Consider the following 60948-nt stretch of genomic DNA (forward strand, 5'->3'; position numbering starts at 1 on the left):
GATGAAATGTTTATATATGAAATTGTCTGAAACTTGGAGGGCGGAGCCCCTGTTTTGATGTCCAAAATAATGTGAGACCATAATAGAAATAGGGGGCGGAACCCGTATTTTGACACCCAAAATAAGAACGAAAACAGGGAATTTACAATGAAGAAAACATTGAAATTGGATTGCTAAAGATGATGAAAATGTTTATATATGAAAGCGTCTACAACTTGGTGGCCCCTGTTTTGACGTCTAAAAAAAGAAGAAAACAGTAACTCTGCTTTTTTATAACATGTCATCGACAAAGAGAAGATGGTTAACTTTGCAAGAACCCCTTCCAAACTTGAGTCCTTTAATTCCCCCAACTCCAACTGTCTCACAAGTATTCTAGAAAGAACATCAATACAGAGATTAAAGAGGTAAGGGGAGAGAGGGCAACCTTGTCTTAGCCCTCTCCCAGGCCAAAAACTCTCTCTTAAGCATCCATTTAAGGACACACGAAAATTTTCAATGGAGACACAACACATAATTAACTTACAGGAGGAGGGAGAGAAACCCCTTTTGTCTGTGAACCCACTCAAGAAATTTCCATTCCATCCTATCGTAGGCTTTGGAAAGGTCCAATTTCAAAGCAAAGCAACCAGGTCTCCCTTTCAAGTGATTTAAACTATGAACAACCTCTACCACAATGGTATGATTATCATGAATGTGTCTGCCAGGAGTAAAAGCATTTTGGAGAGGAGTGAGTAATTGGTCCATCAAAGATTTTAATCTGTTCACAATGACTTTAACCATAGCTTTGTATGGAACATTCATCAGGCCAATCGACCATAAATCCCTCACTAATTTGACTTTCTCCCCCTTCGGAATGAGGGTAAGGATGGTGTCATTCACTTCTCTAATCATTTCGGGGTTCTGGAAGATTTCTTTAATAAATATAGGGAACTCGCTACCAATTTCAGCCCAACATTTTTGGTAGGAAATGGCAACAATGCCATCCGGACCTGGCGCTTTTAGAGAGCCAATACTGAAGAGCGCAGATTTGATTTCTTCTTCACTAGGAGAACGACAGAGGAACTCATTTTGTTTCGCAGTAATCTGTGGAGGCAAAAGATCGGAAGGCAAAGACACTATGTTGGGATTAGAGGTTAGAAAATAATTCACTTATAGACTGTCATTGTAGCAGGATCTGAAACCCAACAACCATGATCATTATAGAGACCATATATGGTGTTCTTCCACCTCCGATTGGTAGCCTGGATGTGGAAATAAGCTGTGTTGCGGTCCGCATCCCTCAGCCAATCAGACCTAGAGCGCTGATTCCAGAACAGCTCCTCTGTCTCTAGAAGATAATTGAGCTCCATTCTTAAGTTTATTTCTTCCATCTGATTGCAATTAGTGGGTAGTTTCAAACGAAGGTGAAGTAATTTTTGTTCAATTTGGTTGATTCGATGCCTGAAATTACCCAGTCTGCTCCTGCTCCTGCCCCATCTAGCCATATTGAATTTACAAGAATAGCATTTTTGGAGGAAATTACCGTTACTCTTTCCAAATTCTGCCCAGCTCTTGATTGAATCCTGCTTCTTTCAGCCAGATGGCCTCCATATATGAAACTGCTTTCTTCTTTTATTTTGAGTGGGGTTAGTATAAAGTATAACTGGTAGATGATCACTCCTAGCTTCAATGCAGTGCTTCACAACAGCATTTGGAAAATTGCGAATCCATTGAGAAGAACATAAAGCCCTGTCTATCCTCTCCATAACAAGATCCCGACCATTGGTCCATGCTCTTTAAACACAGATGAAATGCCAGTTTAATTTCTTTGATGCAAACATGGATGATATTGGAATTGACAGACACAACTTCGGCCTTAACATTTTTTTGGCTAGCCCACCCATAGATCGCCAAACTGACCTGTAGAGCTTACGACAAAAAAACTGATAAAGCTGAAAGCGGTGCAAAATTTTAAATGATATAGCCTCTTCGCATCTAGTTTCAGAGATGAAAAGAAAGTCTGGTTCTATCGTTCTGAGGACGTTGTGTAAATGTCAGAATTGTCGGTCTGCTCCCCACTCCCCGACAATTCCAAGCTATAGCAACCATGGCTCTTGTGGTGGCACATTTGGGCTCGCCACCTTATCCCCTGAGTTGATTGTTAGATCTGTTGGGTTTGAGGAGGAGGACCCGAACTTCTGCCTTGCTATTTTCTTTAAACGCCCATGTTCGGATGTTCCCCTGCCTTGCTTTTTTCTTAATTTGTCGCATTGCTTACGAATTGTGAAGTGGGTTCCTAATCTGTCACATTGCTTACATATTGTAAAGTAGGCCGGGCATGATGAGGTGTCCATATAAGAGAAAAGACTGATGAGGTATTTTCTTGAGAGAACAAGGAAAGATAAAGCAAAGAGGGGTAAGCTCTGTGGGGAGACCATACGAACCTGCATATTTAGATAAAGCATTTATAGGATATAACATCAGTGCCCCCAGGCACCCCACAAGCACATTTCAGCATACTTTGGGAGAACTTTCACTGGGAGATGTTTTCAATACGCAGTTAGGATTAGGGGTGCCAATCGACCAGTTTTGGATTGGATCCAACCCAACCCAAACCTTATCAGATCAGAATTGGATTGGGCTAATCCAAAATAAAGTCCATATTCTTGGACCTAAACCAAATTTCCAATAATCCGATCATGAGGCCAAATCCTTATCCAATTTGAAATCATTCAAAATTGAAGTTGGAATAAAATTACTTTTATGAAAGTACTTTTTTAAAAGCACTTTTATAAAAGTAATTTTATGAAAAGTACTTTTACAAAAGAACTTTTACAGAAGTGCTTTTATAAAAGCACTTTTACAAAAGTACTTTAATAAAAGTACTTTTACAAAAGCACTTTTACACAAAAGCACTTTTATGAAATCACTTTTACAAAAGAACTTTTACGGAAGTGCTTTTATAAAATCACTTTTATGAAAGAACTTTCATGGAAGTACTTTTAAAAGCACTTTTATGAAAGAACTTTTACGAAAACACTTACAGAAAGAACTTTTACAAAATCATTTTTACGAAAGTACTTTTACAAAAGCACTTTTCTAAAATCACTTTTACAAAAGAACTTTTATGGAAGTGCTTTTATAAAAGCACTATTACATAACCTGTTTTATAAAAGCACTTTTACGAAAGAACTTTAATAAAAGCACTTTTACATAAGTATTTTTACGAAAGTACTTTTACAAAAGAACTTTCACAAAAGCACTTTTATGAAATCACTTTTACAAAAGAACTTTTATGGAAGTGCTTTTATAAATGCACTTTTATGAAAGAACTTTCATGGAAGAAAGAACTTTTACGAAAGCACTTTTACAAAAGCACTTCTACAAAAGTACTTTTATACAAGTACTTGTACGAAAGCACTTTTACGAAAGCATTTTTACAAAAGTACTATGAAAATGTTTTTATAAAAATACTTTTACAAAAGTACTTTATAAAAGCACTTCTATGAAAGCACTTTTACAAAAGTACTTTATAAAAGCACTTCTATGAAAGTACTTTTACAAAAGTACTTTATAAAAGCACTTCTACGAAAGTACTTTTGTAAAAGTACTTTTATAGAAGCACATATACAAAAGTATTTTTATAAAATCACTTTTATGGAATTTTTATATGATTTGTTTTTTTTATATAATTTTTTATATTTCATCCGATTTGGATTGGATCCAATCTAGTCCATTTACATTTTAATGGATTGGATTGGATTTGGACTGGATCCATTCCATTTGTAAGTGGACTCACATTGGATTGGATCAAGTTGGACTAAATCCAGTCCAGTTGACACCTCTAGTTAGGATGTGTTGTGGGGCATCGATGTGAGTTTCATTTACAAGCCAATACAAGAGAATCTTGGAGAGTAGGAGAGGCCAATGTTTTAAAAATCAACCCGGGATTGGAACTACTTTGGCCACTAGTTTCTAGATCAGCGGTTCGACCATTTGGTTCGAACAAATGGCCCGTTTCAAATTAAAAGAATAATTAAAATAAAAGCAACCAAACCATTGTCTGGGTCAAATGGGTCAATGGTTCACCCAGATCAACAAATCGTTGATCAAGCTAATAATTTTTGGCAAAAAATGGGTTAAGAGTGAAACAAAACCAATTGACTAGATGGTTATCGAGCCAAATTTTCCAATCTTCTAGGTAAACGATGACTCGATAACATTGCAAGATACAATACAAAGCTTTTTTTTTTCTATTTAAAATTTTTAGATATGGGTAAGACTTTGGGAAAATTCTCGATTAGTACCCTATATTTTGGGTCTAGTGTCACTTTGGTCCCCGAACTTTAAAATGCAATAATTCAGTACCCAAACTTTCAAAATGTGACAATCCAATATTTGTCGTTAAATAGTTGTTAATTAGTCATTAAGTGTCATTTTAAAAAGACATAAATGCCCTTAGAGTGTCATCTAATTTTCTTTATCAACTGTTCAAACATTGACAAAAAAATTAATAGTACCAAATCCTTACCTCTTCTATTCAAGAAAGTTGGGGTCACCGGAATATCCACTCAAACATAACCCAACTTTTTTAAATGGAAGAAGTAAGGATTTTGAACTGTTATTTTTTTTGTCAACGTTTAAAAGATTGATAAAAAAAATTAAATCACTGGAAGGACATTTTTGTTATTTTCAAATATCACATAATGTTAAATTAACTGCTTATAAAGTTATAATTGATTAATAACAAGTATTTAATTATCACATTTTAAAAATTCAAATACTAAATTTTCGCATTTTAAAGTTAGAAGACGAAAAATGGCACTAAATACAAAGGACAGGTAATAATTGGGAATTTTCCCAAATCTTTAGAACAAAAGGGAGCATCTGCATCTTCGTGAGTCCACCCAAGTACACTAAAAATTAATTAATGGAGAAATAATTATAATTTGTTAGTATATATTATCTATCTATATCTTACGTTACGTGAACTACGAATCATTTATATATTTCTGGGGTGTGTCCAAATTACTCTTCAATACACACGTCTTTCTCTTCTTTCAACGTCGATCTCCTTCGGAGAGAAGGAGTTCGGCTTTTCGCATCGGCAACAAACCAACAAAAGAACCCTCCAAAATTTGCTAGACCCTTATTTTTTTCAAAAAAATAAATAATTAATAATAAATTGGAAAAAAAATTTTGGCCTGCAAATTCTGTCTTTCTCTCTCTCCTCTGGACGACGTTCATCAAACGGAAGTTCTCACCTTTCAACGGAATTTCTCACCCTTCAACGTTCTGGTCAACCTGGCCTTTCACAGATTATATTTCCAGCTTTGCTTCAGAACTTCTCCGGGTGGATCTGCTCAGAAGTGCCTGGCTGATGCCTCGCATTGACGGCAGATTCCTTGCATCATATTTTTGACATTCCGATGTCATTTTGAAGGAGGGGGGGGATCAAATTTGTGATTTTTCGTGGAGATTTGGATTGAATCTGTTCTATTAGATGTTTTTCCCCAGGGAAAGCTGCAATCTTTCATCTGGATTAGCCTCATTGATTCCATGTTTCAATTTTTACGTGAAACATTGATAGGACGACGGAGGAATTGGAAAACCAATGACGCTTGAGAGATTATAAGAGTTGGTTTTGAGGACAAAGAGAAACTTCATGGAATCGGTAGTAAATGAATAACAGGTCATTCGCTTCGACATTTTGAGAAATTCTCCTTCTCGTTAATTGAGGAAAAGACGGTATTATTGTTTTTGGGTTATGTAAATGTTGATATTGCAGATCAAATGAAAAAGGTAATATGCGTTTGCAACGCTGATTTGAGAACGGATGGATGTCAGAAGAGTGGGTTCTGTTATCGCTTTTGTCATTCTGCTTTTTGCGTTGGCGACGGGAAGTTCGAAGGGAATCAAGAGGGCAGGGAAAGTCTTCTGGAGCAATGGAATTGTTTCGGCTTCTCCAGAGATAGAGGTGGACGAAGACATGGTACGACTCTTTTGCCATCTATATTTCTGTCGGTGTTACTCGATGCATTCTTTTCATTTTTTTTTTCTTTTTCTTTTTTTTTTTTAACAAAAATGGTATCTGCTTTCATCTGTTGCCATCTCCATTTGAATGAATTTTAACTTTAAGCGGCGTTGTTTGTTGGTGAATAATGTCATTTAAATCTGCCAACTTGTTCCTTTCATTTCAAACTTGGAATGTTATCATGGATTTAGGCTGGAATTTATGGTTGCATTCTCATTGATTTTGCTCATACAAAGGGTACCCATATGTTGTATTGATGCAACATTGGATTTAGGCTGGAATCCAAGTGTTGGATACAGTAACATTTCCACTAGTGGTTTTGAACTTTTGATGTCATTTATGTTCAAGTTATTTTTGTTCTGTGTGCATTAACTCAGAGAGAAGGTCTGTCTCTGTCACGATTTCCTTGTCATTGCACAAGCTATGCTTATGCATCATCCTCCTCTTTGGCGACCAAATTAATCCCGAGGGAATTTCAATGCCCGCATTACTCATTAGGGATTAATAACATTACCATGAACATTGCTTCTATCAGCCAATTTCCAAGCCTCCAAGCCTTGGCTTTGTAGGGAAGTTGGTGCCTGACTTTCTGGTTCATTTTCTGAAAAAGATGGAATTAAGTAACTGGCTAGCCTTTTGATCATGTGCATGTATGTTTCTTCATGTATGATGGTGTCTGCACCATGCTTCTACCCCCAACTCATAACAACTAACTACAGAACCATTATTAAATAACCATATGAAACTTGCCAGGTATGGAGGAGCAATGGCATGTATTGTGTGGATGAGAAAATGGGCATATTTGAATTTCACATCTGGCATCCATCCTACAAACTAGCTACTAATGGAACTTCTACTAAACAAGTTAATAGGATGAAAAGGGAAAACAAACAGAAAAACTAAGAATTGAAGGAATGATTAGAACTATTGTTGTAAACTAGGCAAACTTCATGGCTAAAATTGTAAACCAGTCATTGTTGGTCTATGTTTTTGCTTACCAATAAAATAGTTTCCTATCCCCCCCAACACACAAAATAAACAAAGAAAGAAAGAACAATTATAAACTATGCAGTTTCAATTAACAATTTTCCGCCTATTTTGTCAACTCAATTTCTTCTTTCATCATCCAAATGATAATGCGACATCCATGTAAAAGTTATCTCTGAAATCAAGGAACCCTTACTTTAAAATTGTTGATCTTCATCCATATTCCCTAAATGGGATTGGCCATGACAGTTGCTCATATTTGTCTCTGTTGATATTGATCGTGTGCCTTAGTTTTCTGAGGTTGCCTGCAGAATATGACAAGAAATATCCTTTCTTGTCAAACTTTATTCTTTTAACTTGTATTATTATTTATATCATTGGAAAGTAATAGTTTCACAAAAAAAAAAAAAATTGACCACAGGCAGAGGAGTTGTTGATAAAGTGCAGGCTAGATTCGGTGCATATGAGCAAATCCAATGAGAATCTTGACTTACATTTTCCAGAGAAAATAGCCATTGCCTCTAATGGTATCAATTCAAAAGCACAGTTGCTGGAAAAAAGAAACGTACAGAAAGCTATTAGTGCCCTGCCTCCCCAAACAAAAGAGACACTCTTGAATTGTTTAAGAAAGAAGAATCTTCCTTTTCACATTTCTGAGGAAGAGGATGACTCTAGGAATTGGTACACCAAGTATCTTGAGTCCCTTTCTGGTTGGACTGAACCCTCTAGACGGCTTCTAGGTGGTGTGATGCATCAAAGTGCTGCAACTCCTGCACCATCTCCTGTAGTTGAATCACCTACTTCCAGCTCTCAGATCCATCGATTTGTTAAGGCAAATGTGGAATCCGATTACGAGTCTGATGATGAATCTGATGAGAAACCTTCATCTCATCCACTTTCTTCTGTACTTCGACTTTCTACACCAGGTACACCATCGAGTGACAATAGTGACCAGAACCCAGTTGCTGTTCCTGTTGTCGCAACTGCAGCAGGGACATTTGCTTTTGCTGCAATGCTCTTTTTATGCTACAATAAGTGGAGCAGAAACAGCATTGACTCTGGAGGAAAGGATGATAGGCCACTTCTCAACCTGGGCTCTGTTGGTATGTAATATGCATGTCCTATTGGTCTTCCTTAATTGTAATGAATTTAAATTGAGTATAATGCTAATTTCTTATGGGAAACTTTGAACTTTCAGGTTCTTCAAAGAATTCTTGTGGAAATACAGTTCAAACTGACGAGCAAGGAAGTCAATCATTTAATACTAATATACTGCAAGATGGAAGACTATCACCTTTGCCCAGCAATTTGTCTGCAAATTCTATACACAGTTCCTCCCTTTGTGAAGCTCCACTGTCAGGAACAATTGCTGGTTCTACTAAATTCTCGGGAGAATTATCTGCTTCATCCAGCATTCTTACACCAATTCCATCCCTCCCACTGAAGCCACCTCCTGGAAGAAGAGTATCATCTTTGAAAAGCAATTTGTCTGTAAAGTCTGACTCCGGAGTTCCATTATCAGAATCATCTGCTTCATTCAAAAGTATTAATGCAGCAATTTCATCATTCTCACGGAAGCCACCTTCTGGAAGAAGAGCATCTTTGAAGGGCATTTTGTCTGGAAAGTCCAACATACATGATTCCTCCCTAGTTGAAGTTCCATTATCAGAATCATCTGCTTCATTCAAAAGTACTAATGCAGCAATTTCATCACTCTCACAGAAGCCACCTTCTGGAAGAAGATCATCTTTGAAGGGCAGTTTGTCTGGAAAGTCTGACATACAGATACAACCACCACCACCACCTGTATCTGCTGCGACAACACCACCACCACCCCCAACTACAACTGTACCTGGTGCGCCATCACCACCATCTGGACCTAGACCACCACCTCCACCACCTGGAAAGCGTGGTCCTAACCCACCAAATAATCCTCCCCCTCCAGTCCGTCCACCACTAACACCCCCTGGTAAAGGTCAACCACCACTTAGACCAAATGGTCCACACGGTGCTCCTGATGGATTTGGTTTAAAGGGTTCAAATGGACCTCCCAAAACCAAGCTAAAGCCATTCTTCTGGGATAAGGTTCTTGCAAGCCCTGATCAATCAATGGTTTGGCATCAGATTAGTTCAGGATCATTCCAGTAAGGCTCCAAGTCTAGCTCTAGTTTTCTGATTATAAAGTACTAAACAACAGTGGCTAAATGTGTTATTCTCTATGTAATAGGTTCAATGAAGAGATGATAGAGTCTCTATTTGGGTATGCTGTTGCTGATAAAACTAAAACTGAGCAAAAAAAAAAGCCATCATCTCAAGATCCTTCTACCCAGTACATTCAACTCATTGATCCTAAGAAGTCACAAAATTTAGCAATTCTTCTGCGGGCACTGAATGTGACAACAGAAGAAGTCTGTGATGCATTACAGGAAGGTACTTTCTGCTCTTTTTTACATTAAAATGAGTAGCCTGCAGTGCAATTCTATTAACATCTAGAGCAATGTTCTAAAAATTGTAATCGTAACATAAATAGTAAGGTTATTTCTGTTTTTTACAATTAAAAATGGATATACTATATAATTCATGTTACCCTATTTTAATCTGTATCTACCATATATGTACCCAAAATAATAGAATTTACCACTTATACACTAAGAGTCTAAGATGATTAAATAAAGCTTGACTTGGAAGTGAAATAGTCCACATATAATGGCTCATTAACTTACATATGATAGAAAATAAACCAAATATCATTTCTAAAAGGTCTTAAATAATCTAATAAATCATTTTCTGCTAAGGGCTTTATAACAAGTCTCACTTGACAAAACTAAATAGAAACAAAGAAATGACAAAGTAGAGAACTAATATTGATTTATTTGATTCGAATTGCATTATCTGTACCAATCATAAGATTTACAAATGAAAATGTAGGATTTAAACAAAAATTGTAAGGCTTTTGCACAAAGGTTTTAGACATAAGATTCAAATTAAAACCCTTGGGGTTCGTGACTAAAATATCTAAGATTTCCAGAGAGCATGATCTTCTTGGGATCAAGTTCCAATGACTCGATATGTCCAGCTATCCTTCTCATAAATATCTAAGAAGATTTGCTGTTTTCAGTGAAAAATTGGAACCTAGTGAAACAATTGAATGATCTTCTTGGGATCAAGTTCCAATGACTCGATATGTCCAGCTATCCTTCTCATAAATATCTAAGAAGATTTGCTGTTTTCAGTGAAAATTTGGAACCTAGTGAAACAATTGAATTAGGTTTTCACAAATATCGAATTAAAATATGACCAAACTTCAATTGGTAACTGACAAATTAATGAATGGTTCAGAACTTCAGGTTGGCCTTAACAACAGAGGATGCTAAAATCTAGATTAGTGAAACCTATGAATGACAATCTTAGAAAAAATAATAATAAGGTGCACTAATAGCGTTTGGCTGTTGTTAATTGACTGGATAACGAGTTAGCTGTGGTCCTTGTTGGATATTTTCCACATTTCACCAAGGAGGTTCGATTTGTAGTGGCCAGTCTGAACATTTTTATTCCCGGACTCCAATGTTTGCAATCTCCCATGGGAGACGTTTCTAATCTATGAGTATCTGGAGATGTATAGTGGAATTTGTTGTAGTTTCCTTTATTCCATCTCTTATTCGTTTCCTGTATTTGGATTCTGTTATTAATAAAATAAAATATTTATCACTTTTTCTACATGCAACTCAACTAAGTCCTTATTCCAGCACAATGTGATCCATTTGAGTTTTATTCCTCATAGGAGAATGGGTCAAGAAGAAATCAAAATCCCAAATTCGGTCATTTGATATGAACAATGTCTTCTGGAATCTGATTTTAATCCTCTAAAATAATTTACAAAAACATGAAAGTAAGATAAGAGAGAAAAAAAAAAGGGGACACCCTAGCTAGAACGTAACTGTGTTCTCTCATAAAGCAAGGAAAGATGCATAAACCAGTAATGAAAATGACATGCAATAATGAATTTTCTTCCCCTTCTTTCTCTTTTTGTGGATAAAAAATGCCTACTCTGATAGCAATTAGCATTGAAGGTACATTGCTGGTTATCAAGGGAGGATCTAGGGGCGTTGGAGAGAGAGATCTCCACCTTTATTTCGAAGTTCAAACTAAATAAACAAATAAAATTGAAAGAAAAAGGGGTTTTGTTTTACCTAGAAGGGTAAATTTATGAATTGAAAAGGTCAATTCTATTATTTTCTCTTTTTTTTTTTTTTATTTGGCTGAGAAATGGAAACATAAAAGGATCTTACCTTCCATTAGGTGCAGTGCTTGGAAACCATTGCAACAACTCTTTAGACTTACAAATGTATGTATTTTTTGCAAATTGAATTGGACTCATCTGGCAGTTTTCTGAATTTAAGACTTTATTGTCTTCAAATGGTCATCATTTGTCACAATATTTACAGAAGATACCTTTTATGATAAAGATGCAGTTCTGATTGAATAGCTACAGGCTGAACACAAGCATATTGAGTTGTACGGCATCAAAGCTAACAAAATATTTAATGAGTCTAAATGAATGCGATTGGTACAAATTTACACATTGAATGACCATTTCTTATAATTACTAAAAAAGTTATAAAACATGAGAAAATAAGAGTTCATATGAATAGGTATGGAACGATAACAAATAGATATAGTTAATACATCAGACTGCTGTTTCAGTATTCCTCATTATTGAAACAGGATCCAAGTTTCATTTGATTTTAACCAAAATTGTGAAACTGGTTTCCATTGAGGATTGATGTTTAATGCATGAATAACATCCACCATTTAATGTAAACAGGAAATGAGCTTCCCTCAGAGCTCCTCCAAACTCTGTTGAAGATGGCACCAACAACAGAAGAAGAACTAAGGCTTAGACTATATACTGGTCCACTTTCCCAACTCGGGCATGCAGAGCGGTTTTTAAAAGTCTTGGTTGATATCCCTTTTGCTTTTAAGCGAATGGAATCTTTGCTTTTCATGAATTCACTTCAAGAAGAATCCTCAGGCATTAATGAGTCTCTTGCAATTTTAGAGGTAAGACCTTCGAGGTATAAACTAAAAATCTTCTTGCATTTCTTTTTCGCTAATTAAAAATTTCAAGTAGCAAATATCACATGCTTGGTAAAATTGGTAATTTATGAATAAATAGATTTAATTTTGAAGAGGAATATGAAAAAAAAAAGGCACTCTTGCTGCTGAGAGCTTTCCCTAGCAGAATTTATGGAAAGTGTGCAATTTGTTGGCCTTGGATTATTGCAATGCAATTGAATAAATTGTAATATGCACATGACTCAGCCAATGCTTTGCATGCTGCAGAGTTTGCATTTGGTGGGATAAACTGCAAGTAAAGTTTTGATTTTCAGTGCAATATCTGGCATTCTGCTTTCAGAACAATGACTACTGTGGTTTTTCTTTTTTATATCTTTGATAGCAAAGAATGACTACTCTATTGATAAGTGCCAAATTGACCATCCTGAAGTAAAAGTAGAAAGAAGTTGATTATATGGATTGCCTTAATAGTGGCTTTGGCAAAAAATAAAAGTTCGTAAGTGTTAGTTCCATGTCAGTTGACTATGAGGCCTGGTTAATGCAGCGGCTGCACAAATTTTGAGCAAGCAGTTGGAAGGGACCTCTATATAGTGGTTCCAATCCAGGAAAGCTCTTGTGATTCATCCAATAAGTGGCACTTTATTTATGGAATACATATCACTTTCTCCTCTCAAACAAGCATTCACTCAGATGGTTATGACCTCATAGATAATAAGACTGTCAACTGGTGGGTCCACCCTTACATGAAGGATTTGCTCTTGGTAAATTGTAGGTTATTTTAATTGTCCACCGAAGAAGGCAGTAATTTGATCTTCCCCTTTCCAAGTGTGAAAAGGAAAGATCAAGATGGAGGAACTGAGAGGCTCAGAAGACAGAATATCCCTAGTAGACTTCCATTCTGACACTATTAGGCAGAATGGAAGTATGAAAACACAATAAATAACATGTGGTTTATTGTTTCGTCATATATGATTAGCAACTTATATTTACATCTTCTGATGGTTTCAGGATTGAAATGTATCAGGTTCAATTAGGGTTTGATCACTCCAATCCTGACACTATTAGGCAGCCCTAACCAAGTCCTGTGAAAAGGGGGTAGGGAGAGGCAAGATACATGGTTGAGTGATGCGGATTGAGAGCCAGGGCAATAAGATTAAGAGTAGAACCTGTTTCTGTTATGGTCCTAAATGTTAAAATGCTTGGCTTATTGGGTTCCATCAGTCTTAAGGCTTTTGACGTATTGGTCAAGCACACAACAATTTCATAGCAAGAGATAAATCTTTCAAGTTTCAAGTTTCAACCCTTATTCATTTAAATTGTGATCCCAACCTAGATTTCCTCCCATTCAGTGGATAGGAAGACCAACAGAGCTTGAAATCACTGTGAACCAGATCCTCCCTAACTTTGATAAGAGGCGTGACAAATACTAAACTCATTTTGCTGAGTGGCTTCCCATTTAACTAGTCTAGTTGCCATCATTAGTTATGTTGATAGGATTTTGGTATTCTAGCTCAGTCTGGAAGGAGTACAAACATGAATATGTACAGTGCAAATACATACAAAATAATACAAAATACTAGATTTTGCACTCTACATATTTGTATTTGTACTCTTTCCAAACTGAGCCTCTATTTCAATTTTCATACATCACTTGGGACACCTGATATTCATTAAACCAAAAAATAAAAAAGGCGATATGGAGGTTAATTGTTTCCACATATTGGTAGATTCAACCCATTTGTATATGGGATTTGTTCTGTTTTGGGGAGATATGATGCATTTTACATGATTAAGCTATTGTTAGAGAGGTTCATCAATTAAAATTTAGTTGCTGACTAACATTTGCTTCTATGTTATCATCGTCTCATCTTATTTGGCAGGTAGCCTGCAATGAAGTAAGAAACAGTAGACTGTTCCTGAAACTCTTAGAAGCTGTACTCAAAACAGGGAATCGCATGAATGATGGTACATTTCGTGGTGGTGCACAGGCGTTCAAACTTGACACGCTTTTGAAACTGGTAGATGTCAAAGGAGCTGATGGGAAGACAACTCTCCTGCACTTTGTTGTTCAGGAGATAATCCGCTCTGAAGGCATACGGGCTGTCCGTATGGCCAGAGAGAACCCAAGCATCTCTAGCGTGAAAACAGAAGATCTATTGGAGGAGAATACTCCCCAAGAAACAGAAGACCATTATCGTAGCCTTGGTCTTCAGGTTGTTTCGGGTGTGGGTAATGAGCTCGAGAATGTCAAGAAGGCAGCAGCATTGGATGCAGATAATATAACAGGAACAGTGGCCAAACTCGGACATATGCTGATCAAGACCAAGGAGTTCCTGGACACAGAAATGAAGAGTTCAGAAGAGGACAGTGGATTTCACCGCACACTCAAGAGTTTTGTAGAGCACGCAGAGAAGGACATCACGCACTTGCTGGAGGAAGAAAAAAGGATTATGACATTGGTGAAAAGCACTGCTGATTACTTTCATGGGCGTGCGGGCAAGGATGAAGGCTTACGCTTGTTTGTGATTGTCCGGGATTTCCTGATTATATTGGAGAAGGTGTGTAAAGAGGTGAAAGAATCACCACAAGTGCCAACAAAGACACCATCAAATAAGGAGGCTGCAAATGCGCAATCTTCTTCTGATTCCGGTCAACCGCCTGCTCCACCAGAACCACCACCTAACATCAAGACGGAAGGATAATTCCAGTTCTGATGAAGAAACTTAATTTCCTTAGTTTTATTTTTTAATTGGCGGGAGGTGTGGCGTGTATTTGCATTTCTTTTGCTTATTAGAAAGCATATTGACTACCTTTTTTTTTTTTTTTACACAGAAGAAAGACTCAGACTGTATTTTGTAAGAATTTCAAGACTTACTCAAATCATCAACTATATATCCTAGGTGATTATCATCTTTAGGAAGCATACTAGGTCTGGGGACACAGATGACAGTGGATCTGGGGCCCCAATAACTAGCTGCCTGTTACATGTTTCAAGAATTGGAGCCTAGCTACTATGCATGTAAAAAAATTCTTATTTTTAGCCGTCTAATTGGAGCTTTTTTTTTTCTATCTTTTTGTATAGTTTTAATTGAAGACAGACTTTTCTCAATTATCTTAATAAATGCAGTAATATTGCATGGTTATGATTTCCTATAATGCTGAATTTTCACCGAGCATGTACAAGGTAGGACCATCCGAAACTGGGTCTCAGTGCTTTTACTGAGCACTGATGGCTTGTTAAGATACTGTGACCCACAGACGCAAAGATTTTGTCTGTTTCTTTGGTAGGTATTCTTCCGTTTTATGGGCACTGAAATAAAAAGGTCATTATACAAGGGTGTCCCTGCTATTTATCTAAGGCTGTCAATTGGCCCGGTCTATCCCACGGAACTGAACCAATAGACCAATTACGTCGGTTCTGGTTCTGTGGTTTTGTCCCAATTAATAATTGAATTGAGACCGGTTATTCCGATTTTAAACCCATTCAGAAATATATAAAAATGCTCCCGATTAATAATGAATTATTAAAGTAAAAAGTATATTGCACTCCACCTCATAATTCTAAATTTCACTGTAGACTTACAACAATTCAAAATTGCACCCCACCTATAATACCAATACCCGTGTATTAACATCAATTCTGAGCTGACACCTATCAGGGGTGGACTGAATAATGAAAACTCCATTATTAAAATATTTAATATCATCAGAGCACTTTCCAGCCCCTTGAATTGCATCCACAAATCACCATCTTATATTCGTAAGTTGTGCAGCTGTGGTATACTGTGAGTAGCGAAATCAGAGTTCTGTTGATGCTGTAATGTGCAGAGACAGGACTTTTAGCCTTCAGTGGTCGAATTCGCATGTAAGCCCCATAGAGCATTCTGAGCGTCCCACCCCCACAGCACATTCCAACTGTGTACCAATGCACACTGGGATGTGCTGTGGGGCGCCTGTGGGGGAGTCAATGTGAACTTTCAGCAGATCAGTGCCTAGCTCAGGATTATAGTGGGCAATGCGCAGTATGTTGGAGTGTTTGTACGTAGGCCCATCACCCATCCCTGGTAGTGGTGGAAGCTAAGGCTGCAACTTGGGCCGGGTTGGCCTGAACCCAACCCGAAAAAGTTGGGTTAGGTTGAGCCAGGTTGATCTCAGGTTAGGTTTAGGGTTGAAATCCATGAACCTGACTTTATTTCGGGTTGGGTTAGGGTTGATCCCTTAGGCAACCCAACTTAACTCAAACCCAACTCTATAATACATGTCATATATAAATATATGTTATATGTAATATATAACATACATTGATTTGTTGAGATGCATGATATTTGTATAGCCCCCACCACATAGTATAATGTATTTCTTTTAAGATAATCACTTCATTTAATCCTAATCAGAAAGACTAAAACCTTAATAACATTATTTTATGTTTTTTTTTTAATTTTATTCTTCATCTCCTCTCTGTTGTTTGTCACCCATAAAAGATCTATCATAAGTCATAACTCATAATAAACTACAGTCATTTCTAACACTTGTTTTTCTGAATTTTGTACCAAAAGAACAAAAAAAAACAAACAAATACTAATGAAACATAGGATTAATATATATAGTGAAAGTTGAGTTAAGATCTAAAATCGAGAAATTCTATGAGGTTTTAAAGGATGGGAAGAAGGTTGGGTTGGGCCCAACCCGAGCCCAACTTAACCCAAAATTGACTTCGGGTTGGGTTGGGTTAGCATTAAAGGAATTTAGTTAGGGTTTGGGTTAGGGTTGGGTTGGTTGGGTTGGGGGTTTAGAACTTAGGGTTGGCATAAACCCGACCTAACCCAAACCGACTTGATCCCAGGCCCATCATACCATATCAGAAGGAGGGGGAGAGAGAGAGAATGAAATTGGATTTGATCTTCACAAGACCGTGTTCACACCGTCAGTTATTTATTGAAAATGTCAAAAATACCCTTCAAAAGAAGACATTGTTCATTATCTTCTACCGTGAGACTGAACCGGTTGAGGTGTTTGATATTCTAGACTAATGAAGTCATTGCTTCTACCTTTAGACCCGAAACACATTCTTGTCCAATTATTTCTTTGCTTTTGGTTATTGTTTCCCTCTATCATATTTCATGTTTTTCTCTCTTTTTCTTTGAAAATAACCAATTCACCCTCAAGGTAGAAGACAATGAACAATGTCTTCTTTTGAAGGGTAGTTTTGACATTTTCAATAGATAACTGACGGTCGATTAACGGTAGGGACTAACTTGACACTTTTTGAAAGTTTAGGTATTGCAGTGACACGTTTGAAAGTTTGGATACTATCTTGAAACTACTCCCAAAGTTCAGCATACTAAAGTGAAATTTTTCCTAAAAAATAGGGTAAATTACAAAGATCCCCTGTACTATGGGGTCTATGACAACGACCCCCCTATACTTTGTTTTGCCACAAAGACCCCCCTGTACTATGACCGTGAGACAAAGATCTCCTTCCATTACCCTTCCGTCTAAAAAGGCCATTGCAATATATTTCAATCCCCATAATAACTATTTGGACAATTGGAAGAAAAACATTGTTCATCTTCCCCGACCTCACAATACACGAATAGCAACAGCGGTAATCCCCTCTGCCTCAGATTCCTTCACATTTCTCTCTCTCTCTCTCTCCCTCTCTGCCTCCCCCCCCCCCCCCCCCCCCCCGGTTTCTCTTCTTCCCCTTCCCCTTTCTTTTTCCTGCTTTCGTCTATTTTTCGTTCCTCTCGGCCATAAAACCCTACACGCTGCGGAAGAAGGGTTCAAGGCCCAAGACGTAGAAAGCGTGATCAAGCATGCCAACTCCGCCAAGAGGACAAGGAATGGCGACATGGATTGGTACACGCTTCTCAACATCCCCCGATGTTGCATTTGCATCTGCATCTGCATCTGCATCTGCATCTGCATCTGCTTCGATGGGTTGTTGCCGAACCCAACCATGTATGATCTCCCTAATGGGTTTTCCCAAGCAAATAATCTATCTACAATTAATTTCCAGAAGAAGAATTCAGTTAATCTGATCCGGGTTGGGCATGTTAGCACGTGAGACTTCGAGAGAGAAGAGACCAAAGAGAGATTAATCTCATTACCTATTTCTTGGCGAATGTCATGAGATCTTTCCAATCAAACACTTTGTTCCCACATGCCACCTTCTGGTTGTATTTAGCAAGCACATCGATGTAGACACTAAACAAGAAAGCAATGCCTGTAACATATTCTGTGTTGGCTCCATCTCTAAGGTGAATCAACCCACCTGAAAATTCAAAGGCACTAATATCAGTTGTTGCTTCAAGTGGATTAATTATGGTGGTGTGTGTTGATTAAGATACTCTATGTAGTAAGGGACAAACTTGGAGTGAAGTAGACCTGCTTATAAGGGTTCTCAGGAAGCACAGAACATACAAAGTTGTCGTGCTTCTTGAAGTTCTCTAGACTTTTCTCCCCTCCAAAATACAATTGCAGAAGAGAAAATTGAGCTAAGCTTATATATATATACTGAAATAATATATGCCCTGGACCTTGGAGACTAGTGGACAAAATTGGAAAGTTACACCTAACCCCTAGACTCGATTATGATATTGCACTAGGTGTCGGAATAGGTTGTCTTTGATATGCCAACCGGTGAGATCGTTCGGGGATCAAAACTTGGGTATGTTGGGGCAGTCTGAGAATTCACTCGAGTGGGTGATCATAGTGACAGGATCAGCCCATTTGTCGGACAAAGTGAATGATCGGTACTACACTCTCTCTGATGAAAACCAAAACTGTCGGCAGTCGATTTCAACCGTGCTTAAGATTTTTTTTGAAAAAAATATTTATATGATATATATATTCCCAAGATCCATCTGAGTAGAGAGTGCAACACTACACCTTGCAGCCAAGGGAGAGGACCTCTCTTGTCGGACAGTCTTTGATCATTAAGGGTTGAGAGGTTAAGTGTGAGACCATTGAGGGCTATTATACCCGATGGGCTAATCTCACTTAAGACCATTGTCCTTAGGCCTTCATAAGATGGCTGGACTCAATGACCATTTAGTGTAAATGTTGGGCCCATTAAGAGCCCATACTGATAGACTCAGGGGATCATTGTTTTTAGCAATGAATTCGGGCAGGTTTTGTCATACATGCTAGGTTGAACCCATATGACTTTTGTGATATCAATGTTAGGGTGCCACACCATATAGAGAGAGCCAAGTTAGCCAACAATTAATAAGGGACATGAGCCACCTCCTTAATGGGCTTAAAGCCTAAAGATTAATTGGATTAATCAGGGTGTCACATGACAGCTTAGACAACTTAAGCAGTTATGTTACATGGGCAAATTTGGATATGGATATGGGTTTGGATCAATAGATAAGGATAAGAAGATAAGTCTTATCCACTTAAAGAGTCCAAATCCAAATAAATATTTGGATCAGGAAGCTCCTCATTGGATTAGGAGTGTAGCTCTTTAAGCAATATAAATAGAAGATGGCGAACTGCTCCAAGTTTACACACTACTCTCAGTTCTCTCTCTCCTTCTGCTCTTGTCGCCCTAACCCTAATTCAACCTCCATTCTTGAACTGATAAAGATCAGTTCTAATTCTGATATTTGGAAAGAAAATATCAGATCTAGCTCGTGCTCACCTCCCTTACTCGACCCAAGCTGTTGGATTGTAGTTCTTGCCGAAGGACTGCATTGTTGAACCTGCTTCATGTCAAGCTACACCATCTTCAGTGGAAGTGGGTTTTGATACCCTCTTTGGGTGTGAACACCTACTTTGGGAGCTTCATGTGTGGATTCCGTATCAGGTAATGCTCTCCCTTTCTTTTGGTTTCAAATCTGGTCCAGTTTGGTTTAAGAATGACCCTTGAAAAATGCAGTTTTTCTAAAACTAGGAATACGATTCCCGAAAGGGAGAAAAGAAATATTTGAAATTTTGCCCAGCCACCATGCATGGTTCGGCCATCCATATGATGGATTTCCCCTTCCTTCAGTGGTATCAGAGTCAAGTTCAATCTTGAACCAAAATAAACCAAATCTGAATCAAGAATCAAATCGGCATAATTGTTCTACCTGATTTGTGCATTTAGCAGTTTTCTGAGAATTCGGTTCTCAGATTTTGGGTGTTTTGATCTAAAATTAATTCTTTATTATTCTGCAATAATTTTAGATTTGTTCTATCATTATCTTTTGAATTCTTGGGCTGTTTGTGTGATGGAGATCGAATTCTTGAATGGCGCCAAGATTTGCGCACCTTGCAATTTTATTTATTCAATTTTGGTCTCTAAATAATTTTTTTATTTTTAGACAAAATGTATAGGATTTATTATGATGTAATTAATAGAAAATTAGGTTTTTCTATTTTTTTACATTGGAAAAATTGCTGGAATGTGCGGAGGAGAAGAAGAAATTTTGTAAAAAAGAAATCTACAATCTGCGATTAACCCCTTTCTTGCAGGTTTGCTGTTTATCTAGATCATATTCAGACAATCACACTTGCAGCCCTATGTTATGTGCTTTCTTGATGTGATTGAATGTCAATTCCGGTTGTTAATTAATTCAAATCAAAATCTTGAAAATTGTAACATGTCTTGGACACCAAACCCTAGGCCGAATTGACCTAGTTTGGTCCAAACTGGTTGGACCGAACCCATGGTCGATAGGGTCTGATCTCAGCCCCATGGTCATGTTTTAAGTGGCCTAAATTCGGTTGTGGGCCAAGGGTTTGATGGCCCATTACATGATACAATTCGGCCCTCCCTTGTAAGACCTAATTTCTGCTAAGTTAAAGCAAGATCAACCCAGTTTACAGCATAATTGCTATACGGGCCGAACTACATTTTGCAGTTTAGCCCATATACCTAGATGTTATTATTTGATAATTCATGGGTTTAATGGGCTGATTGTGTGTTAACTTAAATTAATTAGGATCTTTACAAGTTTATTAATTGATTGGATCAATTTGTGGATGTGCCCATGGTCACGTTTTAAGTGGCCTAAATTCAGTTGTGGGCCAAGGGTTTGATGGCCCATTACATGATACAATTCGGCCCTCCCTTGTAAGACCTAATTTCTGCTAAGTTAAAGCAAGATCAGCCCAGTTTACAACATAATTTCTATATGGGCCGAACTACATTTTGCAGTTTAGCACATATACCTAGATGTTATTATTTGATAATTCATGGGCTTAATGGGTTGATTGTGTGTTAACTTAAATTAATTAGGATCTTTACAAGTTTATTAATTCATTGGATCAATTTGTGGATGTGATTGCTTGTAATGTGTTGAATGTGATTTGCACATGGGCCATAAGAATTTGGCCCGTGTTTAATCGTATGTGGCTCTCTGTGATGAATGCACATCATTGTCATGGTGCCCTCAGATCATTGGATGATCTCCCTTCTCAATGGGCCCCCTGATCAGTTCCTCTCCAAGAGGAACCCTGCGGAACCCTAACCCGTTTTGGGCCCATTTGAATCTGACTTTATGAAAGTCAATGGAGCCACTTTGGTTTGACTTAAATCAGAACTAGGAACTAATTTCAACTTGTTCCCTCCATTTAATATAAGTGCAAGTGATAGGGAACTTCATATGATGAATTCTCTAAAGGCCTTCCATCATTAACATGAAGGCAGGTTGAATCGGCAATGAGGAGTTACACCATAAAATTGGGCTATCCATTTGCTGGTCCAATTAGTTGGATTGCTTCATGAGATAATAGGGGCATCATAGACCGATGTGGGAGAGGCCTATCCTAAAATGGAAGACTCTTTCACGGTACCTTGGGGTCCATGATATGACGGGTCAGTATTTATTAGATAGAAAGATTTAACCTAAAATGGCAATGAATCTTGTTTGATAGAGGCCAAAGGGAAAGCTTATTTGATGAGTGGATATGATCATTCACAGAAAGTGGTGGGGTTTTGTAGTTGAAACAGTTGGCTCCATGCACCTATGTGATTTCCCACATTTGCAGAGACAAGCACCGTGTCTCCATCACTGAGATAGGAGGGAAATTTCAGAGATGAATAATTGGAGATGAAACATAGATAAAAGACCTTTCTATGTAATTAACATGAATCAATTTTAGGTCGTGGACTAATTTGTGTCAGCTTTTACCGAAAATGGCAAACGGACAATTCGCCAAGTTGTTGGATGATAATATGCTTAAGGGACCCAATTATGTTGACTGGTTTCATAACCCTAACCTGGTTCTGACATCCGAGAAATTGGACAAGGTTGCTAAGAACCCCGCTCTGGAACGTCCGGGTGATAGGGCTTCTAAGGCCCGCAGAAAAGAGTATCAGGAATGGGAGGAGAAAATTTTCTTACCCGGTGTTACATCATAGCATCTTTAGACTAGCTGTATAACATCTTTATACAGATAGTCTAAAGACTATGTACGAGGAGCAGAATCGTTCTGCTTGTCAAAAGGTCCTCAAACTGTTGATGACCACCCAGATGACCGAGAACCAACAGGTCCATGACCATTGTTTAAAAATGATGGGTTATATTAACAAACTAAAGGCTCTTGGTTCTCAGCTAGATGAGGACACCAAAACTGATGCAATCTTAATTTCTCTGCCTCCCTCCTTCAATCAGTTTGTCATGAATTACAACATGAACAAGCTAAAAGTTAGCCTTCAGTAACTTAACAATATGTTGCAGATGTCTGAAGAACAGATAAAGAAGGATAAGCTGATAGTCATGCTTGTTAAATGTGGCAAGTCAAACAAGATAAAGAAGAAGGGCAAGAAGAGGCCTCAGAAGAAAGCAAGTAATCCAAAAAAGCAAAAGAAGGACAAAGCATCGGATGCATGTCACTTAGGCAAACAAACCAAGCACTGGAAGATGAATTGTCCTCAGTATTTGGAAATCGAGAACAAAGAAGGTAATTTCGAATCTCTTGTCATAGAGACCAATATGTTGGTCACTTCTGCATCCTGGAGTATTGACTCCCGGACTTCAGCTCATGCACGTAACACATTGTAGGGGTTCAAAGAAAGCAGAAGGCTAAGTGACGACGAGGTGATACTCTACTTGGGGACTTCTACAACTATAGGAACTGTAGAATTAGTTTTCAGATAAGGCATTGTCAAACCTAAATGTTGTCTTTATGTACCAACTTTGAGAATAAATTTGATTTTTGTTTCAAAATTGTGCAAGGATGGTTATTCAATTTTGTTTAGTAATACGATTAATATTAAACTGAATAAAAAATTCCTCACTTATGAAGAACTTGAGAATGGTCTCTATGTCCTCCATCCTTTTTTGGAAATTAAGATAACTGAAACTACGTCATAAATTATCCCCAAGAAAATATCATGTGATACAGTAAATCCCACGTGCTTATGGCATTACCGACTTGGCCACATCAATATAGATTGTATCACGAAGTTAGTAAAGGATGGCTTTTTGGATTTTTTAACTATAAAAGATCTTCCAACTTGTGAACCTTGTCTTTAGGGTAAGATGGCGAAACGACCATTTTCGGGAAAGCCTAAAAGATCTACGAGCACTCTTGACCTGATATATACTGATGTATGTGGTCCCATGAATGTTAGGACACGTAACCAACACGTTTATTTTATAACTTTCACCGGTGATTATTCTCAGTATGGTTACGTGTACCTAATGAGACATAAGTCTGGATCATTTGAAAAGTTTAAGGAGTTCAAACAAGAGGTCTAGAAACAGTTGGAGAGACAAATCAAGGCCTTTCGATTAGATCGAGCAGCCGAATATCTCTCCGATGAATTCAGGGACTATTTAAAAGACAATGGGATTGTATCATAGTTGTCTCTTCCTGCTACAGCATAATTAAACAATTTGTTGTAGAGGAGAAATCGAACTCTATTAAATATGGTCCGATCACTCCTCGTTTACTCAGAACTACCTATATCCTTTTGGGGGTAGGCATTGGAGATTGCGATTTACGTGCTGAAATGGGTTTCAACCAAATCCGTTTCCAAGACTCCCTGAGTTTTGAACTGGTAAGAAATTAAGTGTAAGACACTTGAACATTTGGGGTTGTCTAGTACATGTTAAAAGAACAAGTGCTGACAAATTTGAATCTAAGACCAATCGTTGTCTATTTGTAGGCTACCCCAAAAGCTCTGTAGGATACTTATTCTATGACCCAAGAGAGCAAAATGTGTTTTGTAGTCGAAATGCCTACTTCTTTGAAGAAGATGTCTTGGACAATCATCACCAGGAAATTGTTCTTGATGATGACAGCTCAGGAGTAGTGGGAGATGTTCCACATGTTTCAAATAACACCCAACTTAGAAGGTCTACCCAGCTTTCTAGACCTCCAATCCGTTACAGCTATGATCAAGAAAGTTACATGATGGAAGCCATGATTAGTGAGGAAGATCCTCTAACTTATACAGAAGCTATATTGGACATAGATTCCTTAAAGTGGGTAGATGCCATGAGAGCCGAGATGGATTTAATGGAAATTGGTTGCAAATGAATCTATAAGAGGAAAAAGGGCCCCGATGGGAAGGTTGAGACCTATACAACTCGTCTTGTAGCAAAGAGATACAATCAAAAAGAGAGAATTGATTATGAGGAAACATTTTTGCTAGTGGCGATACTTAAATCCATACAGATCCAGTAGCTGTAATAACACACCATGACTACGAGGTTTGGAAAATGGATGTCGAAACCGTGTTCCTGAACGAAGATCTTAATGAAGATATCAATATGCAACAACCGCAAGGTTTCATTGTTGCAGGTCAAAAACACATGGTGTGTAAACTTAACCAATCCATCTATGAACTTAAGCAATGATGCATGTGTTTCTATTATTTTGTTTATGATTTACGATGAGTTTGCGCTCATCGTAATTCTGTGATGACTTTAAACTCATCGCAAGTCCATGCGGGTCCGGAGCTCATCGTGATTTTGCAATGGATTTAAACTCATCGCAAGTCCGTGCAGGTCCAAAGTTCATCGCAACATGTTTTGGCTGAGTTCATCATAGATGTGTTCATAACTCATCACAGATGTGTAATGAGTTATGGACTAATTTTAGGCGTTCGCATAGTATTAGGTTGATACCTCTATTTTGATGGTCTAAGTGATCACCACATACCTACAATTCTGCATCTGCATCTACTTCGGTGTGTTGTTGCCAAACCCAACCATGTATGATCTCCCTAATGAGTTTTCCCAAGCAAATAATCCATCTGCAATTAATTTCCAGAAGAAGAATTTAGTTAATCTGATCCGGGTTGGGCATGTTAGCGTGTGAGACTTCGAGAGAGGAGGGACCAAAGAGAGATTAATCTCATTACCTGTTTCTTGGCGAACATCATGAGATCTTTCCAGTCAAACTCTCTGTTCCCACATGTCACCTTCTAGTTGTATTTAGCAAGCACATCGATGTAAACACTAAACAAGAAAGTAGTGTCTGTAACATATTGCGTGTTGGCTCCATCTTTGAGGTGACAAGATCAGTCCCTTTGTCAGATAAAGTGAATGATCGAAACTGCACTCTCTCTGATGGAAACCAAAACTGCCTGCAGTCGATTTCAATCGAGCAGAGAGTGCAACACTATACCTTGCAATCGAGGGAGAGGTCATTTCTTGTCGGGCAATATTTGATCATTAAGGGCTGAGAGGTTAAGTGTAAGATCATTTAAGGCTATTATACCTGATGGACTAATCTCACTTAAGACCATTGTCCTTAGGCTTTCATAAGATGGTTAGACTCAATGACCATTTAGTGTAAATATTGGGCCCATTAAGAGCCCATACTGATGGACTCAGGGGTTCACTATGTTTAGTAATGAATTCGGCCAGGCTGTGTCACAGAAGCTAGGTTGAACCCATATGGCTTTTGTAATATCAGTGTTAGGGTCTCACGCCATACAAAGAGAGCCAAGTTAGCCAGCAATTAATAAGGGACGTGAGCAACCTCTTTAATGGGCCTAAAGCCCAAAGATTAATTGAATTAATCTGAGTGTCACATGACAGCTTAAGCAATCATGTGACATGGGCGAATTTGGATATGGATATGGGTTTGGATTTGCAGATAAGGATAAGAAGATAAGTCTTATCCAATTAAACAATCCAGATCCAAATAAAGATTTTGATTAGGAAGCTCCTAATTGGATTAGGAGTGCAGCTTTTTAAGCTATATAAATAGAAGAGGGCGAACTGCTCTAGGTTTACACACTGCTCTCAATTCTCTCTCTCCTTCTGCTCTTGTCGCCCTAACCCTAATTCAACCTCCATTCTTGAACTGATAAAGATCAGTTTTGATTCTGATATTTCACAAGAAAATATCAGATCTAGCTCGTGCTCACCTCCCATGCTCGATCCAAGCGGTTGGATTGCAGTTCTTGCTGAAGCACTGCATTGTTGAACTTGCTTCATCTCAAGTTGCGCCATCTTCAGTGGAAGTGGGTTTTTGTACTCTCTTTGGGTGTGAACACCTACTTTGGGAGCTACACATGTGGATTTCGTATCAAGTAATGCTTTCCCTTTCTTTTGGTTTCGGATTTGGTCCGGTTTGGTTCTAAACAATCCTTGAAAAATGCAGTTTTTTTAAAACTGGGAATACGATTCCCGAAAGGGAGAAAATAAATTTTTGAAATTTTGCCCAACCACCCTACATGATTCGGCCATCCATATGATGGATTTTCCCTTCCTTCACCTACATCAAGATATTCAATTTTGAAATAGTTATAAATTTAAATTTTGACTTTTACAAAATATTCAACTTCATTGGCCTTAGACCTAGCAAAAAGTTGATCCAACCCGCAAACTTGACCCAACCCAACTTGAAAAACAGGGTTATATTTATTTACCTGAATGCAAGAATGACCCGACCTGACCCAACTCAAAAAAAACTAGGTTGGGTTGGGTTGGGTCATGAGTTAACCTGCTGACTCGATTGTCAGGTTTAATTGAAACTATTTATGTATTGTTAGAAGTAGGGGCAGAGCTATGTCCCCCCCCCCGCCCCATGTCTTCAAAACTCCCATAAGACCCATTTAAATTACACTTATATTTTGACCCTCTTACCCATGTTTCTTAGCTTTTGGCTTTACACTTCATCATTTAGAATTGTTAAATGTTCCAAGATTTTTATTTTATTTTTAGAATTTTAAGGTTAATTCCTTTAATTTTGGCATTTTTTCTATATTTTCTTTATTTCCTAAATTTTCAATTATTTTTAAAGATGACTCGAATTAACCCATGGGTCAACACTAGCCCAAACAATTAGGGTTAGGGTCTAGCATTTGCTGGCCCCAACCCGAAATCAACCCAAAGTGTCTTGGCCCAACCCACCAACCCAATTGCCAAGTCTAATTTGCCTACAAAACTGTCCAACCCGACCCAGCCTGCACAAAAGCGGGTTCAGGCATATGTGATGTCTTAGGCCCAGAGTGCATGCCTGATTGGACCCGACTAGCTCAAGTTCAGAGGCAAAGCAGCTTGCCTTGCATGTTGATCAAACTCAAATTAGTCCCAACGCTGGCGGAGAGAGAATAATCAGGCTTGTTTTGGGTGCTGGAGCACTTTTGAAAAAACGTCGGCAACAACCACAAGCTGAGAATTTTCTTTTTTCTCTAAAATGCTGCCCTTTAATTGTGTTTGAATTAAGGTCCGTTTGGTTTACATTTAGAATTGGAATCAGGATAAAAATCGGAATACTTTGAAATTGGAATTGAAATGGTCATTTCCACTCACCTGTTTGGTTCAAATTGGAACCGGAATTGGAATCAGAATTGGTTGTAATGAATTCTCATTCCAAGGGAGGGGGAGGAAATGGCCATTCCTTCAAATGGGAGAATGCCATTCTACTATAAATGGGAATAGGATTCCGATTCTGCCCAAACAAACAGTTAGAATCGAAACCAATTCCAGACCTCTATTCCTGCAAATCAAACCGATCCTAGAAGAATGTCTTAGAAAAAAGAAAAAAGGAAAGAATTTCATAAGAATGAGCGAATGGCTGCTTAAGTTTGGAGAAAAGGAATTAAGGTGACAAGTTTTTCACCTTGAATTTCCACAATCTTTATTATTCTGCCTTATCATTTGGACACCATTACTTTTGACAAACTTCGGATAACCAGGTTTATCTCCTCCGTGATGGAACTATCTCCATTAACAAACTCCTCAATTGTACCATCCACCTCAATCACACTACTTCCCCTTTCCTTCTTCATCCCCCTATCTGTAACTAGCTTTCTTATTCTCCAGACATCCTTCCACATCCCTTCCTCAGCATATATGTTTGACATGAGAACATATGCACCACAATCATCTGCTTTAAGTTCTACGAGCCTCTGTAATGAGACCTCCGCAAGGGCCACTCTTCGATGAATCCGACAGGCTGCAAGAATAGATCCCCACAAAGAAGCTGAACTAGGCTCCATGGGCATGGTTTCTATTACATCCTTAGCTTCATCCAATCTTCCTGCACGTCCCAGGAGATCTATCAAGCACCCGTAATGTTCAAGCTTCGGTTTAATCCCATAAGCAATTCTCATTCTGTTGAAAATCTGCAGTCCTTGAGTTACTAAACCTGCATGATTACATGCACTTAAAACACCAAGGAAGGTCAAGTCATCCATCAGGTTCCCTTGCGTCTCCATCTGAGAAAAAAGCTCCAGAGCTTCTTCTCCAACGCCATTAATGCCAAGTCCGACAATCATCACGTTCCAAGATATGATATTCCTTTCTGGCATGCTATTGAACATCCCGCGAGCCTCATCCAGGCTCCCGCATCTCATGTACATGTCCAGCAAAGCGGTTTGAACTACGATATCAGAGATGATTTTTTTCTTGTGTATGTAGATATGTATCCACCTTCCTTGATCAAGGGCACCCAACTGAGAACATGCTGAAATTGCCCCTGCTACGGAAACCTTGTCAGGTACGATTCCTTCCCTAAGCATTTGCTTAAAGAGACTTAAAGCTTCCTTGCAGTTCCCAGATCGGGTGTAGCCGTCAATCATGATGCTCCAAGAGATAACGTTTTTCTCAGGCATCTCCTCAAATAATTGGCGAGCAGAAAACATTTCTCCATGACTTACATACCCATCAATCATAGAATTCCAAATAACTAAATCTCTCTCAGGCATCGTGTTGAATAGCAGGCGAGCACGAGCAACATCACCGAGTTTCTGAAAATAACACAAGAACATGTATTTCACAAACTCATCTGACCAGAAGTAGATTAATATTATGAAGTAGCGACAACAAGGAAAACGCCATAGTTGAAAATGCAGACCTTCCCGTACCCATCAATCATAATGGCCCAAGAAAACAGATCTCTCTCCGGCATTGCGTCAAACAGTTTCTCTGCCTCGTTCATTTCCCCGCGTCCTACATACCCGCCTATCATAGAATTCCAAGAAACCAAGTCCTTCTCGCGGAATCCATCGAACAACGCTCGTGCCGAAGCCGTCTCGCCACACCTACAATACATACTAATCAGGCCATTCCTTACAAACAAATCGAATCCGAACCCTTTCTTCAAAACCTCTGCGTGGACCATCCTTCCTTCGTGCAATCCCAACATCAGCTGGCATGCCTTAAGAACAAAAGGGTACGTGTAGTTATCAACCGAGACACTTCCCATTCGCATCCGACCATAGAAATAAAACGCTCGAGAAGGACTCGAGCTTTCAGCATAGCCTTTAATCATGGTGTTCCAAATGAATGTGTTTGGTTTTTCAATTTGAGCAAACATCATCTCTGCGTAATCCATGTTTAGAGCGCCTGAAGTTACGGAAACAATCAATCGGCTTGCGGCGAGTGTGTTGGAGATAAGGTTGGTTTTGATCAACTGGGCATGGATTTGGATAATCTCTGAGGTCGTTTTCGATCTTTGAAGAAGAGAGAAAAGTGGGTTCTTGAGCAGGAATTCTATTGAGGGAGAAAGAGTCATATGGACGAGTCAGAAGGAAGAAATTCTCCATTGATTAAGAGTTGAGACTGCTTGAAGAGGAATCACATTAGAACGAGAACTATAGATGATAAGCACAGAGGGAAAAATGAGCAACTAGTAAGAGCGGGCCTAGCGACCATTGCTTGGAGGGAGAGGGAGTAGAGAGGTGAAGACAATTTTTGCAATTTCAAATTCAAATCTCCCTCGCTCTTTCACCCGCATGTATTTCAGTATTTGCGCTCGCAGCGGTCCAGAGCTGTCAATGGATATGGCCGGCCGGGACCCAAACTCCCAATACAGTCAAACTGGTTTTTTTTGGGTAAATTACGAAGACCCCCCGTAGAGGTCAGTGACAAAGACCCTTATACTTTAATTTCACATAAAGGCCTCCTGAACATTAGCTGTTAGACAAAAACCCCTTCAACCGTTAATTCAGTCAGATGACAAAAAAAAAAGTTAAATAATCAAAATATCCATTAACTTTTCTCTATTTTTTTTTCATTCTCTTAGGCTTCCTTTAGGTCCGGTGTACATTGATGATGTTTTATACGGAACCGTATAATAGGTGATCATTACATTTTGAAAACCATGATAAAAAAGTGTAAAGTTTTACATCCATAAAATTTATGATGTAGTATTTATTTTGATAATCAATGTTTTACATTGATTCACGATATAATCAATGTTTTACATTTATTTTGATAATCAATGTTTTACATAGTTCTTGATTTACACCGATTCCAAACACAGCCTAATTAATCATAAAAATCTTTATTGCTTCTCACCAATAAATATTTTTGAAATCTCACCAATGCATTTAAAGGATTGTTCACCATCACCAACATCAAAGATTCACTATGGCATCATGTAGATCGCTAATGGTCAAAAACTCTCGTTTATATCTGTTCATCACCCCTGTTGATGCTTGGATTAGCCAAGGGCAACAAAGTAATTTCACTCCCAAGCTTCAAAGGAGGGAGCCGAAAGCTTCGAAGGTCCAAAGGGAAAAAGCCAAAGTCAAGGACTACGTCCGAGGTGGAAGGTCTCTTCGAATACTGTAGAAGCCGAGGGCTCGTGATGAGTGTATCGTGCAAGGGGTCCGAAAGAGGCTTCGGTACGGATCTTGCGAGGAGTGAAGCATCAGAGGCCTCAGGTGAGTACCCGAGGCAAAGACTCCAACGGTCAAGTTAGTATGCACACAAGGTGAGCTAGAGGTTTGGAACCAAAAGGTCCAGACGAGATCTCAAATAGCACTTAAGTTATCCAGAGAGAGGCAATGCTTAGAGATTACTCTAGTTTTCGAATCCCTTACCTTGTGGGGGTGCTTTGCATTTATAGCCGGAGCTGCTAGAGATAATTGGGCTCAGATATTCCAGATGCAAGCCATACGAGGGCTTGGAGAGATGTTCTGCCAAAGCCACACGGCACCCTACGGCTGAATATGCCTGGTCCTTCATTCGACATGTGTCAGCCTTGTATAGACCAGCCGAATGTGCCTACATAAACCCCTATCCTCTCGACACCTGAACAACAGCCTGAGCAACCAAATAGGCATTTCCCTTTTGAGAGACAGATACACATGATGATTAGAGCCCAAAGGGAAAAGTATGACAGATTTGGGAATGGGTGGGTTTCATGGACTTTACAGAAGCCGGTTCAGAAGCTTCATTGCCGGCTCATACAACCACCCAGGGCCAGGTGTCCGTTATACTAATAGTAATGAGAAGAAATTAAGGAAAAACAGAGATACAGCAGAAGTGAGAACGATTTCTATGGGAAAGGGACTTACTCGAATTCTGGTTTATCACATGTCCATGTGATCCCCAAGATCAGACATACATGTTTTGAATTAAGGAAATAGAAATAACAATCATATACATAGATGCTGGAAGATCCCAAGATTTTCCAAAAATATTACCCTTCTACATATCCTTGTTATGATGATCTAAACAGGCACATTAGGAGGGTAATCCTGTGGATGTCTCTTGATTGTCTCTCTAAGTAATCTTTCTTGTTCAAGGAGATAAGATGGGGATGATCATAGACATTCGTGAACAAATCAGCAAATGGAGGTTTCTCCACCTTCTCTGCCACCTGTATTGCACGCAATATCTGCATTGAAGTGTGACCATTTACCTTTTTTACCAAGAATATTACAATAATATGAAGCAAAGTAGGAGTTATGTGGACCTCATGGACACCCACCTTCTTCCTCACACTGCTTCTAAGCTCTGATTCATCTTCATTACTGCACCAACCATTCAATTCAATCCATTTTCTAATCTAGTAACAGGGCCTCTCGTGCTGATCTCCAGCGTTCGATTTCATCAACTGGGCGATATTTCATATTTGGTGGAATCATCTGAAGTGGAGTGGTGTCCAACTCAATAGGTAATAAGCGCCTGAAAATTTAAAATCAAGGAGAAAATCAATAAATGGGAGGGAAAAAGACCACCATTGTTGCTTAAGAACAAACAACAGGTAGTATCAGAAGAATAACGTAACGATGTACCTCTATTAAGATGGGCCTGTGTTCACTAATAGCCATTTCACGGGCTCTCTGAAGTCTGAACTGCACTATAAACAGCAATAGTATCATTACCATCTACTCTAATGCTACGTACTACTCTGTAAGCACCTACCAATATGTAAACTTGAGCACTATTAGCCTTGATCAATAAAGATATTATAGTTCTACTAATGGAAATATAGAAACCTACGAAAGCATGACAAGTGAGGAAGTACTTCGAAATTGTTTGATGTGGAAATATAGAAACCTACGAAAGCATGACAGGCGATAAATAAAAAAAATGGGGAATAACAGGGGACTCCATTACTGCTGCAAAATTTAATGCAGCTTGGAAATCACCCTAGGACTGTTTAAAGAGTTAGAAAAGCAAGGAACTAAATCCATTTTTGTTTGAGTTTTAGTTCAATATTAATTGACAATGGTAACTGAATCTTGGCGAGTAGAAATGGTAATCTGGGTATGGTTTCTACCTAAAACCGAGAAGAGAACGGCCTCCAACGACGGTTGCTACTGTGGTTTATTCCTAACCGGTGAAGACTGAGAAAACAGGATGACCGGTGATCGGTTGAAGGAAGATGAAAGCGGAGAAAGAAGAACGATTAAAGAGGAAGTAGAGTTTAAAAAATGATAAAATGTATGCTAGAAATGTATCGAGAAGACGATGAACAGAGGCCCAGGTTTGAGTTTAGCTCGCCGGGAGAGGGAGGGAAATGACGGGGATAAGGAAGAGAGAGGGAGTATGAGAGAATAGGAGAAAACAAAGAGAAAGGAGTGAGGTTTTCACACTGCCGCAACTACTCTTTTCTCATCGAGAAGACGATGAACAAAGGCTCGGGTTTGAGTTTAGCTCGCCAGGATAGGTAGGGGAATGACGGGTATAAGAAAGAGAGGGAATATGAGAGTATTAAGGAAAGCACTCCATAAGGTAACTCCCACAAGACTGCAGTTATCAATGGAGGCTCTTTCAGAATAACAACCACTAATAAAGGATCTTTAGCAGCTGCCAATGAGAGATCTCAAGGCTCTCACGTAGATTTGGCAACCACTAAATTTGGTAGAAGAATTAATTAGAAATCTTTGTAGATAGGCAACTGCCTATTCTATTCTTAGTTTCTCTATTTATTCTTTGATCTTTGTGTATATATATTGTACCCATCTCAGCCTGGTTGATAGGTCAAGCAATACAACAATTCTTTTATTTTTTATATTTTCTCTCATTTACAATTTTATCTTGGTATCAGAGCCTATGGCATCTCACAGTGCTAATTCGTTTGAAGCTATGAGCTCCAACTCTTCTGGTCTTCAGAACATGACTACTACAGTAGCCATGAATTCCATTCCCAACATTTCTCTGTATCTCACCATCAAACTGAATGGAGAAAATTTTCTTCTATGGAAGGCTCGATTTCTGCCAGTTCTCAGGGCCTACAAATTGATGGGCTTGATTGATGGTTCGACCAAGGCACCACCAGAGGAAATTCCAAATCCCAACAATGGTAGTAAGAAAATTCTTAACCCAAACTATTATTCATGGGTACAGTTGGACCAACTTGTTTTAAGTTGGCTTGTTGCATCTCTAACAGAGGGCGTATTAGCCTAGTTGTTGGATTGTCTATTGCAACCGAAGTTTGGAGTGCCCTAAAAAGATTGTTTTCTTCTCACTCACGATCTAGGGTGCTACAACTAAGGCTAAAAATACAAAATCTTAAGAAAGGCAATCTGTCCATAAGTGAGTATGTTCAGAAAGCAAAAACTATTGTAGACAATCTATTTGTTGTTTCTGAACCGGTAGCTAAGGAAGACCTTGTTGTTTACATCTTATCTGGACTAGGAAGCGAATATGAATCTCTAATCACTGCTATTACAAATAGAACTGATGTTGATCAGTTAGGCATCAATGATGTTCTTAGTCTACTACTTCGCCATGAATCTTGGCTTGTTTAGCACAATGTTTCCAGTGAAGCTCCCAATGCCAATATAGCTGCAAATAACAATAATAATGGCAAGAATAACAATAATAGTTCTCAATTTCAGAATAGCAAAGGGAACTATGGTCGCAGTAGAGGCAGGGGCATGACAATCAATCTGGACGAGGACAAGGTCGAGGTAGAGGTAATACAATTATCTGCCAGGTATGTAACAAACCTGGCCATGATGCACTCAAGTGCTACAAACGGCACGACCTCTCATACCAAAGAGAAAATAACCACACTTCTCCAGATCCTGCGACTACATTTCATAGTGGTATGTCTTCCTACAATGCCTCAACAGCTAATTTCGATCTTGCTTGATACCCTCATAGTGTAGCAACTCATCACATGACTCCAGATGCTGATAACTTACAAAACAAGTTGAATTTTTTGGTACAGACCAAGTGAAAGTTGGTAATGGTGAAGGTTTGACAATTAAAAGTATTGGTTCTTCTTCATTAAATTATGATCATTATTAGTTTAATCTCAAAATATTTATCATGTTCCTGCCCTGACGAAGAATTTGCAAATTTACAAGAGATAATAATTTAGTATTTGAATTTCACACGGATTTCTTTTTATTAAAGGATATGGGGAGAGTTTTACTGAAAGGACCCAGTAAAGATGGACTCTATCATTTCCCAGGAGCCATTAATGATAGAGAAAAATCAACTGAAGCACTTGTTGGAGAAAGAGCCTCGTTCCAGGATTGGCATCATCGCTTAGGAGATGCATCATTGAAAACAATTAAATTAGTAATTTCTAAATTTGGTTTACCTTATTCAGGACATGTAGATGATCAGTTTGTTTGTGAGGCTTGCCAATTAGATAAAGCACATCGTTTAAATTTGCCAATTTCTTCTAGTAATGTCTTTCAGCCTCTAGAGTTAATTTATTCAGATGTGTGGGGACCTGCCTTAGTTTTGTCCACAAAAGGCTATAAATATTATGTTTCGTTTATGGATGCATATTCAAAATTTTCTTGGATTTATCCAATTAAAAGGAAATTAGATGTTTTGATGCTTTTGTTAAATTTAAGAGACATGCTAAAAATTTATTTTCTACTAAAATTAAGATGTTTCAAAGTGATCAGGGAGGAGAATTTCAAAAATTATCCCCCCTCTTGCATAGTGAAGGAATTTCACATAGGGTCAACTGTCCTCATACTCATGAGTAGAACGGAAATGTTGAAAGGAAACACTGGCATATTATTGAGTTCACTCTCTCTCTACTAGCGTCCTCCTCTTTCCCCAAATCCTTCTAGGTCGAAGTAGCAGAAACTGTAGTGTTTCTCATTAACCGGTTGCCAAATCCAACACTTGGTAATCTCTCTCCTTATGAAAAGTTGTTTGGTAAAAAACCTGATTATTCTATGTTACAGAGTTTTGGTTGTGTCTGCTATTCTTTCATTTGGCCATATAGCAAGCACAAGATGGATTATAGATCTGCTAGATGCATTTTTGTTAGATATAGTTCCTCTCATAAAGGGTATAGGTGCTATAATCCGGTTACTTCATAAGAAATTATTGCAAGACATGTGGTTTTTGATGAGAAACAGTTTCTGAGACTCTCTCAAGATAGAAATTTTTTTGAACCTCTGAATTTGGCACCAGTCACCCTACTACTTGTTCCTCTAATCACCGATGCATAGGAGAATGATATCACCTCTCATGACCTTTCGTCTCTTGAACAAGGTATAACTACAAGTTCATCTTCCATTGACACTAATGAGTCTTTATCTCATGATGATAATCAGATAGCTCAGCCACGACAGAGAACGTGGCTGATTCAAGATATTCTCAACACCACACTTGTTGTTCCTGTTCTGGTTGTACAGACACTTTCTGTGACTACTTGTTCCATGAGTTCCCACCATGCGCAGACTTTCACAAGGTATCCCTTACCTGAAGGGCTACTTGTAGATGGTAGTCCGAATGATGCAGAACCAACTTCATACTCCAGGCATCCAAGTCTGCACACTGGCTCACTACTATGGCATCTAAATTTCATGCTCTCATACAGAATGGTAAGTGACAGCTTGTTCCTTATGACTCTTCCATGAATGTTGTTAGATCTAAGTGGTGTACAAAATTAAGAGAAAACCTGATGGTTCTATGGAACGATACAAAGTCATACTAGTAGCTCAGGGATTCTCTCAAGTTCCTGGTGTCGACTTCACTAATACTTTCAGCCCTATTGTTAAGCCAGCCACTGTCTGTACAATTTTATCTTTGTCCACTTCACAAGGGTGGGACATTAAGCAGTTGGATTTTTATAATGCCTTCTTGAATGGATTTATTCAAGAAAATATTTATATGAAACAACCCCATGGCCTTGAGGATCAGACACATCCAAATTATGTCTGCAAGATTAAAAAGGCTCTCTATGGTCTTTGTCAAGCCCCTGGGGCTTGGTTCTCTTGACTTAATAGTAGACTTCATGATCTTGGCTTTAGAAGCTCTTAGTGTGATCCCTCTCTCTTCATCTACACCAAAAATAATATTTCTCTATATGTTTTGGTTTATGTTGATGATATTATTGTTACTGGTTCTTCTGTTGCTCATGTTTCTCAACTCATTTTGGATTTGTCTCAGAGTTTCTCTCTTAAGGATCTCAGATCTCTGCACTATTTTCTTGGAGTAGAAGCTCATTGTGACAAGATTGGACTGTTTCTTTCTCAGAGGCGTTACATTTTGGATCTCCTACAGAAAACTAATTTGGCAGGCACTAAACACTTGACCACGCCTATGGCTCCCACATCTAGATTGTCTAAATTTCAAGAAGACCCGCTCTCTAATCCTACTCAATATTGCAGCATTGTCAGGGCCCTACAGTATGTTATACTTACAAGTCCAGATGTGGCATTTGCGTTGAAAAAAGTCTGTCAATTCCTTCAAAATCCGACCAATGGTCGTTTGACGGTAGTGAAATGCATTCTGTGTTATCTCAAAGGCACAATTGAGAATTGACTATTTTTTGCATCTAATTCTCCTAGGTATTTAGTTGCTTTTTTAGATTCTGATTAGGCCGGTTGCCCTGATGACTGCCGGTCTACTGGAAGTTATGGTATTTTTCTTGAATCTCATTTAATCTCCTGGAGTGCGAAGAAACTACCCACATTGCTCGTTCCAACACTAAAGCCAAATTTCACTCATTAGCTAACTCCACAACATAATTATCGTGAATTCAGTCTCTACTACGAGATTTGGGTGTTCGTCAGTCCGTTCTACCTATTCTTTATTGTGATAATCTTGGTGCCACATACCTGGCAGCACATCCAGTGTTTCACACTTGTACCAAGCACATCCAAGTGGATTTTCATTTTTTGCGTGATCATATTCTCCGTAAAAATCTAGATGTTCGATATATCTCTACTAATGATTAGTTGGCCGATATCTTTACCAAACCTCTTGCTCTAGTTCGGTTTGATTTTCTCCAGTCCAAGCTTCACGTGCTTCCTACCCTATTTCGCTTGAGGGGGCGTATTAAGGAAAGCTCTCCATAAGGTAACTCCACATGAATGTCAGTTAGCAATGGAGGCTCTCAGTCCAGAATAGCAACTACTAATAAAGGATCTTTAGCAGCTGCCAATAAGAGATCTCCTCTAGTTACCAATGAAGGCTCTCACATAGATTTGGCAACCACTAAATTAATAGCAGCTGCCAATGAGAGATCTCCTCCAGTTACCAATGAAGGCTCTCACACAGATTTGGCAACCACTAAATTAGGTAAAAGAATTAATTAGCAAGAATTAATTAGAAATCTTTGTACATAGGCAATTGCCTATTCTATTCTTAGTTTCTCTATTTATTCTTTGATCTTTGTGTATATATATTGTACCCATCTCAACCTAGTTGATAGGTCAAGCAATACAACAATTCTTTTATTTTTTTATTTTCTCTCTTTTACAATTTTATCTGAGAGAATAGGAGAGAAAAAAGAGAAAGGAGTGAGGTTTTTGCACTACCACCGCTCTACTCTCGTCTAAGGTTGAAGATGATGAACAATATCCACAAATAATTATCAAATTCACCAATAATGATCATGCTTACAACCAAATCATTAGGAATCAATTTTTATCTAACTTCACCAAATCATCGAGATTGGACTCACTAGCAGCAAATTATAAGCCAAATGCAAATTACAAGCTAATTAAGTCAGAGATTCAATAGGGTAGTTGCAATTCAGCACCAGAAAGAGCAAATGTTTGTCAAGAGATGTCGAGAAACGAAGCACCGGTTTTGTTGCACTGGCCCCCAAGTCGGGCCTGTGGCACCAACAACCAACTTGACTATCGACTTTATCGTGAAAGACGAGACGTAACAATACCGATGCAAGATCGGATGAGAAAGGATAGTTTGGACATTTAGAAACAGCCTGAGGAGAAGCTTTTTTGAAGTTAAGTGATGGAACGAAACGCTAATAGAAGGGGTCGTTGTCTAGGACGTCTTTGTCATTGATCCCTAAGGGGGTCCTTATAATTTAGTCTTATTTTGATAGATAAAAGAACTATATTAGAGGAGCTAAATATTTACATAGTCCAACACATTCGGTAACCAGAATGGTTAATTTTAGAAAACAAAAAAAAAGGGAGAATAACGGTTCAGCCCAGGGTCAGAATTTTTAGGAGAAGATGAAACGACAAAAAGTGATGAAAAATTAACATATATGTCTTACCACTGATACTTGGTCATCAATCCAAAATTTAAATTATATGTGTTTGACTGCACATTGGAATGATAGTGAATGGAACTTGAACAAAGAAAATTTAAACTTTTGTCTAGTTCTTAATCACAAGGGAGGCAAAGTTGGTAAGACTATTGAGGAGTGTTTGCTAGAGTGGGGCATTAATTGATTTTTTATAATTACTGTTGATAATGCAAGTTCTAATGATAGTGCAATTAGATATTTAAAAAGAAGAACTAGGAATTGGAAAGGCACCACCTTAGAACATGAATTCATGCATTTAAGATGTTCTACTAATATTGTGAATTTGATAGTGAAAGTAGGATTGGAAGACTAACATGAATCTATTCTCAAAATCCGAAATGTAGTAAGATATGTGAGATTATCTCCATCTAGGCTTCAAACTTTCAAAAGGTGTGTTGAGAAGGAGAAAATAGAAAAAAAGAATCTTGTATGCCTTGATATTGAGATTAGGTGGAATTTTACCTATTTGATGTTGGAAGTTGCTGAAAATTTTGAAAGAGCTTTTGACCAGTTAGGGGAGGATGACCCAAGATATCTCTTATACTTTGAAAGTGGTGATGATGATCAAAATGATGAGAGGACTAGGAGAGGGAATAAGCATGTTGGGCCTCCTAATTATGATGATTGGGACAATGCCAGATGTTTTGTGAAGTTCCTAAAGCTTTTTTATAATGTAACACTAGCGGGGACCCGTGTGATGCATGGGAAATCCAACCCATTTGGTTGACCTTTAATGTTATATTCACCTATGTCACAAAATATTGAAGTATGAATTATGTAACATAAATATTTATTAGTATTGTAATTGCAAAGTGGAGATGGCATGAATTATCACAAAAGATAAGAAATCATAACAAAAATTAATACATGAGGGGGAGGACATCGAGTCATGTCCTAGTTGAGTTATCTATTTTGGCACACTTTGCTTCTACTACTGCTTTCTCTAATTTGGCATGAGCTGACACACATGCTAGATAAGAATTTGTTGAATTGATCTCTTTAGCTAAAAGTTTGTCAACCTAGTATACAAATTATATAACAGACCATCTCTTAGTTGTTAGTTTTTATTTAAGAGAAAATCATAAAATAAAACATTGGATGAGAAGAGAGTCTACTATAACATCAAATACAATGGTCATATTCAATAAAGAAAATGTTATACATGAGAAGAGAGTCTACTATAACATCAAATACAATGGTCATATTCAATAAAGAAAATGTTATACATGAGAAGAGAGTCCAAAGGTGCAACCAACAAAAGGAGAAAGAGAGACTTGTAAAATGATTCCAATGAGGTAGATTACACGCAACAAAAACAGCTCGTCCAGGCAAAAAGTTAATAAAACCTAAAAAGAAGAAAAAAGTCACCGGTGGATCTTCCAAGTGTAGACTACATGCAACAAAAACAACCCATCCAACCAAAGTTGCAGCATTTTGATCTATGTGAGAGAGGATGGGAAAACTAACCTGCTCAAAATGACGACAATCTCATCTTTGACAACTTTTGCACAAAGACCATAGATCCACAGACCTTGATACCTCTCCCATAACCTTAGAAATTGCAACTGAACATTGACTCCTTGTATCCTTAAAATGTATAGAGACGCAAAGACATGAGGATTGTAGGCTTTTGCCAAAAACAAAGAAATGGGGACATTACGGTTTCGCTTAATACATAGATAGAACTTGAGAGAGATGGGGAAGTAAGCCAGCAATAGAGAGGCATGGGGAAGGGGAGAGAGATCTCTCGTTCTGGTTCTTTCCCCAACAGACATGATGGGAGGGCGGGAGATGTTTTGGAAGTGCAAGCGTCTCTCGCCTCTCATTGGATTTGATTACAATTATGTGGAATAAAAAAAATAAGAACTTAAAAAAAACGGAAAATTAGAAAATGGTGTTTTGAGCAAGGAGAGACGTGTTGACCTGACACATCCAATTTTAATATATATATTGCGGTTTTCGGATGTCTTCATGTCACATCAAGTGCATTTTTTCATGAATTCGTGGCATTGCAAACTAGGTTGGTTCATTTGCCTAGAAGTGGAGACATTCTTTTGAGTTTTATGACAAAGCGCATGAAACGAAAGTTTGATAAATATTAAGAGATCCTTGAAAATTTGAATTTCTTGTTTATGTTGCCATTACTTTTTATCTTTGTTACAAATTAAAATATGTGAAGTTTTGTTTTAATTAAATATATGATAGCTTGAGAGCTAGTGAAATGGTCGAGAGAGTAGAGGCAACTCTTAATTGTTTATATTACTATTATCATGATCATGAATGTAAGCATTAAGTTCAAGTAAAGCTTTTAATGAGATGGATTTCGATGATAACGAAGATGATACATGGAGATTCTTAGCATCTTAATTTGTAAAACACTTAAAAAGTGAAGAAAGTATAAAAGTAAAATATGACATTGCAAGGTATTTGTTAAAGAATTGTGAAAAGTTAAATGATTCATTTGACATTTTGATTTGGTGAAAAATGAATTCTCAAAAGTATCATATACTTCCTTAAATAGTAAGGGATGTCTTGGCCATGCCAATTTCTACAGTTACTTCTGAATCGACATTCAGCACAAGTGGGCATTTACTTGTTTTTTATCTCCAAAAATGTTGGAGAATCTTATGTGGCCAAGATTGGTTACGGTTCAAACCAATCCCAATTGATATTCGAGAAGCTATGGATGAAGTGGAAAAATATGAAGAAATCGCATTAGGTAATATTTGTGATCTTGTAAATAAACCTTATTTCATAATATTATTTATAATTTATATAATTTTTTGGGTTACATACTAATATTTGTTTCTTTGTTTTAGAACTCTCAGGAACAACGGAACAAGTGTAATTAAGTGATGATAAATGATATTTTTGTAAGACTTAATAATCTTTACAAGTGTAATTATTTTTTCTACAATTTAAATTTTCATTTTCCAAGTAACAATGTAAAACAAATTTTTCTTGTTTGTTTCTTGATAGTTGAGTCATTGGCAACATTTCTTCTTCAAACATTAAGTTCCAAAGTCCATTAGGCCACCTAGTTTTTGAATGGCTGCAAGAAATTTTGGATTGGTGATTAATGAACAACTTTTGTCATCAACTTTTTATTTAAATTTTATCATTGGATGGTTGAAATGATGTTCAATTAATGATTGTTTTTTTACACCTTACTTGTTTTTATGTTCAAAAATTAATGGAGTTCAGTTCCAAGTTTAAGCTTTATTGGAACTAGAAGCTTTATTAGAAGACAAGATGGCTTTATTAGTGATGCTCAGCTACAAGTTTAAGCTTTATTAATGATGTTCAGTTTAGTTTATGGCTGAAATGATGTTTTGTTATAGGTTTAAGTTTTATTAGAAGCTAAGATGGCTTTATTAGTAATGCTCAGTTCAATTTATGGCTGAAATGATGTTCAGTAATAGGTTTAAGCTTTATTAAAAGCTAAGATGGCTTTATTAGTGATGTTCAGTTACATGTTTAAGCTTTATTAGTGATGTTCAGTTCAGTTTATGGATGAAATGGTGTTCAGTAAATTCAATTACAAGTTTAAGCTTTTTTACCAGTCATTTTGGGAGAAATTATGCTAGACTGCTATTGTTATTGTAGTTGAATCATTCAACCGGTCACAAGCCATTATTCATCCAATATTCAAAATATCAAATTGGATAGCTGAATCATTTAAATTTCATATTGCATTACAACTTCATAAGCTCATCACAAGCCCATTGGTCTTTTGAGTAACTATGAATGCCAAATGGCAAATGCAGCCTTAATCATGGTGTGTAATGGGCCAAATATCAAACTTGAACTAAAACTTAATCATGGTGTGTAGAGAGTTGAAGATTCTTTACCATAAGGGGAGATGTAATTAGACAAGCTGGTCTGTGTTGTAACCAGACAAAATCCTTGTGAGATTAATGCGATGAGGCTGTTCATCGAGGTTTTCAGGAGTCTCCGCCTTCCTTGGCGAAAGCACTTATCATTGGGAGGTGGTGCTTATCCATGTCTTTGTGGGACTCCGCTTCTCTCCAAGGTCTTTGCTGACATAACTATGCTCACTTATAGGTGAACGATGTGTCGACATGGTTCGGGGGCATCGACCATAGAGACACCCACATGGTAGTTTTGACCAGTTAGGGCACTACCCGAACAAATAAAAACATATGAGTACAGAAAATTCTCGACATATATTTGGAGTATGATGTGAGGTTGGTGTAAGGAGTATATCTGGACTATTTCATCCTTCTCAACTCGCAAATTTCCAATGCAAAAATATTACTAATACCTACTACAATAAAGATGTATAAATGAGTTGGGATCACTTTTTCACATGCAGGCTACAACACCGATTTCCCATTTCATTTTTCTTTTCCTTTCAAACAACTCAAATTCTTATTAGACTGATTTTTACTCGGTTCATGAAGCCAAAACTTCTAGTTGGAGTGACTATAATCTCTCATAGTTTGAATGACTATTTTTGACATTATGAACAATTAGTTTGCTTATAGATTGTATTTTTTACTAGTTCATGAACAATTGTTGTTGGGTTATCAGCTTTCTCTTGGGTTATTTTCTATGTTTGATGACAAATTGGAAGGGACTCAACAGCAAAATCTTTTCTAATGTATAACTGTTATTCATGATTGGTGCATTAACCTAAGACTTAATTGAGAGGAACAGTGTATGATTAGAAGTTCTATATCTCATAGTCAATATGTTGTATAGTGTTGTTCTTTCCCTTTAGCTTCTTTAGATATTGAATCTCCTAAAAGAAAAAATTCATATGCAATAGAATAATCACGACCTTTAAGTTTGATCCTTTTAAGGTTATAGATTGTACAATTGGATGAGATGACCTTGTAAACCTCATTGCTTCCTCCACTCCCAATCTTTCCAAGTTTCTGGTAGAGATTCCCATTAATTTCAAAGAATAAGTCAAGATCATAAATTCTTTTTACGAGTTCTAGATGTCCCCTTACCACTTACAGCCTTTTCTGGTTTTTCTAATTTAGAGGACTCCTATTTCATATTTGAAGATGAGTTTTTGGTTGATGGATCATGAGATTGTATATCAGAAAATTAATCTAAAGACTTTACTTCAGCTATTTTATTATCCATATGGGAAGGTGCTTTTGCACGATCAACATGTCCATCATGTCCATCAGCTAACCTTTCACGTTGCTTCAAATAATAGGCATGCTTCCCCTTTGACAGTCCCTGATTAGTAACTCCTTGAGTAATAGGTTTAGGATTCACATTTAATTCTTCTAGAGATTCTATTTCCATATGAGAACTACTATCTCAACAATAATGAAAGTTGTAGGTTGTTGAATTCAGTATAGACGTAGATGCTGAATGGACTAATGTTGTAGTTGCATAGGGATGAGAGTTCGTGCAAGAAAAGAGAAATAAGCAGAATTGTTGGAGTCTCGTTTCATCGATGACCATAGGGTATTGTTGCCGGAATCTATTCTCACCGGTGAGATCGCCAGCCGCTAGAGAAAACACTATAACCGGTGGAGGGCATTAGGGTTTCATTCTTTCGTTCCTGGAGAGAAAAGAGGAGAGGCAAGGGCTTTAGGCGGGAATTAAACAGAAAACTAGAAAGTGCTGAATTAGGCTTGGGTAGGGGGGAGAGGGACTAACAGAATGGAAGCCTAAAGACTGTTAGGCTCCTCCACTCGTGTATAAAGTTCACATGTGTTTGAGGATGCATGGCATCCTCACATTTTGTGAGGACGTTTGGAGGCGTCAGGCTGTGAGGAGAAAATCTGGACTCCTATAAAATATGTTACACATTTGACACCGCGGGGCCCACCATGTATGAAGATTGGATCTGCTCCTCACACATGGTGCCTCACACACACGTTCTATCATGCATTGGGAACATCTCCCGTACTTATTAGTTATTATTCATGGGAGATGTTCCCAATGCACGGTGGATGTGCCTATGAGGTGCCCATTTGTGAGGAGTAGATCTCATCACTCATGTATGAGGGTGTTGTAACCAAGGTTTTAAATTTTGCAAATACGTATCGTTTTGGAAGAGTTCCGATACATGGGACATGTCTAAATACAGGGTTTCGTATTTTTTCGTTTGTATCGGACCAATATGGGTCCATATCGGCTTTGTATTGGGCCGTTCGGGTATGTATCGGCTGATACAATCCGAAACACGCCGATACATATGCTATATAATTTAATTAAATGCTCATTTAAGTTACCTTTGATTACAACATTTAATAATGTCATTAAATGTTATTTAAGTGAAATAACTTGTTAAAAATTACAAACCAAATGTAACAAGTTTTGAACCTAAGTCATTTGCTTATAACAATAATTAATTAACCATTATGCCAACATTAATTATTTATTAGAAAGACATGTTTTTTTTATACTTAAAAGTAATCTTTCTTGCCTTGGTGGAGGTTTCCTGACAAATGCTATAAATTTGATTATTAATATTTATATAATAATAAGATGAATACAAGTTATATTGATTTATTAAAAGTTAAAGTATATATTAACTTGTATACATAATAAATATTATCTAAATCTATATATAATAAATATTAACTAATAAATGATTTTAAAAAAATATTAACTAATAAATATTAGTATATATACAAACATTTTACTTCTTCTATTATTTTTCAATGGTTACTAATTATATCATGATACTTTATATAAATCATTAAAGAATGGTTTTTATGTTTAAATAAATTAGTTATACTTACATAAAATTCATTTTTATTATTGTTTATATTTTTAAAGATTTTTTGAGATTTTCTAGTGTATACATGTGTATATTGATTTTTCGTCTGTATCTATACGTTTCCAAAGCGTATCTTGATATGTCTCTTAAAATTACCTTTCCAATACACTTTGCGTTTCTGATACTTTGAACCTTGGTTGTAACGTATTCTTTAGGTTAACTTTGGCTGTTGGGGCTCAACAAGACATTTTTTGGGCTGGGCATGTTTTGGACAATTCACCTATTTATGCCCATGCTTTAGTTTTTAGTCAAAATAAATTAAGATATAATTAAAATTTCCAAAAATTCTCTCAATATCATAGGCCGTTAGCTCCCAACAGATAAAGTTTTTCCTTCATTGACCGGGGTGATCTGGACATATATGAAAATGAATTGGCATCACTTGTCAATAAAATACGTTATAACACCCTTCCAACACTTTTTTGACACCGCACAATCTTAGCATGAGATGGGGACCCGCGCCATGTATGAGGGTGTTGAAACGTATTTCATCGGCAGGTGATCCGGCTCATACATGCAGTTGGATTATTGAGCAAAGTCGCTCTCACGGTGGATGTGCCTGTGAGGCGCCTATTTGTGAGTAGCAGATCCCGTTACCTCTCACTCGCTCCAACTGTACAACTCCAGTTCCGACTGTGAAGAGTGATCCAATCACGTTCACCCAAACAATAAATCCAACTTTAACAAAATAAATAAATAAATCCAAGTTCCCCGAAAATTTACATATAAATTGCATCCAACCGTTCATGTACACTTGAAACGAACGGTATCAGATTACGATCCGCGTCGTTGGTTCCTATTGGCTAATATCATTGAACACATATATAAATTATCGATAGGAATGGGACATTCAAACATCCCCCCCAGGCCCCAACCAACGCAAACTGATTTTTCTCAGCAAGGGCTCCCTCTCATTTTATCTCTTCCCTTCCCCCCTGCCCATCGACCATCCTAGTCTTCTGCAAAATTTCTTTCCTGAAAATTCAATATGGCCGGACGAGGAAAGTCTCTTGGAGCCGGAGCGTCGAAGAAGGCAACATCGAGAAGCAGCAAGGCCGGTCTACAGTTTCCGGTTGGTAGGATCGCTAGGTTTCTGAAAGCCGGCAAGTACGCAGAGAGAGTCGGTGCTGGTGCCCCCGTGTATCTCGCCGCTGTTCTCGAATATCTCGCAGCCGAGGTTCATCTTTTCCTAGACGATTCCTTTGTTTGAAGAATTGAATTGAATAAATTATACTAATAATTCTTGAAAACAGGTTTTGGAATTGGCTGGAAACGCAGCAAGGGATAATAAGAAGACAAGGATAGTGCCGAGGCATATTCAGTTGGCGGTGAGAAACGATGAAGAACTAAGCAAGTTGCTGGGTGCCGTTACGATCGCAAATGGTGGTGTGATGCCCAATATTCATAACCTCTTGCTGCCGAAGAAGACTGGAACCGGTTCTTCGAAGGGTGTTGCTGCTGATGATAACAGCTAGATTCTTTTATTTTATCCCCTAAGCTGGAGTTGGAGCTGGACAGGAGGAAAGAGTGAAAGAATGAGACAAGAGTAGATTATTAGTTTTTTCTTTTATTTTTTGCGTTTTCCTCTAACTCGACATGAATAGAGTGTCCACAGTTAGAAAGCCTTTTCTTTTTTCCTCTTTGGGACTACAGTTAAAGTTCATGACCGTAGATTAACGAATTGATGGATGTAATCTTTGTGAATTTTTGTATTGAGAACCTGCTTTCCTTATTAATGAAGTAGCTTTGTGTGTGTTAAAAAAAAAAGAATTATTCAGAAAAAGTACTTCCTAACAATTGGTTTTGAAATCTAAAAGAATTATAACTTGATGTGAGATAGGTGTGGCGCCAAATCCAAAAGAGAAATAAAAAAGATATTGTCTAAAACTCACCATAATTTTTCAAAATATTCATGTAAGTTTTTGTTTTACAAAACTCACCATATTTTTTCAAAATATTCATGTAAGTTTTTGTTTTTCAAAACTCACCATCATTTAGAGCACAGTTAGTGTACATTTATAGAAGTTGTCCATTTCAATTGTAAATGCAATTTTGATGACCAAACTGTTCTTGAATGGTGAATCAGTCTTATTAAACATATTTTTATGACTAAAATGCCCTTAAGCACCCAATTGCCTTATATATAAGATTTCTATTTATTGGGAGACATTTTGCTCTCATATTTGTTTTTTTTTCAAGGGCTACACAATTGAGGTAGCCCATCCCCCAACCCTGGTGTAGGTGGGATTCGATCCTGATGTAACCGTTTTTGGTCATGTACCATTTTTTGTGATGTATAAATTTTTTGGCTAAGTACCTTGTTGTTTGACCCGATGGTGACGTGCCTTGGTGATGAGTTACTTGGTGGCGAACTCCCTCGGGGAGAATTGCTTGGTGACGAACTGCTTGGTGGCGAATTGGCCGGTGGCGAGCTCCTTGGTGGAGAGCTACTTGGTGACGATTTGCCAGGTGGCGAATTGCTTGGTGGCGAACTGCCTGGGGGCGAACTGCCTAGTGGCGAACTCCCTGGTGGCAAACTGCCTGGGGCGAACTGCCTGGTGGCGAACTGCCTGGTGGCGAACTGCTTGGGGGTGAACTGCCTGGTGGCGAACTCCCTGGTGGCGAACTACCTGGTAGCGAGCTGCCTGGTGGCGAACTGCGATGGCGAACTGCCTAGTGGTGAGCTGCCTGGTGGCGAACTGTTTGGTGGCGAACTGTCTAGTGGCGAACTCCCTGGTGGCGAATTGCCTTGGGGCGAACTGCCTGGTGGACTCGTCACTCGACTTGCTCCTAGGCGGCCTGCAACTCAGAGGATGGTGGAGCTCCCTGGTGCAGCGCTACCCGACTACCCTCCGCATGGGGTGATTTTCTCTCCTTTGTAGGCGGCAGGAGCTGAGGGACCTGCGAGAACTGAATCAGAGGACCCGGGGGTATTTTCCCGGCTAGGACTCTCCGATGCCTAAGTTAGCATTTTGATTACAGAGGGCTTGGAGAGAAATGAGAGAGCGAGAGAGCGGGGGTTACCATCCTTTTTCCTCCCCGTTGGCTTTGGAGGTGAGAGTCCTTATATACAGGTGCCCTCGCGGGTTAGGTGGGTGAAAAGCCTTAAAACGGTAAGACGTCATATCCCGTCAGAATCGGGGTACGGTGATGAACTCCTCGAGGTTGTCAGGCTGGCGCTTGTGTCAGGCGGCCAGGTCGGCGCCAGGGCCAGGTTGTCAGGTCGGTGGGTCAGTGTTCGGGCCAGGTTGCCAGGTCGGCGCCTGTGTCAGTCGGTGGATCGGTGGTCGGGCCAGGTTGCCAGGTCGGCGCCTGTGTCCGGGCCAGGTTGTCAGGTCGGCGCCTGTGTCCGGGCTAGGTTGCTAGGTCGTCGCCTGTGTCCGGGCCAGGTTGCCAGGTCGGCGCCTGTGGCAGGCTGATCTGGCCAGGTCGCGCGCAGGCCGCCCATAGGCTGCGTGCAGGTCACGCCAGGCCAGCCAGACCGGTGCCCGGGGGGGGGCACCAACTTGGTAAGTTGTTGCCTGGGTGTTTGCCTAGTTGTACGAGGTGCCACGTGTCGCAATTTCACTGGAGGGCCAAATCTGCCCTCATCAATTGCCCCCCACTCCCGAGCTGAGAGTAACTCAATGAAGGGAGTAGATTTCTTTTGGCCTGTAAGTCGACGAGCTAGTAAGTGTTGATCCAATTCCTTAGGCTTTGGGAGCTGCCTGTATGTGGCGAGCTGCCAGTAAGACGAGGGGGTCTCCGCCAGTTCAGTAGTGTAGCCCTTAGGCTCTAGGGCAACTTATAGTTCACTTTTGTTGATTTGCTCCTGCTGAGGAAGCGACTGGATATTTAGCAATAGTGTGGTCCGCAGGCTTTGGGAGTGACTCGTAGTCTACTCTTCTTTGACTTTTGCTCGTACCGGAGAGGCGACCGGGCCTTAAGCAGTAATGTGGCCCGTAGGCTTTGGGAGTGACTCGTAGTCTACTCTTTTTTGACTTTCCCGTGCCGGAGAGGCGACCGGGTCTCAAGCAGTAATGTGGCCCGTAGGCTTTTGGGAGTGACTCGTAGTCTACTCTTTTTTGACTTTTGCCCATGCCGGAGAGGCGACCGGGCCTTAAGCAATAATGTGGCCCGTAGGCTTTTGGGAGTGACTCGTAGTCTACTCTTTTTTGACTTTGCCCGTGCCGGAGAGGCGACCGGGTCTTAAGCAGTAATGTGGCTCGTAGGCTTTTGGGAGTGACTCGTAGTCTACTCTTTTTTGGCTTTTACCCGTGCCGGAGAGGCGACCGGGTCTTAAGCAGTAATGTGGCCCGTAGGCTTTTGGGAGTGACTCGTAGTCTACTCTTTTTTGACTTTTGCCCGTGCCGGAGAGGCGGCCGGATCTTAAGCGGTAATGTGGCCCGTAGGCTTTGCCTGTGAGGTGTCGAGCTATGATTGTGCTGCATCAGCTTCATAATGCCAGTCACCCACTCCTACAAGAAGCTACTAGGAGCTCGACCTTCGGGGGCGGCACTACTAACTTTAGGTCGCCAGCTCACACGGGAGCTTTGGAAGGCTCGACCGGTAAGGGCGCCTATGTAGTCTGTTGGCCGTCAACTCCCGCGGAAGCCACGAAGAGCTCATCTTTGTAGGGGGGACCTTGCGGAGAGGACTAATGAGGCATTATCTGAATTGAAAGTAAGGTTGGTAGAGCTACTTAGTCTATTAGCTCCCTGCATAGTTTTTGAGCTCATAAAAAATGTAAACTATAAAGTGATAGCTTCAAAAAAGTGAGGACTTAGCTTTGGTAAGATGAGAACTTAGCTTTTCGTAGTGTTTTCCCACAGACGGTGCCAATTAATGTAACCGTTTTTGGTCACGTACCATTTTTTGTGATGTATAAATTTTTTGGCTAAGTACCTCATTGTTTGACCCGGTGGTGACGTGCCTTGGTGATGAGCTACTTGGTGGCGAACTCCCTCGGGGAGAACTGCTTGGTGACGAACTGCTTGGTGGTGAATTGCCCGGTGGCGAGCTCCCTAGTGGAGAGCTACTTGGTGACGAACTGCCGGGTGGCGAACTGCCTGGTGGTGCTCCCTTGTGGCGAACTGCCTGGTGACGAACTCCTTGGTGGCGAACTGCCTGGGGGCGAACTGCCTGGTGGCGAATTGCCTGGTGGCGAACTACCTGGGGGCGAACTGCCTGGTGGCGAACTGCCTGATGGCGAACTGTTTGGTGGCAAACTGCCTGGTGGCGAACTCCCTGGTGGCGAACTGCCTGGTGGTGAGCTGCCTGGTGGCGAACTGCCTGGTGGACTCGTCACTTGACTTGCTCCTAGGTGGCCTGCAACTCAGACGATGGTCGAGCTCCCTGGTGCAGCGCAACCCGACTACCCTCCGCGTGGGGTTATTTTCTCTCCTTTGTAGGCGGCGGGAGCTGAGGGACCTACGAGAACTGAATCAGAGGACCCGGGGGTATTTTCCCGACGGGGACTCTCCGATGCCTAAGTTAGCATTCTGATTACAGAGGGCTTGGAGAGAAATGAGAGAGCTAGAGAGCGGGGGTTACCATCCTTTTTCCTCCCCTTTGGCTTTGGGGGTCGGAGTCCTTATATAGTGGTGCCCTCACGGGTTAGGTGGGTGAAAAGCCTTCAAACGGTAAGACGTCATATCCCGTCAGAACCGGGGTACGGTGATGAACTCCTTGAGGCTGTCAGGCTGGCGCTTGTGTCAGGCGGCCAGGTCGGCGCCAGGGCCAGGTTGTCAGGTCGGCGCCTATGTCAGTCGGCGGGTCGGTGTCTGGGCCAGGTTGCCAGGTCGGCGCCTGTGTCAGTCGGCGGGTCGGTGTCCGGGCCAGGTTGCCAGGTTGGCGCCTGTGTCCGGGCTAGGTTGTCAGGTCGGCGCCTGTGTCCGGGCCATGTTGCTAGGTCGGCGCCTGTGTCCGGGCCAGGTTGCTAGGTCGGTGCCTGTGGCAGGTTGATCCGGCCAGGTCGTGCAGGCCGCGCCAGGCCGCGTGCAGGCCGCCCGTAGGCCACGTGCAGGTCGTGCCAGACCGGTGCCTGGAGGGGGACACCAACTTGGTAAGTTGTTGCCTGGGTGTTTGCTTAGTTGTCACGAGGTGCCACATGTCACAATTTCACTGGAGGGCCAAATTTGCCCTCATCAGATCCCAAGTCTCTGCTATGACCAGTAGGAAACATTATCAATGAGTTGGTTGGCACCTTGCTTCATAGTGGTATTTTTGAAATATTAAAAAATGGATTAACTATAACAAAGGGTAAAATGGTAATCTATTAATACTCCATAATTTCTTTAAAGTCAAATTACTAACTTTAGACAATTTAAAAAAAAAAGTTTAAAGCCCCACTTGATTCGCATGAATAGAGGTTTGGAATTAGAATCAGAATGGCCTATTCCAATTCCAACTGTTTGGTTGGGCAGAATCAAAATCCTATTTCTATTCCTACTGGAATGACATTTCCCTTGGCTATTCCTTGCCCCTCTATTGGGAATGAAATCCCATTCCCAAGGTTATAAAAGCCTAAAGGCGTAGTTGATTCATAATGGCCCAAAAAGGTGAGGCGTATACTTCAAAGCTTAAGAAAAAAATTAATTAAAGTTTATAAATTGATAAAAATATCATATACTATGCTAAATTAGAATGATAGAATGTATAAATATCTATACAATAAAAGTTTAAAAGCATTAACTTTTAGCAATTACATTAAAATAAAATAATGAGTCAGCTATCAATTATAAACATTTTACATTTTAGGTTTAAAAATGTAAAATTCTCAAATAATTCAAGTGACAAATTTGAAAGAAAGGAAACATATGAAGAATCATCCATATAGTTGGATATAAGATTTATGGTGATTCAATAGTTTAAAATAAAGAATAGGGAAAATTCCCGATCAGTACCCATACTTTGGCTTGAGTGACAATTTGGTAAAAATGAGACAATCTAATATTTGAACTTTCAAAACATAGCAATTTATTACCTGATGCTAATCAGCCGTTAAGTGGCACATGAAAAAATACATATGCGCTTCAAGTATTATCTAATTTTCTTTATCAACCAACTGCTTTAATTCATCCATCTGAAACTCGTTACAAACTGGATAAAGTAAATAATAAGAGAAAAAATTAGAATACGTTTATTTTTCTTTTATTTGCTTGTTGACATGACTCACGTGAGCAGGTTGAGATGCAAGTTGAGGGATTCAAACATGGAAACAAAGGTTTGAATGGAAGAAAGAGAGTTGGGATATATCGAGAGCCATGACGAAGATTTAAGACTGAAAACTCAGTTAGAATAGAATATGGGCCTTGGCTTCCTCGGCGGCTTTCTTGGAAAAACAAGCCTGGCACCATGTTTCGCTAAAACCCGTGTCGTCTCAGCTCCAATCCTTGAGGTGACGCTTGGTAAGTGAAGAGAATGCTTGTTAATATGAGAATAACGTACATGGAACTGTAAGTAGTGGTGGAGCAAAGATCCGAACAAGCTCCGATGATCTGCTCAGCCGTTGATTTGGAGCTGAAGTCAATGGGGCCCACTGAACCGAGGAGGCATTTTATTGTGTCGAGCATTTTGATATAGCATTGCTATTAGACAAGGGCGGTTGTAAGAAGGGTTTTGATGTTTGTGATAGACTCTTAAGAAAGATGACGAACAATCTATCTTATTTTCAAGGATAATTTTGATATTTTCAAAAGGTTTAAATGATAGATGAGGTCACGTGATATATATAACTGATGATTCATTAACAATAAATACTAGATTGTCACATTTCCAAAATACAAGTATCATATTGTCACATTTTAAACTTCCAAATTTTTCCTAAGACTGCATTTTTAAATTTTACACCATTAAAAATGTGAATCGATTTAATGAAAATTAGGACCGGTTGATTTTGAAAATTTACATCGATCATGTTGGGTTTTTTTAATGTAAATTTTCAAAAAAAGGTGAACGGTCATAGATACCCTGCGCCTGAAGCACTACGGAGGCTCACGGTTGCGGTGATCGGTACGGCACCTCACACGAACTACGTGAGAGTGGATCGCACATGAAACGCATTATTGCATCTTCCTCTCCCCGGTCCAGTGCTCCATACTCGTCGACTTTCTTCAATCCCTGAACGCCCGTCGACTTCGTGCTGCTCTCTCCGTCTCGTCGTTGTGGGGAACTACTTCCTCTTCTCCGCTCCTAAGATCAATCTCTTCTTCCTCTGCCAATCTGTGTGTAGAACTTGGCTATGAACACCTTCGCCCTGAGATCAATCCCTTCCTCTTCTCCGCATGGCACCAATTCGGAGTTTTGCTCATCATCCCCACTTCCTTCACAATCATAATCTCTCATCTCCTGGAAAACTCCTCCCACCACCTTGGTTATATGCACCATCTTTTTGATTGTGGTCGTTGCAATAGTCATCCCTGAAGTCGAAATCGACGGGCAGATTGATGCATGGGATATGAAACCTGTGATGCTGGACAGTGCAATGTTTTGAAGTGGAAGAGCGGCGTCTCGTCGAAGGAGATCTCCCGCTCATCGTAACGAATGGAGTCGCAAGCGGCAGCGTTGCGTAGGCTCTTGATGTAGTTGGGCAGGATGCGAAGGTCCATCATAAGCTCTCATTAGACAGATACGGAGGTCCAGACGCAATACCGTTGAAGAGAAGTTGCAGAGGAAGGTAAAATTTACATGGATTTTATCGATGTAAACTTTCCACCAATTTTCAATAAATATACTGACAAGAATGAAATTTTACACCGATTGATACACCTCTATCAAATGCTTGCAAAATCGAACCGACGTATAAAATTTATCCCGATTTAATTTTACACCTCTACCAGAAGCAGTCTAAAAAATAATAACTTAATTAATTTGGTCTATACAAAAATAATCAATAGAAAGACCATTAGAAAAAGAAATAAGAAAAATAATAAAAATAGTAAACCTAAAATGTTAAAATTAGAATAAAAAAAATCTATTGGTTTATCATAGGCCCATCTTGCATTAAATATTCCTAAAACACTAAGAGAAACTAAAACCAATATAATTTAGTTATGTGGGCCACTTCACCTTTGCCACGTCAGATATACAAACCTTAAACATATGCTACGACTGTCGTAGCGCTGGTTCATGGACAGGAACCAATAATATGTGGCCGGCTTCGGTCATAAATCGTTAAAGAAGCAGATGAACACCCATCTTTGCAGGTGATGTAAGCGTCCATTATTTACTATTATTTGTCATGCGTCATGTTTCAAAATGTACACTTCGAACCCACCCATGGGGTCCACACTAGTCAAACCCACAGACCTTTTAAAAATCAAAACTGTGGTCGGCTCAGAATTACGACATATCCAAGACCCAATCCTCCCTCTGTTCAGCCGTGCAGCACAGAAAAAGAAAAAATGTGTCGAAGCGAAGTTCTCGTTTTGATTGCTGTTGCTTTTCTTTAGGTGTGTGTATATTCCACGAATGAATTTGAGACCGAGAACAAGCCTCAAAAGCGACTGAACGACGAAAAGTTCAAAGCCATTTTTTTCGGAAATTGCGAACCCCGCCGGTGGAGATGAAGTTGGGGTGTTTTACCAGACCCGAGAAAAATAAGCCCGTCACTTTTAGCTAAATAAGACATTAAAATGGCTGCAAATTAATAATTTTTCTTTTTTGTGCTTACAATAGAGACCCCTATCGTCGTTAACAACCTCGGATCCGAATATCAAAGCCCGCCACACACAGATACCAGGAGATAAGATTCCTTTTAATGGAAAGAAAAGATATTCACATTTCGTACTGACAAACTACAAAGGATCCAAGAAAAACATCTCTATAATTAAACAGTTACCAACAATTATTTGGTCTGCCGGGAACGTATAAGAAAAGGAAATATTCCGATCAGTTGTCGTCGCCGGCGTCGGCTTTGGACCCGGCAGCTTTCTTGGGGAGAAGCAGATTGTGAATGTTGGGCATGACACCACCATTGGCAATGGTAACGGCACCCAACAATTTGCTGAGTTCCTCGTCGTTTCTGACCGCCAGCTGGATGTGCCGTGGAACGATCCGGGACTTCTTGTTGTCCCTGGCCGCGTTCCCCGCCAATTCCAACACCTGTGAAACGGAGCCCGTACACTCTTAAGTACACGTGTACCCACATTAAAACCAGATAAACCTAGGAATATTGTTCCTTTCAAGGGGTAGTTTCGGTATTCTATCACCCCAAATATGTTCCAGAAAACAAATTTAGAAAAAAGAGAAAGGAAAGCAATCTGAAAATAGAGACATCGAATGAATACTAAGCTGGTTAGGAGCTCAGTTAAATTAAATCTGTACCTCAGCGGCAAGGTATTCTAAGACGGCGGCGAGGTAGACAGGAGCACCGGCACCGACACGTTCAGCATATTTTCCGGCTTTCAAGAAACGAGCAATACGTCCGACGGGAAATTGAAGACCAGCTTTGCTACTCCTCGATGCGGCTTTCTTCGTTGCCCCAGATCCCAGTATCTTACCCCTTCCCGCCATTTTCCCCTTAAAATCAATTCCAGGCAACCGAGACCACCGCCGATGTATAATAAAACCCGGCGAAAATATCAGAAAAAGAAAGCTTCAAAAAATCACCGGAGGGCGGCTAGAACCACAGCAGGGAAGGGCTGCGGAAGGAAGGGTTAAAAGCTTTTTGAATATTTTCGTAGCTTAGCAGCCGGTCTTTGATTTATATAGTAGTTGGTGTCTGGCGGTAACCAATGAGAGAGGAGCACACGGATCGAAAGGATGATCGTTCGATTGAGAGGTAAAGAACGGTCCGGATCATGAGTCTTTATAATAAGCAAATAATTGCAATTATCAGAAATGCTTGGTTCTCTCACTTGAGTAGCATGTGCAATACACGCGCAAGAGGGAGAGAGAGAAAGAATGAGATTTGTAAAAAAAAAGCAAATGAAGAGAGAGAATGTATCACAAGAGAAAAATAAATAAATCTCATGTGGATGAGGGTCTGGATGTGAAGCCTCCTAGGCAGGAATTACTAATGCTTGTTTCTGCGAACATATGTATTATCGAACGAGGTCCGTCAATTGGTACAATTTCATCACCAAGATGTATGGGTGCTCACGGTTCGGTTGATTTATTAATTTTTTATTATTTATAATATATATTATAAAATTATATTAATATATAATAAAAAATTAAAAAAATATATAAAATATTATATTTTAAAAAATATATTATATATTATAAATATATATAATACATATTTATTAATTTATGATGTATAAAAAATATAATATGTATATATAAATATATATATCATTAGATTCGATTAATTGTTTGTTTTCTATTTTAATTAATCAAAATTAAACTAATAACCTTCGGCTTTTTAAAATACTGAATCAAAATTGATTCGATTTTCGGTTTTTCTTGTTTACTCAAACAATAAGGCATTAAATTTTTTTAACTGTATCATAAATTCTCCGGTTTTGACAATTAGCCAGGTGTCAACAGTCGAAGTTGGACCTGGATAAGTCTGTACCCAGACTACAGCTGGGTTGATAATGGCAGAAATTAATTCGGTAGACGGTAATTCCTGGAGAAGTAAAGAGTAAGAAAACAGAACCAAAATTACATAAACAAATTGTGCCTCTGGGTCTGGGGTGTTGCATAATTCATACACAAATTGTTGTATTTTGTAATTTGTAAAGATAATCTTGTCAAGCTAGACCCGTTGTTTGCACTCTGCATTTAAGATGTGGAATATGGGAAGAAAAACACCTACAGACAGACTACAGCTGACTAGCTGAGTGATACACTCATACATGCTGTCCCCTTGAGGCCATCTGTGCGTCTCTGGTGGTGGAAGTCCGATCTTTTCCTTCTTCCTCCCTCACGGCTGAGATAACGGAAACATAGTACGCAACGCAAAATAGCCCGTGGACGAAGCACAAAATCCCTCCGATTGATAGAAAATGATGGTGTGATATCCCGCAAGATCCTCTTGATTTTGAGTTTGTCATTGTTCCTATTATCAGCATCGAGAATCCAACTGCTAGTACGATCCTGAAAATTAGCAATTGATTAATAAGAGGTTAGTTATCTTATGTTATGTATACAGTGTACGTGAGATAACCCAAGTAGGTACACATCAGATCGTCTTCCCTTTCAAGCAAAGGCCCGTAGGATTAGAATCTTTTATTTCGATAATTGATAGTATAGATTTGAGTCCTATGGGCTATGGCCAACTACCGTCAAACACATTTTCGTGCAAGGACTTCTAGCCCATTCTAGAGTCCAAAGGCCCATACATTCCGTTAATTTTTGCTGCCGGTGGACTATGTGAGCTACCCTGTATGCTTTTATCTTCCTATTAAATTATTCATGTAAATATCTAAACTCCAACAGTATTTGAAATTTTGAACTTTTATCCATGGCCTAGTAGTTTAGCTGGTTATTTGGTATTCCTCCGTTTGGGAAGATCGGGGTTCAAATAGGAGGACAAATTATGGCTTTAGTTGTTTAAGGTTGCATTTGGTATGATTGTCACTTTTAATTGTAATATTTCTTAACTTGGTTAATATAAATTTTTGAGAAATTATTTTATTTCATTACATTAAATAATTAAATTTTCTAAAAAATATAGATATTGAATTGGGTGTTGGCATTTATAATAAAAGCATCAAATTTGACGTATCTTGAAGAAATAACAATGGTACCAAATGTTACATTGATAACTCAAAACATTTGTTGTCGAAAAAAAAATATTCTCATAAAATTTATATTGACTAACTTAAAACATTACAAGTGACAATTATACCAAACACAACCTAAGTTTCTTGTCCATGACACTTTATCATGGGTGTGAGGCGAAAGAATATTTTCAACTAGGGGTGCAATTTGAGCAGGTTAGGGTAAAAGGCTTTTGTCAATATCAGAATGGGTTCAGCCCAAAAGTTTGAGCCCAAAGTAGTGTAAAATGTTAACTTAGGCTGATTGAGTTACACACTTACACCCTTATTTGCAATCAATATTCTTCTAGCCAAAAAGAGAAACAAGAAACTGAATGGAGAATGCAACATGTCATATGCAGATGAACCTCCCAAACTGCCAAAGTATTTCCCCAAAGAGAAAGGGTAGATTCTCCATATACTCAATGCTAATCATAGGCCCATGCGCATATCCCTGTTGCTATATTAATATAGAATTCAGATCACCCCACAGAGGGTGCCCCACAGCACATCTCACCCCATATTTGTCATTGGGAGATGCTCCCAATACACGGTTGGGATGTGCTGTGGGACACAGATATGAATTCTTTAACATACTAGCCCTGCTATTATTATTATTATTATTTTTGGGACTAGCATATAGCAACCCACAACCTTATGGAACCTAGAACCCCGTCACTTATATCCAACCAAAAAAAAGTTTCAAGTATGACAGTACAAACCATAGAAGTTCTTTAAGCTACCAGCTAAGACGTGCTTTTCTTATGCTTTAGTTAGTAAATTTTAGAGGAACATCCTCTAAGTCTGATTAACTAAAGAGAGTATGATCCATATTTGCAAACCTAAAATAATGCATAAGAGCCTAAGTAATGAGGAAATTTGGGATATGAAAGGTATAACGAGCCCATGGAACACATACCATGATAGAATGAGGCAAACCACTGCTAACTGTTTATTGGTCGAAGATCTTTCCAACTCGTCTTTGGAACAAATGCACATGCACCCACCAACCAAGTTAGCAATAACATGCGCTAAAGCCAGAAGGGATGCTGCAGCCAGTCCCAGCTTGAAAGCTTGATGGCTTGGGTTTCTGCACTCAAAAATCCACAGCCTCACATATTTCTCCTGTAAATTTTGGAAGAAAAAATCATCAATTGAAGTTAGTGTTCAAAGGAAATTAATTTTCTTTTCTTTTTTCTTGTGTGGCATATCATACTTCATACCTTGTTCTGAGCAACTTCAGCTTGGATTCCCAGTATTCCCGCACTGACATCCATGGCCAAGATCAAGAGACAAATTAGAGCAGCTTCTGGTCTCACCATTTGTGTAAGTTGGAATCTCAAGGATGAAGGGAGATGGAAGAGAAGAGAAAGGGAAGATTTCTTGTGAGGATTGAAGAGAGTTCTCGTTAGAGTTGGATGAGATGAGGAGAGTAGTAAATTGAAGAGGATATATATAGACTAATCTAATAATAGATAGTGCATATTGGAAGTGATTAGCTGTGATAAGCAAGGAAAAGCTTCTCTTGTCTTGACAACTCTCTTTATTTACTTTTGCTCCTACTTTTTCTTCTTTTCTTGTAGGTTTGATTCCTTTCATGGGTGACAAGAAAAGTAGGGTATCACCAGCTCAAGGAGGGATGGCATCAATATAAACGGCCCAGATGGATTGGCATATAAATCAATTATGTTTTAGCTTAATGGGCCGAGTAAAATTTAATTGCATTACATCTATATTGACATGTAATATGTTTAGACCATGTTTTCATAGTACCATCCATGGAATGAGCATATGAAAAATCTGAGAATTATGTTATTGTTTCATTTTATGTAATTTCCTTTTTGCTTTTGAAATCCCATATGAGAGCGGTTCCTTTTCCATTTCCTTTTCCTTTTTTCTTTTTTTTTTTTTTCTGCAGAAATAAAGGAAAGGCTACAAAGGAGCTACATAGTCTCGTAAATGATAGACCAGAAATATCCTCCCAAATAACATACATGAGATCACTCGGAGTATTAACAAAATACTGGACTCTAACTACAGTGGTTCCTATTTGTTAGGAATTCAGCTCTGTACAATAATAAAAGGGCCATTTGACAGATCTTTTTGAAGCCTGTTTTAACAGTTAAAAGATGCATTAAGATATGTGCAGCCTGAAGCCTGTTTAGCTAAGGCATGTTTTTCCATGTGTCTTTCTGCACGAAGACGAATAGAAAAAATGTAAAACTTCCATTTGAAGTTTCTCAGAAATTGCCTGTTTTGGGCTTCTTGGTTTTTTCAGTGCA

General features: G+C 38.9%; 5 protein-coding genes and 1 pseudogene across 6 annotated transcripts; 2 read left to right on the top strand and 4 right to left on the bottom strand.

Annotated features, from left to right (window-relative positions):
• The first annotated feature begins 5022 nt into the window (after window positions 1-5022).
• LOC104604936 (formin-like protein 5) lies at window positions 5023-15143 on the top strand. Of its 2 annotated transcripts, none has more exons than XM_088904273.1 (7): window positions 5023-5671; window positions 5768-5971; window positions 7927-8103; window positions 8199-9144; window positions 9228-9430; window positions 11826-12061; window positions 13957-15143. In XM_088904273.1, the coding sequence occupies exons 2-7, from the start codon at window positions 5773-5775 to the stop codon at window positions 14776-14778; spliced, it is 2583 nt and encodes an 860-aa protein (XP_088760399.1). In that variant the 5' UTR covers window positions 5023-5671; window positions 5768-5772; the 3' UTR covers window positions 14779-15143. The 2 variants fall into 2 exon arrangements, with proteins under 2 accessions (XP_088760399.1, XP_088760397.1); XM_088904271.1 differs by having other exon boundaries at window positions 5024-5671; window positions 7422-8103.
• A 12920-nt stretch (window positions 15144-28063) lies between these two features.
• On the bottom strand, window positions 28064-30307 carry LOC104604937 (pentatricopeptide repeat-containing protein At1g08070, chloroplastic-like). The gene is made up of 2 exons (XM_010269516.3): window positions 29333-30307; window positions 28064-29225 (listed from the first exon to the last, which is right to left on the bottom strand). The coding sequence occupies exons 1-2, from the start codon at window positions 29990-29992 to the stop codon at window positions 28131-28133; spliced, it is 1755 nt and encodes a 584-aa protein (XP_010267818.1). The 5' UTR covers window positions 29993-30307; the 3' UTR covers window positions 28064-28130.
• A 13591-nt stretch (window positions 30308-43898) lies between these two features.
• Window positions 43899-45454, bottom strand: LOC148803443 (serine/threonine-protein kinase MPS1 pseudogene; annotated as a pseudogene).
• A 1372-nt stretch (window positions 45455-46826) lies between these two features.
• On the top strand, window positions 46827-47688 carry LOC104604938 (putative histone H2A.3). Its single transcript, XM_010269517.3, has 2 exons — window positions 46827-47154; window positions 47231-47688. Exons 1-2 carry the CDS (start codon window positions 46966-46968, stop codon window positions 47450-47452), a joined length of 411 nt encoding a protein of 136 aa, XP_010267819.1. The 5' UTR covers window positions 46827-46965; the 3' UTR covers window positions 47453-47688.
• A 7904-nt stretch (window positions 47689-55592) lies between these two features.
• On the bottom strand, window positions 55593-56638 carry LOC104604939 (protein H2A.7). The gene is made up of 2 exons (XM_010269518.2): window positions 56283-56638; window positions 55593-56060 (listed from the first exon to the last, which is right to left on the bottom strand). The coding sequence occupies exons 1-2, from the start codon at window positions 56469-56471 to the stop codon at window positions 55848-55850; spliced, it is 402 nt and encodes a 133-aa protein (XP_010267820.1). The 5' UTR covers window positions 56472-56638; the 3' UTR covers window positions 55593-55847.
• A 909-nt stretch (window positions 56639-57547) lies between these two features.
• On the bottom strand, window positions 57548-60099 carry LOC104604940 (protein VASCULATURE COMPLEXITY AND CONNECTIVITY-like). Its single transcript, XM_010269519.3, has 3 exons — window positions 59890-60099; window positions 59586-59791; window positions 57548-58001 (listed from the first exon to the last, which is right to left on the bottom strand). The coding sequence occupies exons 1-3, from the start codon at window positions 59986-59988 to the stop codon at window positions 57755-57757; spliced, it is 552 nt and encodes a 183-aa protein (XP_010267821.1). The 5' UTR covers window positions 59989-60099; the 3' UTR covers window positions 57548-57754.
• Window positions 60100-60948: the final 849 nt, after the last annotated feature.

Source organism: Nelumbo nucifera, chromosome 1 (assembly GCF_055504915.1).
Source record: "Nelumbo nucifera cultivar China Antique chromosome 1, China Antique-T2T, whole genome shotgun sequence".
In the NCBI taxonomy this organism is placed as follows: domain Eukaryota; kingdom Viridiplantae; phylum Streptophyta; class Magnoliopsida; order Proteales; family Nelumbonaceae; genus Nelumbo; species Nelumbo nucifera.

What these genes read in the sequence shown, in the direction of transcription:
- LOC104604937 (XM_010269516.3), bottom strand. Translation starts at nt 29,992, where the DNA reads ATGACTCTTTCTCCCTCAATAGAATTCCTGCTCAAGAACCCACTTTTC. An exon ending in TGATTGATGGGTACGGGAAG is followed by an intron (nt 29,226 to 29,332) that starts GTCTGCATTTTC and finishes TGTTATTTTCAG; the next exon opens with AAACTCGGTGATGTTGCTCG.
- LOC104604939 (XM_010269518.2), bottom strand. Translation starts at nt 56,471, where the DNA reads ATGGCGGGAAGGGGTAAGATACTGGGATCTGGGGCAACGAAGAAAGCC. An exon ending in TAGAATACCTTGCCGCTGAG is followed by an intron (nt 56,061 to 56,282) that starts GTACAGATTTAA and finishes TCCGTTTCACAG; the next exon opens with GTGTTGGAATTGGCGGGGAA.
- LOC104604938 (XM_010269517.3), top strand. Translation starts at nt 46,966, where the DNA reads ATGGCCGGACGAGGAAAGTCTCTTGGAGCCGGAGCGTCGAAGAAGGCA. An exon ending in TCGAATATCTCGCAGCCGAG is followed by an intron (nt 47,155 to 47,230) that starts GTTCATCTTTTC and finishes TCTTGAAAACAG; the next exon opens with GTTTTGGAATTGGCTGGAAA.
- LOC104604940 (XM_010269519.3), bottom strand. Translation starts at nt 59,988, where the DNA reads ATGGTGAGACCAGAAGCTGCTCTAATTTGTCTCTTGATCTTGGCCATG. An exon ending in CTGAAGTTGCTCAGAACAAG is followed by an intron (nt 59,792 to 59,889) that starts GTATGAAGTATG and finishes CAAAATTTACAG; the next exon opens with GAGAAATATGTGAGGCTGTG. An exon ending in GTTTGCCTCATTCTATCATG is followed by an intron (nt 58,002 to 59,585) that starts GTATGTGTTCCA and finishes GCTAATTTTCAG; the next exon opens with GATCGTACTAGCAGTTGGAT.
- LOC104604936 (XM_088904271.1), top strand. Translation starts at nt 5,816, where the DNA reads ATGGATGTCAGAAGAGTGGGTTCTGTTATCGCTTTTGTCATTCTGCTT. An exon ending in TCTCAACCTGGGCTCTGTTG is followed by an intron (nt 8,104 to 8,198) that starts GTATGTAATATG and finishes TTGAACTTTCAG; the next exon opens with GTTCTTCAAAGAATTCTTGT. An exon ending in CTGTGATGCATTACAGGAAG is followed by an intron (nt 9,431 to 11,825) that starts GTACTTTCTGCT and finishes TAATGTAAACAG; the next exon opens with GAAATGAGCTTCCCTCAGAG.